The sequence below is a fragment of the Schistocerca cancellata genome, chromosome 10 (genome assembly GCF_023864275.1).
Source record: "Schistocerca cancellata isolate TAMUIC-IGC-003103 chromosome 10, iqSchCanc2.1, whole genome shotgun sequence".
Classification (NCBI taxonomy): domain Eukaryota; kingdom Metazoa; phylum Arthropoda; class Insecta; order Orthoptera; family Acrididae; genus Schistocerca; species Schistocerca cancellata.
This window is the reverse complement of record NC_064635.1, coordinates 82,649,018-82,721,106: the sequence shown is the minus strand read 5'-3', so window position 1 is coordinate 82,721,106 and position 72,089 is coordinate 82,649,018.

The following is a 72,089-nucleotide window of genomic DNA, read 5'->3' as shown; positions in this document are numbered from 1 at the left end:
CAGGGATACCATGTCACTCCAAATGCACACGCCCCACACCGTTACAGAGTCTCTACCAGCTTCAACAGTCCCCTGTTCACATGCAGGATCCATGGATTCATGAGGTTGTCTCCATACTCGAACACGTCCATCCGCTCGAGACTCGTCCTCAACAGTCCAATGTCATAAAGGGTACACGAGTGGCCTTCGGCTCCGAAAGCCCATATCGATTTCGTTCAGTGGTTCGCACGCTGACACTTGTTTATGGCGCAGCATTGAAATCTGCAGCAATTTACGGAAGGGTTGCACTTCTGTCGCGTTGAACGATTCCCTTCAGTCGCCGTTGGTCCCGTTCTTGAAGGATCTTTTTCCGGCGATGTCGGGGTTTTTATGTTTTACCGAATTCCTGATATTCACAGTACACTCGTGAAATGGTCGTACGGCAAAGTCCCCACTTCATCCCTATCTCGGAGATGTAGTGTCCCATCGCTCGTGAGCCGGCTATAACACCACGTTCAAACTCACTTAAATCTTGACAACATGTCATTGTAACAGCAATAACCGATCTAACAGCTATGCCAGATCCTTGTAGTATTATACAGGCGTTGCAGACCGCAGTGCCGTATTCTGCCTGTTAACAAACATTGTATTTAAATACACATAACTGTATCACTTTCTTTGGCGTGTAACGCATGCTAGATGGCGATGCCATAGGTGAAAGAGATATCAACTAGGTTTTTTAAAATAGGAACCCCCATTTCTTATTACATATTCGTGTAGTACGTAAAGAAATATGAATGTTTTAGTTGGTCCACGTTTTTCGCTTTGTGATAGATGGCGCTGTAATAGACACAAACGTAGAAGTACATGGTACCACGTAACATTCCGTCAGTGCGGACAGTATTTGCTTCGTGATACATTACCTGTCCCCCCCCCCCCTCCCCCATGAACCTTGGACCTTGCCGTTGGTGGGGAGGCTTGCGTGCCTCAGCGATACAGATAGCCGTACCGTAGGTACAACCACAACGGAGGGGTATCTGTTGAGAGGCCAGACAAACGTGTGGTTCCTGAAGGGGGGCAGCAGCCACTTCTGTAGTTGCAAGGGCTACAGTCTGGATGATTGACTGACCTGGCCTTGTAACACTAACCAAAATGGCCTTGCTGTTCTGGTACTGCGAACGGCTGAAAGCAAGGGGAAACTACAGCTGTAATTTTTCCCGAGGGCATGCAGCTTTACTGTATGATTAAATGATGATGGCGTCCTCTTGGGTAAAATATTCCGGAGGTAAAATAGTCCCCCATTCGGATCTCCGGGCGGGGACTACTCAAGAGGATGTCGTTACCAGAAGAAAGAAAACTGGCGTTCTACGGATCGGAGCGTGGAATGTCAGATCTCTTAATCGGGTAGGTAGATTAGAAAATTTAAAAAGGGAAATGGATAGGTTAAAGTTAGATATAGTGGGAATTAGCGAAGTTCGGAGGCAGGAGGAACATGACTTTTGGTCAGGTGAATACAGGGTTATAAATACAAAATCAAATAGGGGTAATGCAGGAGTAGGTTTAATAATGAATAGGAAAATAGGAATGCGGGTAAGCTACTACAAACAGCATAGTGAACGCATTATTGTGGCCAAGATAGATACGAAGCCCACACCTACTACAGTAGTACAAGGTTATATGCCAACTAGCTCTGCAGATGACGAAGAAATTGAAGAAATGTATGATGAAATAAAAGAAATTATTCAGATAGTGAAGGGAGACGAAAATTTAATAGTCATGAGTGACTGGAATTCGAGTATAGGAAAAGGGAGAGAAGGAAACGTAGTAGTTGAATATGGATTGGGGCTAAGAAATGAAAGAGGAAGCCACCTGGTAGAATTTTGCACAGAGCACAACGTAATCATAGCTAACACTTGGTTTAAGAATCATGAAAGAAGGATGTATACATGGAAGAACCCTGGAGATACTAAAAGGTATCAGATAAATTATATAATGGTAAGACAGAGATTTAGGAACCAGGTTTTAAATTGTAAGACATTTCCAGGGGCAGATGTGGCCTCTGACCACAATCTATTGGTTATGACCTGTAGATTAAAACTGAAGAAACTGCAAAAAGGTGCCAATTTAAGGAGATGGGACCTGGATAAACTGAAAGAACCAGAGGTTGTACAGAGTTTCAGGGAGAGCATAAGGGAAAAATTGACAGGAATGGGGGAAAAAAATACAGTAGAAGAAGAATGGGTAGCTTTGAGGGATGAAGTAGTGAAGGCAGCAGAGGATCAAGTAGGTAAAAAGACGAGGGCTAGTAGAAATCCTTGGGTAACAGAAGAAATATTGAATTTAATTGATGAAAGGAGAAAATATAAAAATGCAGTAAATGAAGCAGGCAAAAAGGAATACAAACGTCTCAAAAATCAGATTGACAAGAAGTGCAAAATGGCTAAGCAGGGATGGCTAGAGGACAAATGAACGGATGTAGAGGCTTATCTCACTAGGGGTAAGATAGATACTGCCTACAGGAAAATTAATGAGACCTTTGGAGATAAGAGAACCACTTGTATGAACATCAAGAGCTCAGATGGAAACCCAGTTCTAAGCAAAAAGGGAAAGCAGAAAGGTGGAAGGAGTATATAGAGGGTCTATACAAGGTCGATGTACTTGAGGACAATATTATGGAAATGGAAGAGGATGTAGATGAAGAATTGGAGATACGATACTGCGTGAAGAGATTGACAGAGCACTGAAAGACCTGAGTCGAAACAAGCCCCCCGGAGTAGAGAACATTCCATTGGAACTACTGACGGCCTCGGGAGAGCCAGTCCTGACAAAACTCTACCATCTTGTGAGCAAGATGTATGAAACAGGCGAAATACCCTCAGGTTTCAAGAAGAATATAATAATTACAAACCCAAAGAAAGCAGGTGTTGACAGATGTGAAAATTACCGAACGCTCAGTTTAATAAGCCACAGCTGCAAAATACTAACACGAATTCTTTACAGACGAATGGAAAAATTAGTAGAAGCCGACCTCGGGGAAGATCAGTTTGGATTCCGTAGAAATACTGGAACACGTGAGGCAATACTGACCTTACGACTTATTTTAGAAGAAAGATTAAGGAAAAGCAAACCTACGTTTCTAGCATTTGTAGACTTAGAGAAAGCTTTTGACAATGTTGACTGGAATAATCTCTTTCAAATTCTAAAGGTGGCAGGGGTAAGATACAGGGAGCGAAGGCTATTTACAATTTGTACAGAAACCAGATGGCAGTTATAAGAGTCGAGGGACATGAAAGGGAAGCAGTGGTTAGGAAGGGAGTAAGACAGGGTTGTAGCCTCTCCCCGATGTTATTCAATCTGTATATTGAGCAAGCAGTACAGGAAACAAAAGAAAAATTCGGAGTAGGTATTAAAATCCATGGAGAAGAAATAAAAACTTTGAGGTTCGCCGATGACATTGTAATTCTGTTAGCAACAGCAAAGGACTTGGAAGAGCAGTTGAATGTAATGGACAGTGTCTTGAGAGGAGGATATAAGATGAAAATCAACAAAAGCAAAACGAGGATAATGGAATGTAGTCGAATTAAGTCGGGTGATGCTGAGGGAATTAGATTAGGAAATGAGACACTTAAAGTGGTAAAGGAGTTTTGCTATTTGGGGAGCAAAATAACTGATGATGGTCGAAGTAGAGAGGACACAAATTGTAGACTGGCAGTGGCAAGGAAAGCGTTTCTGAAGAAGAGAAATTTGTTAACATCGAGTATAGATTTAAGTGTCAGGAAGTCATTTCTCAAAGTGTTTGTATGGAGTGTAGCCATGTATGGAAGTGAAACATGGCGATAAATAGTTTGGACAAGAAGAGAATAGAAGCTTTCGAAATGTGGTGCTACAGAAGAATGCTGAAGATTAGATGGGTAGATCACATAACTAATGAGGAAGTATTGAATAGGATAGGGGAGAAGAGAAGTTTGTGGCACAACTTGACCAGAAGAAGGGATCGGTTGGTAGGACATGCTCTGAGGCATCAAGGGATCACCAATTTAGTATTGGAGGGCAGCGTGAAGGGTAAAAATCGTAGAGGGAGACCAAGAGATGAATACACTAAGCAGATTCAGAAGGATGTAGGTTGCAGTAGGTACTGGGAGATGAAGAAGCTTGCACAGGATAGAGTAGCATGGAGAGCTGCATCAAACCAGTCTCAGGAATGAAGACCACAACAACAACAACAACAACAGCATTACCTGTGTTAAAATGGACCGTTTACCAATTGCGGTAAAGGTCGATATCGTGTTGATGTATGGCTATTGTGATCAAAATGCCCTACGGACGTGTGCTATGTATGCTGCTCGTTATCCTGGACGACACCATCCAAGGTTCGGGACCGTTCTGCGGATAGTTACGTTATTTAAGGAAACCGGAAGTGTTCAGGCACGTGTGAAGCGTCAACCATGGCATGCAACAAATGATGATGCCCAAGTAGGTGTTTTAGCTGCTGTCGCGGCTAATCCGCACATCAGTAGCAGACAAATTCCGCGAGAATCTGGGATCTCACAAACGCCGGTGTAGAGGATGCTACATCAACATTGATTGCACCCGTACCATATTTCTATGCACCACGAATTGCATGGCGCCGACTTTGAACGTCATGTACAGTTCTGCCACTGGGCATAAGAGAAATTACGGGACGATGACAGAATTTTTGCACGTGTTCTATTTAGCGACGAAGCGTGATTCACCAACAGCGGTATCGTAAACCGGCATAATATGCACTATTGGGCAACGGAAAATCCACGATGGCTGTGACAGGTGGAACATCAGCGACCTTGGCGAGTTAATGTATGTTGTGGAATTACGGGAGGAAGGATAACTAGCCCCCATTTTATCGATGGCAATCTAAATGGTGCAATGTATGCTGATTTCCTACATAATGTTCTACCGATGTTACTACAATATGTTTCACTGCATGACAGAATGGCGATGGACTTCCAATATGATGGATGTCCGGCACATAGCTCGCGTGCGGTTTAAGCGGTATTGAATAGCATATTTCATTACAGGTGTATTGGTCGTCGAAGCACCATACCATGGCCCGCACGTTCACCGGATCTGACTCCCCGGATTTCTTTCTGTGGGGAAAGTTGAAGGATTTTTGCTATCGTGATCCACCGACAACGCATGACAACATGCGTCAGCGCATTGTCAATGCATGTGCGAACATTACGGAAGGCGAACTACTCGCTGTTGAGAGGAATGTCGTTACACGTATTGCCAAATGCATTGAGGTTGACGGACATCATTTTGAGCATTTATTGCATTAATATGGTACTTACAGGTAAACAATTTGTAACAGCATGCGTTCTGAGAAATGATAAGCTCACAAAGGTACATGTATCACATTGTAACAACCGAAAAAAAATGTTCAAACGTAGCTACCTTCTGCATTTTAATTTAAAAAACCTAAAATTGTGAGCCATATGTTTGTGACTGTTACAGCGCCATCTATCACAAAGCAAAAAAAGTGGTCCAACTAAAACATTCATATTTCTTTACGTACTACACGAATATGTAATAAAAATGGGGGTTCCTATTTAAAAAAACGCAGTTGATACCCGTTTGACCTATGGCATCTCTATCTAGCGGGCCAACCATAGCGCCATCTGGTTTCCCCTTCAAGTTTCGTTCTTTGTAGTTTTTTCGTTTGATGCTTATTTGGTGAGATATTTGGCCCGGTCACGATCAATGGACCACCCTATATATATATATATATATATATATATATATATATATATATATATATATATACACACACACACACACACACACACATATATATATATATATATATATATATATATATATATATATATATATATATATAATCATTGGTAATGCGCTGCAAGATGACAACGATAAGTTAACATGCAAGTCACCGCTGGTTTCTCCCTTTCTCAGATGTCTTTAGGGACGTGTTATCTCTCGCCGCACCTGCTCCACCCGGACCATCACGCTTTGTGGCGACCGCAGACGGGGCGATAAGGGAAAGTCTTTTGATGAGCCAACCCCTTAGCGGCCGCTCGGAAAGCAGACAACAGGCCCAATGCAGACAGCTGCCCTATGCCTTTAGCCTACCAGCGGCGCCTCGACTAACGGATGGTGATGGCTTATCGCAGGTCGACAGCTCGCGGACACCGCTGTCGACAATAGAATTGTGCGATAGCTGAGTGACGCGATTTGCGTGATACCTGAGAGACAGAGAACCCACAGAGAGCCTGAGGCACGTTATTCAGCGCTCCCTGCGCTGCCATGTCGTACTAATAGCCGTCAAGTTTTATGCGGTCATTCCGCAGCGGTTCTGAAGGTGAGAAACTTCGTGTATGGTTTCGTATGCTAGATCGTTGTTGTATTCCTTCTGGAATCGTCCTTGCCGTGTGTTCAAGGAATAAATGCAAGCACATTTGTTGAAAGGAAAGGCCGGCCGCAGGTGGCCGAGCGGTTCTAGGCGCTTCAGTCTGGAACCGCGCGACCGCTACGGTCGCAGGTTCGAATCCTGCCTCGGGCATGGATATGTGTGATGTCCTTAGGTTAGTTAGGTTTAAGTAGTTCTAAGTTCTAGGGGACTGATGACCTCAGATGTTAAGTCTCATAGTGCTCAGAGCCATTTGAACCATTTTTTTGGAAAGGAAATGAATACTTGGGTAAACACTAGGAGACTTTTCCTCTGCCAGTTTCGGTTGAAAAAATGTGGAATTTACTATGGGACATCGTAGAATATTCCCGCTTCCGCCCCAATAGTTTCATGAAATTCCGATAGATGGCACCGCTGTACGAAGCCTTCAAAATGGCGTCTGTAACAGAAGTGCGTTCTAGGCATAGTTTATTTTGGCGGAATTCTAGGGTATCAAGGATATTCATAGGCGCTTGGAGAATGTCTACGGATACATGGTAGTAAACAAAAGCTCAGTGAGTCGTTGGGCGAGGTGTCTGTCATCATCGCCTCAAGGTCGTGCAAACCTGTCCATATCCCGAGTATCGGCCAGCCGCACACAGCTGTTGATGATGTTTGGTTTGTGGGGCGCTCAACTGCGCGGTCATCAGCGCCCGTAGAAAGTCCTAATTTTTTCGCAGTCCAATTTTTGTACACATTCCAACCTTCTCACTGTCACGAATAATGATGATGATGATCATGATTAAAACACAAACACCAAGTCCCCGCGCAGAGAAAATCCCGAACCCGGCCGGGATTCGAACCTGGAAGCCTGTGATCTAGAGGCAGCAACGTTAGTCACTAGACCACGAGCTACGGACGCACACAGCTGTGACTCCTACAGTGCTGGAATGTGCGGACACTCTCATTCGAGGTAACTGACAGAGTGTGGTGGGACAGAACGATTTCGTACCTTTCTGGCGATGTAATGTTTTTAGGTTTCGTGTCACTCTATTGAAAAAGCTCGAGACAAATATAATATGGGACAAAGGAACATGTAAAAATTTGTAAGTTTGTGTATTTGTGCAGATAGTCGAGTACCTTGTACAGCATGTCCTGGAGGTGGTACACGAGTGGGTCTTCGGCTCCGTAATTCCATATCGATGAGCTTTCGTTGAATGGTTCGCACGCTGACACTTGGTGATGGCCCGGCACTGAAATCTGCAGCAATTTATGGGAGGGTTACGCTTCGGTTACGTTGAAATCTCTCTTCAGTCGTCGTTGAACCCGTTCTTGCAGGATCTTTCTACGGCCGCAGTGATGTCGGGTATTTGATGTTTACCCGGATTGTTGATATTCACGGTAGACTCCTGAAACGGTGGTACAGGAAAATCCCCACTCCATCGCTACCTCGGAGATGCTATGTCCTATCGCTCGTGCGCCAACTATAACACCACATTCAAACTCACTTAAATCTTGATAACCTGGCAATGTAGCAGCACTAACTGATCCAACTGCGCCAGACAGACACTTGTCGTCGTATATAGGCGCTGCGGACCGCAGCGCTGTATTCTGCCAGTTTCTGTATTTGAATACGCATGCCTGTACCAGTTTCTTTGGCACTTCAGTGTAGTATCGACAAGATGCTGTAGATTGTAAATGGCGCCAAATAGTTACACAAATAACGAGATAGACCCTGCGCCGACCGGAACTTGCTTCGCTCCACAAGACCTCAATAGTACCACACGCGTCATCAAATAACGACGACTATTTGGATCCATTTTCTAGTTAGAACAGACAAACACTCTAAATGTAGGAGTCTGTAGAACTCGACCACCACATGTGGCAGGCTTGTGGCAACAATCAAACTTAGTGGCAGATTAAAACTGTGTGCCCGACCGAGACACGATCTCGGGACCTTTGCTTTTCACGGGCAAGTGGTCTACCGACTGAGCTACCCGAGCACGACTCACGACCTGTCATCACAGCCCTAATTACGCCAGTACCTCGTCTGCTACCTTCAAAATCTCGCAGAAGCTCTCCTGCAAAACTTGCAGAACTATATCCTTTCTTCTGGATTGCTAGTTCTGCAAGTTTCGCAGGAGAGCTTCTGTGAGGTTTCGAAGGTAGGAGACGAGGTATTGGCGGAATTAGGGTTCTGAGGATTAGGGCTCAGTCAGTAGAGCACTTGCCCGTGCAAGGTAAAGGTCCCGAGTCTCGGTCCGGCACACAGTTTTAATCTGCCAGGAGGTTTCATATCAGCGTACATTCCGCTGCAGAGTGTAAATTTCATTCTGAACTCTAATCAAAACTGTCACTACACAACTTGCAGATACGCGATCGCACTGCTTCACCGCTGAACACACGCTCACACTTAGAATACTTGCAACTTAGGCATCTACATGGTCCAGTCACATTACAGTTAGGCGTCAACGTGCAATAACCACTCACAGGTGGCAGAACTAGGAGTGGAGGGTATACATAGCTTATCGGAGGGGGAGGGGAGGGGGAGGGGACGCGGAAAACAGTACAGTATTCATAATGCGTAAATGGAGCAAAAAGCATGACCAAAAGGGCATGATCATTGGCTTTCCGGCCAAAAGTGGAAGCGTTTCCGAAACGGCTCGTTCTGTAAAATGTTGCCGTGCCGCCGTGGGTGAAGTATGCCATACGTGCAAAGTGACACTATCTATCTACAACCGCCGCCGAGGTGACTGTGGTACACCACGGCCCATAGATCGGGGGTGACGACGGCTGCGGAGATGTGCATGGGCGAGCAGACGTGCAACTACTGAGCGCTGACCGCCCAGATGAACCAAGGCACTACCAACACCGTCTCTTCGACGACCGTTCATCAAATGTTGCTGCGTATAGGTCTCGGCAGCAGACTCCTGCATACCAACATCCAGCAGCCATAAACAGTAAGACATCGATTTGTTTCCCTTTGAACTACTTTACGAGGTGCATTCAAGTTCTAAGGCCTCTGATTTTTTTTTCTCCGGACTGGAAAGAGATAGAAACATGCACATTGTTTTAAAATGAGGCCGCGTTCATTGTCAATACGTCCCAGAGATGGCAGCACCGTACGGCAGATGGAATTTGACCGCCAGCGGCGAGAATGAGAACTGCTTTAAATACTTAAAATGGCGACGTTTTCCTTACTTGAACAGCGTGCAATCATTCGTTTTCTGAATTTCCGTGGTGTGAAACCAATTGAAATTCATCGACAGTTGAAGGAGACATGTGGTGATGGAGTTATGGATGTGTCGAAAGTGCGTTCGTGGGTGCGACAGTTTAATGAAGACAGAACATCGTGTGACAACAAACCGAAACAACCTTGGGCACGCACAAGCCGGTCTGACGACACGATCGACAAAGTGGAGAGAATTGTTTTGGGGGATCGCCGAATGACTGTTGAACAGATCGCCTCCATAGTTAGCATTTCTGTGGGTTCTGTGCACACAATCCTGCATGACGACCTAAAAATGCGAAAAGTGTCATCCAGGTGGGTGCCACGAATGCTGACGGACGACCACATGGCTGCCCGGGTGACATGTTGCCAAGCAATGTTGACGTGCAGCGACAGCATGAATGGGACTTTCTTTTCGTCGGTTGTGACAATGGGTGAGACGTGGATGCCATTTTTCAATCCAGAAACAAAGCGCCAGTCAGCTCAATGGAAGCACACAGATTCACCGCCACCAAAAACTTTTCGGGTAACCGCCAGTGCTGAAAAAATGATGGTGTCCATGTTCTGGGACAGCGAGGGCGTAATCCTTACCCATTGCGTTCCAAAGGGCACTACGGTAACAGGTGCATCCTACGAAAATGTTTTGAAGAACAAATTCCTTCCTGCACTGCAACAAAAACGTCCGGGAAGGGCTACGCGTGTGCTGTTTCACCAAGACAACGCACCCGCACATCGAGCTAACGTTACGCAACAGTTTCTTCGTGGTAACAACTTTGAAGTAATTCCTCATGCGCCCTACTCACCTGACCTGGCTCCTAGTGACTTTTGGCTTTTACCAACAATGAAAGACACTCTCTGTGGCCGCACATTCACCAGCCGTGCTGCTATTGCCTCAGCGATTTTCCAGTGGTCAAAACAGACTCCTAAAGAAGCCTTCGCCGCTGCCATGGAATCATGGCGTCAGCGTTGTGAAAAATGTGAACTTCTGCAGGGCTATTACGTCGAGAAGTAACGCCAGTTTCATCGATTTCGGGTGAGTAGTTAATTAGAAAAAAAAATCGGAGGCCTTAGAACTTGAATACACCACGTAGAATGTTCGTACAATTTGTAATTCATTTACCACAATGATATATTTAATTTGTTGACTGCTAATTTTTAATCAATACAGTTCATTTAAGTAACATTTTCCTGTAGTGTTTGTCCGCCCCGGTAGCTGAGTGGTCTGCGTGGCGGTCTATCACGCCGGTTCGATTCCCGGCTGTGTCGGAGAGTTTCTCCGCCCGGGGACTGGGTGTTGTGTTGCCTTCATTATCATTTCATCATCATCAGTGGAAGGCAACGGGAAACCACCACTGGGATCACTTCCCTAGACGCTCATGCGGTGGACCTCTCTGATGATGCTTCTCCCACGAGCTGCCGTAAGGCAGAACACAAAGTAGACAGTTTATAAGAGGTCCATGATTAAGGAATTTGTTGCTAGCGCAGACGTAATTTCGATGGATTGCTCACGTGCTGCCTGCGATATGTAAGGTATAAGAGAATCTCAGACCAGAGAGCAGTGTTGTATGCAGTTGGAGTAAGTAGTTGCTAGCGAGCAGTCTGGTGTATCGTGTTGGCTGGGGCGGTCGTGGTGGAGCGATGGCGGAGCCTGAGCGTTGTAGTGTAAGGTAAAAGCAGCCTCACGCATATGTAGTGTTGTTATATCAAGTCCCATGTACACTCCTGGAAATTGAAATAAGAACACCGTGAATTCATTGTCCCAGGAAGGGGAAACTTTATTGACACATTCCTGGGGTCAGATACATCACATGATCACACTGACAGAACCACAGGCACATAGACACAGGCAACAGAGCATGCACAATGTCGGCACTAGTACAGTGTATATCCACCTTTCGCAGCAATGCAGGCTGCTATTCTCCCATGGAGACGATCGTAGAGATGCTGGATGTAGTCCTGTGGAACGGCTTGCCATGCCATTTCCACCTGGCGCCTCAGTTGGACCAGCGTTCGTGCTGGACGTGCAGACCGCGTGAGACGACGCTTCATCCAGTCCCAAGCATGCTCAATGGGGGACAGATCCGGAGATCTTGCTGGCCAGGGTAGTTGACTTACACCTTCTAGAGCACGTTGGGTGGCACGGGATACATGCGGACGTGCATTGTCCTGTTGGAACAGCAAGTTCCCTTGCCGGTCTAGGAATGGTAGAACGATGGGTTCGATGACGGTTTGGATGTACCGTGCACTATTCAGTGTCCCCTCGACGATCACCAGTGGTGTACGGCCAGTGTAGGAGATCGCTCCCCACACCATGATGCCGGGTGTTGGCCCTGTGTGCCTCGGTCGTATGCAGTCCTGATTGTGGCGCTCACCTGCACGGCGCCAAACACGCATACGACCATCATTGGCACCAAGGCAGAAGCGACTCTCATCGCTGAAGACGACACGTCTCCATTCGTCCCTCCATTCACGCCTGTCGCGACACCACTGGAGGCGGGCTGCACGATGTTGGGGCGTGAGCGGAAGACGGCCTAACGGTGTGCGGGACCGTAGCCCAGCTTCATGGAGACGGTTGCGAATGGTCCTCGCCGATACCCCAGGAGCAACAGTGTCCCTAATTTGCTGGGAAGTGGCGGTGCGGTCCCCTACGGCACTGCGTAGGATCCTACGGTCTTGGCGTGCATCCGTGCGTCGCTGCGGTCCGGTCCCAGGTCGACGGGCACGTGCACCTTCCGCCGACCACTGGCGACAACATCGATGTACTGTGGAGACCTCACGCCCCACGTGTTGAGCAATTCGGCGGTACGTCCACACGGCCTCCCGCATGCCCACTATACGCCCTCGCTCAAAGTCCGTCAACTGCACATACGGCTCACGTCCACGCTGTCGCGGCATGCTACCAGTGTTAAAGACTGCGATGGAGCTCCGTATGCCACGGCAAACTGGCTGACACTGACGGCGGCGGTGCACAAATGCTGCGCAGCTAGCGCCATTCGACGGCCAACACCGCGGTTCCTGGTGTGTCCGCTGTGCCGTGCGTGTGATCATTGCTTGTACAGCCCTCTCGCAGTGTCCGGAGCAAGTATGGTGGGTCTGACACACCGGTGTCAATGTGTTCTTTTTTCCATTTCCAGGAGTGTAAATGTTTTTTTAAAAAATCTCTTAAGAATAATCTTTCTCACAAAAAGTAACTTTTGACAATCTTTCATTTCAATTTAAAGAATTTACTAATTTCTCCAATCCTTGGTCATCCCGATTATTGAAAGGAAAAATCAGTTGTTTCTTTTATACATGAGAAATCTATCGGCCAGCATTGTACAGAACTGCGCCAGAAAAATTTCTTATAGGAGCAGATATATACGCGTTATCCGGCGACCTAATTGAGGTAAGATTTTTCAATTTATTCGGAATGGATTTTCATGGCCACGACGCAGCACTGCTGACGTCCTAAATTTACCAGTTTAAATTCACAGTCATTATTGAAAGGTTATAAGTGAGCTACAATTTTATTGAGAGGTTAGTCACATTGTATTATTGGTAGGTTACGGAATTTATCTGTCGGTATGTTACGCTAAATGTCAATGTAATGGTTATATTTTTTACTGTTCGGAGGTTCTGGGACTTTTCTGTTGGGAGGTTACAAGTTCTGTAGTGTTTAATGTCTATTAAACCTACGTACAAAATTCTACAATTTTTTTACGTCTTTACTGTACATGCGGAGGAAAATCTGCCAAAAGACAGTTTTAAGCCGAGGGGGAGAACGCCGGTTTGGCAGGGGCACAGGACCTCCTAGGCGTGATCCTAGTCGGAACTCTACCTGTGGCAGTTCTGCAGTGACACTACAGGATGCGGCGCTGGAACTCAAAAATGGTTAAAATGGCTCTGAGCAGTATGCGACTTAACTTCTGAGGTCATTAGTCATCTAGAAAGAACTACTTTAAACCTAACTAACCTAAGGACATCACACACATCTATGCCCGAGGCAGGATTCGAACCTGCGACCGTAGCGGTTTCGCGGTTCCAGACTGTAGCGCCTAGAACCGGCCGGCCATTCCGACCGGCGGCGCTGGAGCTGCCTTATTTGGAACGTGCGGCACTCAGGGGCTGTTACTCATTGTTCCGCGGTTTCAGTGCAATCAAAAGTGCCACTTAACGTTTCTTTTAAGGTTAGTTTAGTAGCGATCATGCATGCGGTGGGAAAGAGAGGAGCGCGCGTTCGCCGTTGCGGTCTTCTTTTCCAGTGGACGTTCGGCCATCAGAACTCAGCGCGCTTTCAAGAAACAGTTCAACATCGAGCGTGCAGGTCGTGTTCCTGATGGGAAATCAACAACTCACGTGTCACGAACATCGACGACCATGTTGCGCGAACACTTCCCCGATCGTCTCGTCTCTTTGATGGGCCATCTCCAGTGGCCAGCACGCACGCCAGATTTAGCGCCATGCGACTTTCTCTTATGCAGCTGTCTCAAATCCTTGGTGTATACCAATCGTTCGCAGACCCTGGCTGAGCTACGGAATTATATTCGTGTTGCTATTGATAACATCGACAAAGATATTGTGGGAAAAGTGGACCGAAACTTCCGATTTCGGCTCTCCAAATGCGTAGAGCAGAACGGAGGCCACCTTCAAGGTATCATTTTCAAAACTTAATGGAATATAACTTTAGATGTCATTCTTTGTAAAGAGAAAACAATGAAATTGATGTGTTTAAAACTTTCTGATTTATGATTTTTTTTAAAAAAAATAAGGAAGTTCCCGCGCCGCGACCTGTGTAATAAACCCCATTCCTGTTTCTCGGGCGTAAACAAAACAACCTGGAATGCTAGTTCTGCAAGGTTCGCAGGAGCGCTTTGTGAAGGCAGGAGACCAGGTACCACCGGAAGTAAAGCTGCGAGGACGGGTCGCGAGTCGTGCTTGGGTAGCTCAGATGGTAGAGTACTTGCCCGCGAAAGGCGAAGGTCCCGATTTCAAGTCTTGGTCCGACAACCAGTTTTAAGGTGCCAGGAAGTTTCATATTAGCGCACACTCCGCTGCAGAGTGAAAATTTCATTCTGAAAACAACCAGATGTACAGAATGCTGAATCAGTCGTTACTATAACACCTACCAGCACTGCCCTCTTTAGTTCCTTCAGTGCTCTGTCAAATTCCTCTCGGACTATCATGTCTCCCTTCTGATTTCATTTTCTATAATGCTCGTTTCTCATGTACACCGTTTCTACACTTCCTTTCATCTTTCTGCTTTCCTTCCTTCCCTTAGTTGCTTGCCATCTGGATATTCATACAGCTGCTCCTATCTGTTTCGTTTTCCTGTAAGCAGTATCTATCTTTTCCCTAGTCATATGTGTCCTCTAGTTACTGCTGCTTAGCAGTTCCGCATTTTCTTTCAATCTCATTTTTACAGGACATTTTATTCTTTCACCTGCTTCATTTGATGCAATTTTAAATTTTCTCCTTTCGTTAGCTGGTCTGTGTGGCCGGGCGGTTCTACGCACTTCAGTCTAGAACCGCGCGACCGCTACGGTCGCAGGTTCGAATCCTGCCTCGGGCATGGATGTGTGTGATGTCCTTGGGTTACTTAGGTTTAAGTAGTTCTAAGTTCTAGGAGACTGATAGATGTTAAGTCCCATAGTGCTCAGAGCCATTTTTTTCCTTTCGTCATAAAATTCAATATCTCCTGTGTTATCCAAGTATTTTTTTCTAGGCTTTGTGTTTTCCTCTTTTTGATCCTCTGCTGCCGTCGCTATTTCGTCTCTCAAAGCCACCCAATTAATCCTCTTCTATTCTATTCCTTTCCAATAATTCTGTCAAACTTTGCCTAATGCTAACTCTGAGAATCTCAACCTCTGGTTCCTTCAGTTTATCGAGGTCACATCCCCATAATTTCTTCAATTTTAATCTGCAATTCATTACACATAATTATTGGTCAGAGTCCACTTCTACCCCTGGAAATGTCTTACAGCTGAAAATCTGGTTTCGAAATCTCTGTATTACCATTATATAATAAATCTGAAACCAGCTCTCTTCTAAGTGTACAGATTTCTTTCATTATCCTTAAATCGAGTGTTTTTGAGTCATCAGTCTTACTGCTTTGACGCGCTCGCTACCTCTCCTCTGCCAACCTCTTCATCCCACAGTAGCACTTCAACCTACATCCTCAATTATTTGCTGGATGTGTTCATCACTGTCTTCCTCTACAGTTTTTGCTTCTACAGCTCCCTCTAGTACCATGAAGTCTTCCGTGAACTGATGCTGTAACAATGTCCATGAAGTCTTCCGTGAATTGATGCTGTAACAGATGTCCTATCATCCTGTCCCTTCTCCTTTTCAGTGTTTTCCACATATTCTTTTCCTCTCCGATTCTGCGCAGAACTTCCTCATTCCTCACCTTATCAATCCACCTAATTTTCAAGATTCGGTTATAGAACCACATCTCAACTGCTTCGATGCTCTTCTGTTCCGGTTTTACCAGAGTCCATGTTTCACTACCATAGAACGCTGTCCTCCAGACGTACATTCTCAGAAATTTCTTCCTCAAATTGAGGCCTATGTTTGCTACTAGGAGACTTCTCTTGACCAGGAATGCCCTTTTTTCCAGTGCTAGTCTGGTTTTGATGCCTTCCTTGCTCAATCCGTCATGGGTTATTTTGCTGCCTTGGTAGCAGAATTCCTTAACTTCATCTACTTCGTGACCATCAATCGTGATGAATTATAATTCAAGGTGAAAGGATATCAATGATACGACTCGTTGGCGACATTGCTATCCTGAGTGAAAACGAAGAAGAATTACATGATCTGTTGAATGGAATGAAGTCTAATGAGCAAAGAATTTTCATTTGTGCTGCTTCTCATTACATTCGTTTTTCTTCGATTTACTCTCAATTCGTATTCTTTGCTCATTAGACTTCATTCCATTCAACAGATCATGTAATTCTTCTTCGTTTTCACTCAGGATAGCTATGTCGTCAACGAGTCGTATCATTGATATCCTTTCACCCTGAATTTTAATTCCACTCCTGAAACTTTCTTTTGTTTCCACCATTGGTCCTTCGACGTACAGACTGAACAGTAGGAGCGAAAGACTACATCCCTCTCTTACACCCTTTTTAATCGGAGCACTTCGCTGTTGGTTGTCCACTCTTACAGTTCCCTCTTGACTCTTGGAAATATTATATATTACCCATCTCTCCCTATAACTTAGCTCTATTTTTATCAGAATTTCGAACATCTTGCACCATTTTAGATTGTTTGATGCTTTTTCCATGTCGAAAACCCCTATGAACGTATCTTGATTTTTATTTAGTCTTGCTTCCATTATCAACCGCAACGTCAGAATCGCCTCTCTGCAACGATTATTAATTTACGTTCTGCGTAAAATTTTTCCAGGCGGCCTCCCCTTTCGCTCTGTTCCCCCAGAGCTATGTTGTCCTAATACACTCCTCGAAATGGAAAAAAGAACACATTGACACCGGTGTGTCAGACCCACCATACTTGCTCCGGACACTGCGAGAGGGCTGTACAAGCAATGATCACACGCACGGCACAGCGGACACACTAGGAACCGCGGTGTTGGCCGTCGAATGGCGTTAGCTGCGCAGCATTTGTGCACCGTCGCCGTCAGTGTCAGCCAGTTTGCCGTGGCATACGGAGCTCCATCGCAGTCTTTAACACTGGTAGCATGCCGCGACAGCGTGGACGTGAACCGTATGTGCAGTTGACGGACTTTGAGCGAGGGCGTATAGTGGGCATGCGGGAGGCCGGGTGGACGAACCGCCGAATTGCTCAACACGTGGGGCGTGAGGTCTCCACAGTACATCGATGTTGTCGCCAGTGGTCGGCGGAAGGTGCACGTGCCCGTCGACCTGCGACCGGACCGCAGCGACGCACGGATGCACGCCAAGACCGTAGGATCCTACGCAGTGCCGTAGGGGACCGCACCGCCACTTCCCAGCAAATTAGGGACACTGTTGCTCCTGGGGTATCGGCGAGGACCATTCGCAACCGTCTCCATGAAGCTGGGCTACGGTCCCGCACACCGTTAGGCCGTCTTCCGCTCACGCCCCAACATCGTGCAGCCCGCCTCCAGTGGTGTCGCGACAGGCGTGAATGGAGGGACGAATGGAGACGTGTCGTCTTCAGCGATGAGAGTCGCTTCTGCCTTGGTGCCAATGATGGTCGTATGCGTGTTTGGCGCCGTGCAGGTGAGCGCCACAATCAGGACTGCATACGACCGAGGCACACAGGGCCAACATCCGGCATCATGGTGTGGGGAGCGATCTCCTACACTGGCCGTACACCACTGGTGATCGTCGAGGGGACACTGAATAGTGCACGGTACATCCAAACCGTCATCGAACCCATCGTTCTACCATTCCTAGACCGGCAAGGGAACTTGCTGTTCCAACAGGACAATGCACGTCCGCATGTATCCCGTGCCACCCAACGTGCTCTAGAATGTGTAAGTCAACTACCCTGGCCAGCAAGATCTCCGGATCTGTCCCCCATTGAGCATGTTTGAGACTGGGTGAAGCGTCGTCTCACGCGGTCTGCACGTCCAGCACGAACGCTGGTCCAACTGAGGCGCCAGGTGGAAATGGCATGGCAAGCCGTTCCACAGGACTAGATCCAGCATCTCTACGATCGTCTCCATGGGAGAATAGCAGCCTGCATTGCTGCGAAAGGTGGATATACACTGTACTAGTGCCGACATTGTGCATGCTCTGTTGCCTGTGTCTATGTGCCTGTGGTTCTGTCAGTGTGATCATGTGATGTATCTGACCCCAGGAATGTGTCAATAAAGTTTCCCCTTCCTGGGAGAATGAATTCACGGTGTTCTTATTTCAATTTCCAGGAGTGTATTTTCCAATCTCTTCCATTGCTTACAAAGGAATTTCAATCATTCATCAAAATTAAAATTTCGTCTCCTTTAACTGTATCAATAATTTATCCGTTCATCATTTGTGGAGCAAGCTTGCGTATAAAATGGTACTACTGCGACGAGAGAGGTTTCGTGTCTATCATGGCTGCAACAAAGCGTGCACTATGCTTTCCACAGCAGCTAACCAGTATGCCGATTTCCGCATTCGTTACTACATCTATCATTGCATTACCCCTGTTTATTTTTTATTTATTTATAACCCCGTACTGCTGTGAGTCCTGTTCCTTCTGTCGCCACACTTCACTAATTCCCAATGTATATAACTTAAATTTATCCATTTCCATTTTTAAATCCTATAATTATCTACCCGATTAAGGGACTGAATATTCCACGCTCCAACCGTAGAATGCCAGTTTTGTCGTTCTTCGTGATATTCTGACTAGTCCCTATCTGGAGATCCCAAAGGGGGAAAGGGAGACCATCATTATTAAACAATTCAGTAGATCTGCATGCTTTCGGGAAAAATATAACGGCTGTAGTTTCGCTTTGCTTTCAGCCGTTCTCAGTATTGACGCAGGAAGACCACGTCGTCTTATGTTACTAAGCGAGATCATTGAGTCATCCAGACTTTTGAGCCCGAAATTACTGGGATGGCTGCATCCCTCTTCGGTAGCCAACTGACTGTGTGGCCTCTCAGTAGATGACCGTCCGTTGTGGTTGCACTTAACGGTACGGAAGGGGAGTGGCTTGGTGGTATAGGACGGTGGTACAAATCGTAACTATAAAATGCCAAACGCAATGAGAATGATAATCCCCTTAAAACACGTGCGTTAATAGCAAGTTTCGAAAAGTGACGTACATCGATAAGGTGCATGTCTTCATACTTAAAAAATGTGAATTGGTTTCGTAAATAACGACGCGCCTATCTACGAGGTGTTAAAAAAGTCTCTTCACGTATAATTGTTAGCCGCGCGTGCCGTATGATTGTTCGCCTGCCTGGGTTCCTTCCCTTCAAGTGGGCTCTCCCAATGTTCCATGTTTCGTATATCTCAGCCTGCGTCAGTAGTATCGTTGGTGTGTGGCGTTAAAGTGGTCGTCCTAGCGTTTTGTCTGAGGATAGACTACTCGATATTTCCGATAAAATGTCCATGAGTCCGAACAAGTCAGTAAGAAAACTCGCCCAGGAAATCGATGTTAGTGTCGGAACGGCCCACACGGCTGTAAGGAAAAAATTAGAACTTTTCCCATACTGATCATGGCAAGAGACTGCATTATTGTCAATGGTTCAAAAATTTCGTTCAACGATATGGAAGGGATGTTCTTAATGAAACGCATTCATTTATCCGGGTACATGAACTCCCAAAATTCTCGTATATGGAGTACTGCAAATCCATTGTGTATTAATGAGGAACCATTTCATTCTGTGAAAGTAGGAGTTTGGACTGCAATTTCTAGACGTCGGATTGTGGGTCCCATATTTTTCAACGAAACAGTAAACGCAAGATACTGCAGTGATATTCTGTATCCATTCATAGGAGAACTTGTGTTAAGTGAACTAGTGAACGGTTATTTTCAACAAGATGGTGCAACCGCGTACACAGCTCGCGTTTCAATGTCACTGCTTGCTGATGTTTTTGGTGATCGCATTATTTCACGGGGACTTTGGCCTCCACGATCGCCTGACGTAACACCATCTGTCTTTTTCTTCTGGGGCGCACCGAAAGCAACTGCCTGCAAAAACCGTCCAAAATCCATCGATGAATTGAAAACTGCAATATCCACTTTCACTGCTTCTGTTACAGAAGAAATGTTACAGCTTGTGTTTGGAAACATGATTACACGAATTGAAATGTGTATTCAACAACAGGGGAGACAATTTCAACATTTAACGTGAAAATTTGTAAGTAAAAATGAATATTCAATAAATTAATCACTTGTATTTCACTGAGTTTCATTTCGGTATATTCACTGCGGCATACGGCACGCGCGGCTAACAGTCATACGGCACTGCGGAGAGACTTTTTGAACACCCCGTATATTCATTCATACGGGCTAGATATATAAATAATTTTTGAAGTAAAAATTCAATTTCATTTAATGTGGTGGAAAAAATGGTGCAAAGAAAATTATTATTGCTATTGTATAATTTTACTTTTCTTTATCTGTTTTCTTGCAGCCATTTATTTTGGCCCACCGTCTTTTAAGCCATGGTGGTCCGAGAAATCCTATTACCTGCACACTTTTGTACTTATACTAGCGATCTTCGCTCCAAGATATTATTCCATATAATCGTCGATACCAGCTACCGGTATGTAATCTAGCTAGATGTAATTTTTTGTGCGGGTTTCGGATGGGGTATTTAAATGTTTTCCTACCGACGGGACTAGATACGCACCAGAGGAACCGACCACTGCAAAGTAGATTTCGTGTGTTCACTCTGAGCAACAATACTTTTGAGTATTTTGACGCTGAAGATACAAACTTTACGAATTGCCGAGAATAAGTGAATTTATGCTGACACAAAATTGCCGCGTCATAACGTAAAAAGCTAATACCCTTGGAGAAACCAACGTTTCGGTCACGGTTACAGTGGCCTTCTTTTGGGTTTAATGGCAACTGTAGCCGTGACCGAAACCTTGGTTTCTCCAGTAGTAGTAATTTTTCGCATTATGACGCGGTACCATGTTCAGAAAACTTTTGTATCAACTGATTTTCCTTGCGGAGGCATACGTAAGTAAATTAAATTTATTGCTATTTGGCAACATTGATCCGCTACGATGAAAAAATCAGAATCGATGGCTTTGTGTCGGCTTCTGTCTCGCAGGTAGCGCGTGAAAATTCTCCCGAGGGTCTCTCAGTTTCCGAAGACACTAGTAATAAACATCTGTTAGAATTTTTGTCAGAATGGGTTTTCTGCACTTAAAACAAGGGCATTTCGTATACTACTACGACTTTCAACATCCTACCTTTGCGAAACCGCATTTTCTACGTTGGCTGCTTTGAACACAAAATAGACACCTCAGCTAGAAGAACTCAGCTAAAAGACCTCAGAGTGTCTATTTCTACAACTAAACCCTCCGAAAACTTTGCTGTGCAACCCAGACCCAAGGCAGTCACTAATAGTTTAAAAAACTTGTTTTTTATTTAGTAGTGAAAAGTTAATTATTAAATTGATTTTGCAATACTGATACAGCCCTGGTTATAAATACATTATGCCATTGTAAGTGTTAATTCTAATTTTTTATTTTTTCAGAATGTACTTTTTTAGCTTTTCTTTTAAAGAAATTGACAAGTTTTTGAATTCATAATTTTTTTAACTCCGGCCCCACAGTTTAGCGTTATCACTAGACTCCGGATTTTTAGGTTTTAAAAATTATATTTTAGGCAGCTATAATAGGCTCTTCCAGTACCTCATTTACGCTATGTAAAACTTAAACTAGGCCGTAAAAATAATTCAAATCAAATGTGTGTGAAATCGTATGGGACTTAACTGCTAAGGTCATCAGTCCCTAAGCTTACACACTACTTAACCTAAATTATCCTAACGACAAACACACACACACCCATGCCCGAGGGAGGACTCGAACCTCCGCCGGTAGAAACAATTATGCGGAAAAATTAAACATAATGTGACATACACAGTGTTGGCTTATCAGCATATTATTAGTCATTAAAAACAAGGAAAATGAAAATATGCACAGTTTCACAACGCAAAAAACATTATTTTATTTTAATGTTCAGACTGGTCTCAAATCTTTTTAGTTTTTCCAAAATAAAAATACGGTATAATACATATAAAGCTATATGTTGAAATACTTTAATATGTAATGTATGCCAGATGGACCAGTGGATTCAAACATTCAGACCGTAGTTGGCTTCACAGTAAAGAACTAAAAGCTACCCTAGGTTTTACAAATAAAAACTATGGCGCTTGTCAGTCAGTATTAATTTATATGTCGAAAAAGAATTTTCTATCTCTGTGGTAGCCAACCTTGTCCTTACCAACCACTAGTTGGCGTTTCAAGTTTGATGGTTAGCAGTATGGGTTCTAAAACGATTTTCATTATTTTTTAAACGAAAATGTCACAAGGTATTTGGTAAGTAACTATCACTGTATGCTTTAATTTGCTGTAATCCTGCTTTATGATTTTTATAAAGTAGAGTACTTCGCTACGGTAAGAATCACCATTATTGTGGAATCGGTGGGCGGTTAGAAAATTTTACTGCTAACGGATGTACAAAAGTGAGTGGTAGGTAAAAAATGGTGATTACTTCTATTCTAAATGAGTGGATGTGGCAGGGGGAAATGTTGGACAATAATGCTGCATTCAGGGGAGCTGGATTTTGCGTTAAATATGTATGCTCTTGCGCACATGACCTGTATTTGGCACTTCCTCCAGTGGAACTAATCGCGCACTGGGATTAGAACAGATTTAGAACGATGAACATGTTACACTTTATACCTCCATCGGTACACTACGTAATAGTTTAGTCTCGCGGGTGGATGACAAAAATTCGACAATGCCCTCTCCTTCCTACAACAGGATCCCGCTTGTAGCCAATGCGTAAGCTGCTTTTGTGCTCCTCTTGTGTAGGTGTTTGTTTCATCTGAGCGCAGTTCAAGTCCTACGACTAACTTTGTGGAAACACGCCGTTGGCCAGGATTCTATGAGATTAACATCTTTTTGTTCCAAATAGGGGCTCATTTCTCCCACCTCCGATTCTTGTAAGCATTTCTTATCTTTTGAAAACACAACAATTCTATGTTACCTTAAAAAAATTGATACCTTTCAGGATTTTAAAGCTAAAATAGACAAAAATAGGCGCCAGCGTCGAAACAGGCTGTTTTAGCTGCTACAAAATTAACGGCTTTGTGTTGAAATAGTCACGTAACGCGTAAGGACAGGTTTATTTTCGACAAGGAACACACGTAAACCCAAGTCCAGTGTCTGGTTATTACGGCCCTTAGGAGAGGAGAGGGAAATGTTGCAGATGATGCAGTTATCTGTAAAGAAGTGCTGTTTGTGAGGTACCGCATAAATATTCAGTCAGACCTTGATAAGATTTCGACGTGGTGCAGAGATTGGCAGCTTGCTCCAAATGTTCAGAAACGTAAAATTTTGCGCTTCACAAAACTAAAAAGCGCAGTATCCTATGACTATAATATCAATGAGTCACTCCTGGAAACGGCCAACTCATACAAATGCGTGGGTGTAACAGTTTGTAGATACATGAAATGGAATGTCGTATATGCTCACTTGAGGGTAAGGCAGGTAATATTGTCGGGTTTATTGGCAGAATACTGGGGAATTGCAATCATTCTACAAAGGAGATTGTTTACAAATCATTCGCGCGACCGGTTCTAGAATATTGCTCAAGTGGCAGAGACTCTAAGACGCAAACTATCCCGAGAAAGTCTGTTAACAAGGTTTGAAGAACCGGCTCTAAATGGTTACTGTAGGGACATACTACAACCCCCTATGTATCGCTCACACAGGGATCGTGAGGATAAGATTAGAATAATGACTGCACGCATAGACGCATTTAAACAATCATTCTTCCGCGCCCCACACGTGAATCGAGCAGGAAGAAACCCTAATAACTGGTACAATCAGACACACCCTCTGCCATGTACCTCACGGTTCTTTGCAGAGTGTAGATGTAGAAAGCTTATGTGGAAGTCGGAACCGATTTTTCCCCACGTATGTAGGTTTACAATGTTTTTGTTTCTATAGATTGTAAATACACTTTTGGCAACATACGTAATAGCGTTAGGAAGAAAACTGGCTTACGTGCTAACAAGGACAGTTCGAAGATAGTTGAAGGAGTGTAAGAGGTACGCTGTTATAGCCGCCCGAGAGTCCGACCGATTCTTCCGGCCTTCTGTCCGAAGACTGTATTGATGCAGCTCTCCACGCTATTCTTCCCTGCATAACTACCACCACCTACATCCTTTTAAACCTGTTTAATCTATTTACCTCTTGGTCTCCCTCTACAGTGTTGACACACTTCCCTTCGTTACCAAACTGACAATTCTTTCAGGCCACAAGATGTGTTCTATCAGCCGATCCCTTTTTTGACTTACGTTGTGCCGCAAATATCTTTTTTCCGGAATTCGATTCAAAGAACAAAATCCACGGCCACAGTACACTTACGTTCCTAACATGCCTCGTAGTAAGTGCAAACACAGTGTTGTACTCACTACAAATGGCGGCTTCAATATTGTAGCGCTACACTAGCGCCAAAGAGCTGTCTAGTTAGTCTATGACTAGGACATGTGACTGCAGCGCTATCACGAGAGAAGTTGGAAACGAAGCTGTGAGCGAGAGGGAAGCATTTACAGACAAGGACCTATACGGACTTTTGTATCCTCTCCACCATATTTGTTTCTGTCTGAAATTTAGTTCGAATTTACGTCCCACTCTATAAAAGTTTACACATTACCAAAACCATGTACTCATAAACTGTTATCCAACTTAAAAATCGTATGCTAACCTTTGACTAAGCAGAACCTAATTTGAACCCAACAACAACTGATCTGAATACAACTTGTCTTCATATTAAAAGCGTAATTTAAGTAAAACCATTATCTGGCCTAACCAAACTTTCCACTTATATCGCGTCTTGACAACAGTCGGCCGGGGTGGCCGATCGGTTCTAGGCGCTACAGTCTGGAACCGCGCGACCACTACGGTCGCATGTTCTAATCCTGCCTCGGCCATGGATGTGTGTGATGTCCTTAGGTTAGTTAGGTTTAAGTAGTTCTAAGTTCTAGGAGACTGATGACCTCAGAAGTTAAGTCCCACAGTGCTCAGAGCCATTTGAACCATTTCTTTCTTGACAACAGTTTCTGGTTTCTCGAAAGCACAACAGCAGACAGCAAGCGGGCAGCGACTAAACTATATTTCTATTTCTAAATACATATTCGATCTGTTACATGTGGTAATACGTAATGGGGGTGAGATGGGGAGAGTAACCATTCTTATGAAATGATATGCCAAGACAACGATTTTAGGACGAAGCATATATTCAAAAGAACAGAGTAACACTTCCCGTGATCTTCACAAATAACGAAGGTCTGAACAATACTATGCTTAACAGAGTGAACAATGATATAAAGAGGGTACAATGTTAACAGAGAATTTCTTCAAAAATCAAACAGTTTAATCAATTAATATGTTAATGCATGGCTCAGGGAAGTGAACTGGTCTTTCTCTCAGTCTGAGCAAGTTAACTAGCTAATCATTCCTACAAACTAGCTGCACAATGCTGCCGTCTTACCTCAGACTTCTTTTTTTAAAAAAAATGACAGTATTCAAAATTTATGTTCCTTTCACCTTTTTATGTATACCTCATATTCATCCTTGCTGTCCTTCACAATCAATGTTTCTTCATCTAATAGATACAATCAGAAGTCAACATGTACTACTGAACACTTCCATCACCTGCCACACTTCAGCTAAGAATGTACCAGACTGTCCAGAGGCAAAGACCATGCCACGACAAGACCAAAGATTGCCTAACCTCTCTCTCTTACATGGACATAGATGATATACAAAAACCAAATGACATGACCACCTTACATATTGGCCTGCAATACAAACATTCTCCACCTGTGGTGGAAAACATCGGCAACCCGCGTCAATACGATGACAACTGTCTGTAACATCAACTACATTGCCAGTCATACCGCAAAATTGCCCTGTATTACAGCCACCTTGCTGCAATGTTGGCAGCAATGCTGTTGCTGCCAAATATTGCCGCAAAATGTGGCCCGTGTAAACGCACTTTACCACTGCATCACCTTACACGGTCGTTATTTGAATCAGCGGAAAAGCCTTCATACTCACAAGGCCAGCCCCCCATGGCCACTCCTCAGATTTAACCGTAAAATGGCCCAGAGGATATGTCATCAAACCCAGAACACAGATCAAGCATGAAAACAGGAAGAAGGTGTACTGAACTGCGAAAAAGGAAGTAAAATAGAAAATGTGAACTGCCGGACCTCAAGACATGTAACATCGAGCGCGTTGACAGAATCACGGCGCAGTGGTTGTGTGGACTAGAGATGGGTCGTTCGCGAACTAACGGGTCTAAAGGAACGGTTCATCAAGATGAACGGAACGATCGAGGAACGAATTCTAAAGAACGGTCATTCATAGTTCACTTCGATCGCGGCTTTCTATTTATAGTTCCCGAGAACGGGAAACGGTCGGTCGGTCTTCTTTTTTTAAAAAAATGACGTTATTCAAAATTTATATTCCTTTTAAAAGTAAAGCTGTGAGTACCGGGCGTGAGTCGTGCTTCAGTAGCTCAGGGCACCCTGATAGCCGAAGTGGCACCACACTCTCTGCATCCCCCGGTTTCTGTAGGACACATTTCACCGGCACTCACCCACATCAGAGAGTTCTTGATTGACTTCAGCTACTTACGGTCAGAACTTCCGACGACACGGAAGCCCAACACAAAAGACTATTATCGCCTCTATCAACAGCAGCAACCTGTAAATACGGTCACCCACAGACATCCTGAAGTTGCCTGGAACACGGTGTGGCGAGCGGTACACACGCCTTTTCTACCTACGACGGTGCGTTCATTGTGGTACGTGGTTGTGAATGGGAAGTTCGCTACTCGTCAGAGGCTACATTCCATACATCTGACGGACGACCCCTTGTGTCCGACATGCTCAGTCGTTGACTCGGATGCACACCGTCTGACGTGTGCCGCGACCAGCGAGTGCTGGCTACTGACGCAGCGCATGCTGGCGTTACTCTTGCGGCGATTGCCGGAGTCTATCTCCCCTGATGAAGTATTGCGCCCCGACAGCGTATACTTTCCATCAACCAGAACGAACGCGGTTAACTGGCTAAAAGGCGTGGCCGTTTACTACATATTTTGCGATGCTCCCAAAAGCACACTCGACTTTTGGTCCCTATTGATGACGACACATGCAGCTTTCAGCCGCCACCCGAAGTACAGAACTCGTTTCGCAAATTATTTAGGTTCATTATTTGCGGATCCTCCTGCTCACTGGGGCGTTCCGGGTATGAGACGCTGAAAATGAAGAAGAATCCTGGAGCATATTGATCCTCTACGGACGGAATAGGAGGGAACCCCTCCCAATAGACGAGAAGACGACTCGGACGCTCGGCTACGGCGGTTGTAGGATCTTTCTTTGTAATGAAACAAAAATAAACCTAAAAAAAAATGTTATAAAAATTATAGAAATAAATAAATAACACAACATCGACAAACCCACTACATCCTCTTCCTGATCCTTCGATCCTCGAACACGTTGCTTGGGCGTGGCGGCGGGATGGCCAGGCTTCGGGTGTCGACCCCTGCCCTACTCGTCGTCCTGCTCCTGTAGCGGTTCATTTAAAAAAAAAAAAAAAAAAAAAAAAAAAGATGGTAGAGCACTTGCTCGCGAGAGGCAATGGTCCCGAGTTCGAGTCTCGGTCGGGCACACAGTTTTAATCTGCCAGGAAGTTTCATATCAGCGCACACTCCGCTGCAGAGTGAAAATCTCATTCTATATTCCTTTTATCTTTCTGTGTATACCTCATATTCATTCTTGCTGTCCTTCACGTCGGCCGGTCTCGTTCCAGCATCGGTCCCGTTCCCGTCTGTCCCGGTCTCGCTCGGCCGTACTCGTCCTTCTTCGCGTGGCCACTCGTCGCAGTTCCACTGCCGACCTCTCGTAGTTAGTTCAGTATCGAGTTGTTATTAGTTTCGTTTACTGCGCACGCCCTTTCTAGATCTGTTTCAAACCTTTTCGTACTCATTTCAGCGTCCATGACCGGTAATTGAAATGTATTTTGTAATTACGTAAATTAGAAAAAAAATGCATGGTATGTAATACATACATCTTTTCAGGTAACAAAACAGCATATCAGCTTAATTCAATATTTCGATAAGCAGCAGAAGAAATACTTGTAAAAAGGCAAGATTCTTTTGTTATTACACGTACAGAGGAAGTCGGCAAGGCACACACGAGTGGCTATTTTCCGTCTTTCTTTTGATCCAAGGTAAAAGAGGATGTTCATTGTTATGGAAGGCAGACCGACTTACAACCGAATGAAGCCCGCGCTCCATAATCGAGTGTCTGGTGTCACATTTTGTAAAGATAATGTGGTAACGTCTACAGTATTTCAGTGGTACAAAGTGGCGCACGAAGAATCGGCCCCGAGTTCTAGACTGCTCATTGTCGCCCACCAGTCGTCGTCTGTTGTTTCGAAGTTGTTGTTTGCAATAGCTTATTTGTTATTTCTTCCCTGCCTAATTATTACATACTTACCAATTTTTCTCTTAGCGGTCAACAAATAGTGCGTAATTGGCGAGCAGTCTGTACGCGGGGCAGGTTTTTCGTACGCCACCTTGTATTATTTCACTGCGATCAGCCACATAACGCTACAGTTGGCTAAATGAGAGGTTTTGCAGAATCACGAATATTACAAGTGTGTGAGAATTCTGTTATGAATAAAAACTATGTAGTCCAGGGGCGAGGCAAGTGCTTCTTCTTTGGAGCCTTCCATCTTGTCATCTATGCTACTAATTTTCAGTTTTTCATAAGAACCATATACCAAGCACACGTGAACGGTGAACGAGTAAAAATGAACGGTTCCCAAAAAAGAGTGATCACCATTGAACTAGTTCCCAAGGGTGAACGAGTTTCCCCGTCTCTAGTGTGGACACGATGCTGGATGGCAAAGCGGGAGATCTGTGTTCAAAACATCTTAGTGGCCCATTTTTTCTTTTTTCCACAAAATTATGAACCCTCCGTCTGGTTATTAACGCGTCTGTTCTCCTTCTATAGTCTTCGCCTTGGTTATAGAATATGAGTCATATGGTAAGAATATTTTACCGTCGAAAGTAAGTGATGAATAGTGGCAGCAGGCGAGATGCCGCGTAGACCTCTCACAGAAATGAAAACAATCAATGAACGGGTGTGAACTGTGTTACAACAAAGTAATCCAAAATTCAAAACTTCAAAAACGGAACGCATGAGTCATAACATGTGGTATTTGTGTAAAACAAATGGGAGGCAAGTACGTCTGGAGGTCCATTCCCTAAAACCTTGCTGTTGCAAACGGACGTTACACCACGACACAGACACAAATTTGAATACAGCGGACGGGCAGATCATAATTTTGAGAGAAGAAGGTGGAGCAGGAGGGACATCCGAACATGGATTTCCCCCTTCGCAGTCCAGTACCGTGACCACGCAACCACCACGCCGTAGCCAGTGAAGCGTCCTCGATGTTGCACATCTTGAAACTGGACCGTTCATTATTCGTATTTTCCTTCGTTTTTCACAGTTTAGTACAACTTCTTCCTGTTTTCATGCTTGATGATCTATGTTCAGTTTTTGATGGCTTATCAACTGGCAATCTTACCACTAAATCTGAGGTGTGGAGTTTCCCTTGTCAGTATCTCGCTCTCACTGCCACTGTCCACATACTCCTCTCTTCCACAGCCTCATTTTCCTCCCATCGATGTACAGTACATCCCAAAAAAATTCAAATGGCTCCAAGCACTATGGGACTTAACATCTGAGGTCATCAGTCCCCTAGAACTTGGAACTACTTAAACCTAACTAACCTAAGGACATCACACACAGCCATGCCCGAGGCAGGATTCGAACCTGTGACCGTAGCAGCAGCGCGGTTCCAGACTGAAGAGCCTAGAACCGCTCGGCCACAGCGGCCGGCCAGTATATCCCACTGCCACTGTCTCCTCTCTCACCTACATTGTCCCCTTTTTGTTTTTATTTCCCACTGCGAGATCAAAAATTCTGAGAGGGTGAATATTATTTTTTCCTCTGTACAGATGTACGAGGGCAAGTCAATTATTATCCACAAAGTAGTTATAAAATTTTATTGTAATCAAACAGGAAATTTACAAGAACATCATTTTCCTACATAGTCTCCTTGCGTTTCAACGCAATTGGTCCATCGTTATACAGGGTTCCTGATGCCCTCATAAAAGAAGGTTCTAGGTTGAGCTGCGAGCCAGGAATGCACCGCTTCTTTCACTGCTTCGTAAGAGGCAAATTGGCGGCCCCTTAGTGCCTGTTTGAGTGGACCAAACAAGTGACAGTCAGAAGGGGCAAGATCTAGACTATTTGGGGGATGATCCGGTACTTCAAATTCGATTTTCTGGAGCGTTTCAGCAGTGTGGGCAGCAGTATGCGGACGTGCATTGTCGTGCAACAACACAACACCTTTTGACAATAATACTCGGCGTTTGCTTCGAATTGCAGGATTTATCCTGGCAGTGAGCGTCTCATTCTAACGTACACTGTTTATTGTTGTGCCCCTTTCCCCATAATGTCCCAGTACTGGACCTTGTGCGACCCAAAAAACCGTAAGCATCAGTTTTCCTGCGGACGGTTGGGTCTTGAACTTTTTCTTGCACGGCGAATTTGGATGTTTCCATTCCACACTCCGCCGTTTACTCTCCTGCTTGTAATGATGGATCCATGTTTCGTCACCAGTCATGATGCTGTCTGAGAAGTTGTCCCCTTCTTTACCATAGTGGTTCAAATGATTTTTGCAGATGTTCAAGTGCGTTTGTTTATGCAACTACTTGAATTGTTTGTATCCAGACACCTAAACCTACATATGATCTCCACTTACCTGTACTCTTGATTTCCACTGTCTCCTCTCTCTTTCGCCTCCTACCAGTACTTCCGTCCATCTCTCTTTCTCTTTTACTGACACTGTCTCTCATTGACCATCACTATCTCCTCTCTGTTTGCTTCCCACTGCCATTGTTTCCATCCATCTCACTGTCTCTTTCACTGCCACTTTCTGTCTCCCACTATCACTGTCTTCTCTCTCTTTCTCCCCCAGTGTGACTGTCTCCCCTCTGTTCCTACTGTCTCTCTTCTGCTCTATTTCAGCACAAAAAGTGTATGTTCGCATGTCAAAATTACTGGTGAGGAAGGCTGATGAGGACTGAAGGAGCTGGTTCCCCACATGTCCGTTAGAGTATTTTAAAGAGGAACGCATTCGTCTTTTTTGTACTCTGACAGGAGCATGTCTCGGCTGGTTCCCTTTTTTCCCCTGCTACAGCAGCAGTTGTCTCTTATAAAAAACCAATTCTGTAGATCAGTAAAGTTTTGACAATTTATTTATATACTTCGACACATGTATATACTTTGAAACTTTTATAAACAACAAGTAACTAGGTACATTATAAGGTTAACACAAAATCGTTTGCTTTACATGTTTTAAATACTTTCCTCATCGATAGCAGTTCATCAATATGCCCGGCTTATGAGTTGTACTTTTCCAGTATTACGTAACTTTTCTACGATCCTTTTTAGGCTATTTTTTATGTCCCTGCAGTACCACTATGGGCATATCTGTATTGTCACAAAGTGCCTATTATACAGAGTAATAAAGTTTTATTGGAACCCTTGTGATGACCGTAGAACCCTAGACATTTGTTCACTACATCACTCAAAACTTTAGTTACCTTTCAGACGGGATATTACGTACATACCTTAAGCACAAAATTACGGTAAGTTTGAGCTTTTATATGTGGATAACGGATAATGATACCGAAAAAGGTTTCGAAGTTCCGCGAGAAAAACATGTTAAGTACATACGGTGAAAATTTCAATGATCCGTCATGAACCACAACTGGTACTTTTCGTATCCAAAAATCATAGCCTTTAGGGGTTTCCTCAGGAATTAAGGATGAATAAATGGTGCTTTTATAAACCGTCTGTCTACCCTAGACCAGCCAAATGCAAAAGAACCAATTGGTTTGCTGAATTTTCCTGTGCTGCAGGAGGTGTGTAATGTTAAAATTTTGATCCTGTATAATAGAATAGCTACAGTACGCTCGTTCTTCCCATAGGTATCGGTATTGTAAGAGGTCCATGATTAAGGAATTCGTTGCTAGCACACTCGAGCAGATGTAATTTCGATGGATTGCTCACGCGCTGCCTGCGATATGTAAACTATAAGAGAATCTCAGACCAGAGAGCAGTGTTGACTGCAGCAGGAACTGTGTGGCAGTAGGAGTAAGTAGTAGTAGGCTAGCAGTATGGTGTATCGAGTTGGCTGGGCCGGTCGTGGGGAGCGATGGCGGAGCCTGAGCGATATAATATAAGGTAAAAGCAGCCTCGCACATATGTACTATTGTTATGTCAAGCCCCATGTAAATGTTTTTAAAAAATCTCTTAATAATAATCTTTCTTATAAAAAATTAACTTTTGATAATCATTCATCTCAATTTAAAGAACTTACTGATTTCTCCAATCCATGGTCATCCCGATTATTGTAAAGAAAAATCAGTTGTTTCTTTTTATACATGACAAATCTATCGGCCAGCACTGCACAGGGCTGTGCCAGAAAAATTTCTTATAGGAGCGGATATATACGCGTTATCCGGGGACCTTATTGAGGTAAGAATTTTCAATTTATTCAGAACGATCTTTCAGGGCCATGACGCAGCGCTGCTGACGTCCAAAATTCACCAGTTTAAATTCACAGTCAATTATTGAAAGGTTATAAGTGAGCCACAATTCTGTTGCGAGATTAGTCACATTTTTATTATCGGGAGGTTACGGAATTTTATCTGTTGGGAGGTTACAGTATACAAACGCTCGCGAAGCCAATAATTATCCAAAACACTTGCCCCATAATCACTGTGATCAATAGAACTCCCTGTAAAATTGCGTTCTCGAGCGCGGCTTTTTGGGACATTCACGGAAGATAAATCTTCGGAAACCCTCTTGCCAGCCACTGTGGCCATGCGGTTCTAGGCGCTCCAGTCCGGAACCACGCGACTGCTGCGGTCGCAGTTTCGAATCCTGCCTCGGGCATGGATGTGTGTGATGTCCTTAAGTTAGTTAGGTTTAAGTAGTTCTAAGTTCTAGGGGGCTGATGACCTCAGATGTTAAGTCCCATAGTGCTCAGAACCACTTTTTGAAACGCTCCTGTCTCCCTTACTGCCTCTTCTCAAAACTTTCCTTCGAATTTCAGGAAGCTTTTATAATGTCTTGAGAATGTCCACAATAGCAGAAAAGCGGTGTCAGCAAAAATGAAAAGAATTCCTCTCAGTTAGCTTACCTTTTCTCTTTCTTTTGCACTCTACTTAAGGCGTTTGTCTTGCACAGGCTCTGCGATGCCGCACGTAACTGTATAGTAAATGCGACCCCTCTTGTCTCTGACTCGTGACGAATCGCTCTTGAGTGTCCCGGGAAAACTGGAAGCTCCTCTGCTCCTCCGAAAAGAGAAGAGTGAATGAACGGTGGGATGAGGGATGAGAGATAGCGGCAAACAGGAACACAAATGAAAGTGAAAGAATGGGCAGGAAGTGGTCGGCGTCTGCGCGACGCTTCGCACAGGCGAGGCCTCGTCCCCTCCTCCACTCTGCAGTCGACGTCAGTGTCAGTGTCGATAAGTCCGCGGGTTTGTTGTGACGCGCGGGACAGCCCGCGGCCTGTTTACGCGTCCTGCCCCCCCACAGCCGGCCGGCGGGTAACCCGACCCTACAGAGCGCCGCCGGGGTTCTGTCACAACACGCGGGCGTGGGCTGCGCTATTGACGGCCGCTCCGTCCCACCTGTGGGAACGGCGCAGCGAGCGGCAGATGCCTCGCTGACGCCTTAACACTTCCTCTGCTCCCATCCTGTAAGCACGGTCCGCCGCGGCGAGCTGCATTATTCTACTCTGCAGAAATCTCGAAACACGATCGACACTGCCTGTGCTCCGGTCCTGACAGGGTCGCCAAATAGCGAAGTGGTGGGCAGCAGAATTCTTCACAATATTCCACACTGGAACTTCGTAAGCTGAAAATTTTCTGTCGCAAACCAGCACCAATTTAGAGAGCACTGCCCGTGCGAAACTCGCCTCGCCCTCATCTCACACAATGTCATGCGAGTCATGGATGAAGCGCAACAGACGCATTCCAGATTGCTAGTTTTCCAGAAAGCGTTTGCTACGGTATCCCACTGCATACTGTTAACGAAAGTACGGCAATACGGATTAGATTACCCGATACGTGCGTGGCTCGAAGACATCTGCGTCTACATTCGTACTCCGCAAATCACCTAACGGTGTGTGGCGGAGGGTACTTTGAGTACCTCTATCGGTTCTCCCTTCTATTCCAGTCTGCACGTGACCGCCGTAACTGACGCACGGAGTGACACAACTGAGTAAGTCGCGCTACTAACTACCTTACAGGGACAGCTTCATACCTACTAGCTACTACTGTGATGATCAGAATACAGAATTGCAGCCAATATGATTGTGCGAAATAACAGAAGATGAATGCCCGGCGGCCTCATTGCATACAATAAGCGATCCAGTCTCCTACATATTGAGAGCAATCAAAGTAGGCACCGTTAGATGATGGAGACTTTAGAGCCCATCCGGCCGGAGTGGCCGAGCGGTTAAAGGCGCTACAGTCTGGAACCGCACGACCGCTGCGGTCGCAGGTTCGAATCCTGCCTCGGGCATGGATGTGTGTGATGTCCTTAGGTTAGTTAGGTTTAAGTAGTTCTAAATTCTAGGGGACTTATGACCACAGCAGTTGAGTCCCATAGTGCTCAGAGCCATTTGAACCATTTTCTTTAGAGCCCTAGAGACTGCCTCTCCTTCAACCATCTCCACGGATGGTACTTCCACAGGAACACGGTTGCCCAGATGTGATGAAGAATGTGCGGTTATTCTTCAGCAAATGATTCCATAGCTAACTCGTTCGCCTCAGGTGTCACCCAAAGAATAAAGGCGCGTGTGCGCCAAGTGTAGCTCGTTCGCAGCGCTCTTCAAACTACTAGTGACGATACTGTGCGATTTCGCGTGCATATCGTGTCCTAGGAACGATCTATTGATACGTAATCAACATGGTTTCAGAAAACATCGTTCTTGTGCAACGCAGCTAGCTCTTTATTCGCACGAAGTAATGGCCGCTATCGACAGGGGATCTCAAGCTGATTCCGTATTTCTAGATTTCCGCAAAGCTTTTGACACCGTTCCTCACAAGCGACTTCTAATCGAGCTGCGGGCCTATGGGGAATCGTCTCAGTTGTGTGACTGGATTCGTGATATCCTGTCAGGAAGGTCGCAGTTCGTAGTAATAGACGGCAAATCATCGAGTAAAACTGAAGTGATATCAGGTGTTCCCCAGGGAAGCGTCCTGGGACCTCTGCTGTTCCTGATCTATATAAATGACCTGGGTGACAATCTGAGCAGTTCTCTTAGGTTGTTCGCAGATGATGCTGTAATTTACCGTCTAGTAAGGTCATCCGAAGACCAGTATCAGTTGCAAAGCGATTTAGAAAAGATTGCTGGCAGTTGACGCTAAATAACGAAAAGTGTGAGGTGATCCACATGAGTTCCAAAAGAAATCCGTTGGAATTCGATTACTCGATAAATAGTACAATTCTCAAGGCTGTCAATTCAACTGAGTACCTGGGTGTTAAAATTACGAACCAGTTGGAAAGACCACATAGATAATATTGTGGGGTAGGCGAGCCAAAGGTTGCGTTTCATTGGCAGGACACTTAGAAGATGCAACAAGTCCACTAAAGAGACAGCTTACACTACACTCGTTCGTCCTCTGTTCCAGTCTCGTATTGTTCGTGGAAAGATAGATTGTCGGTATGCTTCTGCGTGGTCTCTAATCTCTCTGATTTTATCCTCATGGTCTCTTCGCGAGATATACGTAGGAGGGAGCAATGTACAGCTTGACTCCTCGGTGAAGGTAGGTTCTCGAAACTTCAGCAAAAGGCCGTACTGAGCTACTGAGCGTCTCTCTTGCAGAGTCTTCCACTGGAGTTTATCTATCATCTCCGTAACGCTTCCGCGATTACTAAATGATCCTGCAACGAAGCGCGCTGCTCTCCGTTGGATCTTCTCTATCTCTTTTATCAACCATATCTGGTACTAATCCCACACCGGTGAGCAGTATTAAAGCAGTGGGCGAACAAGTGTACTGTAACCTATTTCCTTTGTTTTCGGATTGCATTTCCTTAGGATTCTTCCAATGAATCTCAGTCTGGCATCTGCTTTACCGACGATTAATTTTATATGCTCATTCCATTTTAGATCACTCCTAATGCCTACTCCCAGATAATTTATGGAATTAACTTCTTCCAGTTCCTGACCTGCTATGTTGTAGCTAAATGATAAAGGATCTTTCCTTCTATGTATTCGCAGCACATTACACTTCCACAGTGTGATCACCTAACGCTTGCATCGTATATATATCGGACATGGAAGCCACTATCGATAATCAGTTTCCACTGAATAATTTCTAGGCTAGGGTGCGAATTTGCACTCAGTACACACATTTTCAGACGTTGACGAAAGTGCAGTTATTTACAACAGTTACAAATTTTTAAATAGGACAATGTCTACTGACAGTAAAATCCTAAAAGCAGCGTGAATCGAGAATGTCAATGATGTTTGTTGCAGGAAACTAGTACAAGTAAAACTTTTATCCATTATGGATGAGGATCGTTGCGACTGTGATGAATAAAAGTTTCTTGAAACTGCTGCAATCAGTCACCGTTTTCTTGTTCTTGAATTTTTATTATTCCATTAACGGTTTCGAACCGCCTAGCGATTCATCATCAGTGGTACATATTTATTGATTGTTTGCAGCCGTGTGGGAATCGTGTAGAGCTATTGGTATAAGTTGGTTGGTTGTTGGTGCAAGTAGTTTATGAGTTATTGTAATGTGAACATTGCCTAAACAACGACAGGTGTTTGTTCCATCCTATTGCTTAGATGCTAAATGACGATGTTATGTGTCTTTGTATAGTATTGTTTTTGCACTGCGATTGCACTGAAATGGTCCCGTCAGTTATCGCTTGATAGCGTACGGAGTAGGAAGTCCTTGGAATATGTTGTTGCCACCACCACCCCCCTCCCACCCCATTGCGAAAAAGGGGATGTCGTTTATGGTGGATGTAGAAAGTGTGCCATGTACGCCGAGATATTCCAATAGACGATGGGTAAATTTATTTTGGGAGAAAACTTGGCAAGTTTAGCTCATATATAAAGGAGACCTCGTGTAAGTACTATTTGAGTATTTCGAATGCCCACCAGTTTGACTTAGGTGAAGAGAAATTGAAATTTATCATAAGTCCCTATTGTAATCTCATGAAAATGTCTAAAATCGACTGAAAAATTTCACACACTCAAGACTAAAACGCAGGAAATAATTATTTACATTGGAAACATTAATATAACACATTTTTACAACAAACTAAAAACTCTGAAAGAATTTCTCTTAGCCCCATACAGATTTATAACCTCATACTTGTACTGCTGAAAATTTGTCCTTGTAAATTTTCAGAACGTATCTAACAACTTGTAAAACTGAAAATGGAAAACGTGGGGCGCGTGCAGTACTTATCGATGTATGGATAGTTCACATAAGTCGCTAACAATTTTATTGCACTGCAAACGATATGAACTGTTGTGACATATTTCTCAACGACGGCTATTTTCTACAATTCTTATTATTACCTAATGCATGCGTTCAGCATTTATAGTTTTAAATTCTTCAAGTACTGTCATAGCAATTAAAAATTCATAGGCTCAATTTTTCAGGAATATCTGTGCTATATTATATATTAAAGGCCGTTTTTAAAGGACCGAAGGCGTGAGAATCGCATTGGGGAGATAAGGACTATAGGACTGGTATTCGAGTGTCTCCCTCTTGGCTAGGGCTAACTTCTGCGTTACATTTGGCATATGTGGACGTGCGTTATCTTGTAAGAACAGCACGCCTTGGCGCTGCAATCCACAAGGGTGGTTTTCGACGGACATGCGCCCCCATACACGTTACTTGTTCGCCAATGGGTGTAGACCGGTGTTTTTCCTTCGGCGGCTAACGAAAGAATAATACGATTACATGTAATATAGCATTTATCCATTACGTCCAATGGTGGGGTGCTATTCCAGTGTCGGAGAGCCCTGGTAATAGTGAATATGAAAGGGGAGATGTGAATTAGTTTGTGTTGGGGAGGGTATTTGACTTTGGTAATTCGTGCAGCTGTGTTGGTCATAATACTGTGGTGGTGTAATGGCTAGCATATGTGCCTAGTAAGCAAGAAGACCCTGCTTCGAGTCCCGGCCGCAGCACAACTTGTGATTCACTTCTTCCAACGTTATCGTATCTGTATAATGTTAGGATACTCTTTTGGGCTAGGAAAAATTATTTTATACCATTTCAGTCCGTTTTAACTCGTGTTATATTAAAAATATTTTTATCTAAATAATTACTGTCCAGCTTCATTCGTGTACTGAGCAAAGCAATAAATTTACCTTACAGTATTCTGCGACAAAAAATTCGCTTTTCTTCTAAAGGCTCTATTTAACTTCTCCTAGCGACCTACGAGGTCTGTTCAAAAACTTCCAGAAGTTCATCCACAAAATTTTTCTACGCTTACCTTTTACTTATTGTGCATGGTCCCTTTTCAAAATAGTCTCCTCCACATTGACACACCGCTCCCAACGCCATTTCCACTTCCGGAAGCAATCTTGGTACGCTTGTTGCTGGATAGAGCGAAGCGCCGTCTGCGAATTTTCTTTTATGTCGCCTATCCTTCGCAAATCTTCGTCCTTTCAACGGGGTTTTCAACTTTGGAAATAAAAAAGTCGGCAGAGACCAGGTCTGCAGAGTACGGAGGTTGGCGCAGCACAGTGATTTCGTTTTCTGTGCAACAGTCATGCACCAAGAGGGACGAATGTGTGGGTGCGCTATCGTGATGCCAGAGCCATGAACTTTCTGCTACATTTCAGGCTGTTCCCTTCTCACATTTTCTTGCAGGCGTCGCAACACGTCCCAATAGGGCCATTTAATAACATTTTGTCCCTGTGCCAAGAATTCGTGATGAACTACGAGGGTTGTCTAGAAAGTAAGTTCTGATCAGTCGCGAAATGACACCACAGTGAAAATGCAATGAAGCTTTGCACAGATGTGTTGGGTAGTGTCTCTAGTATGACCGCATCAAGACGCTCTTTTCAGTTGAGAGCGCACTGTGAGCGAGTAAAGGTGCCTACAACAACAATGTCTCCCGAAAAGTAGGAGGGCCAACTGAGAGGCTTCGCCTTAATGAATGCAGCCCACCTAACACAACCGCCACGCACTTCCTTCTTCGTGGCAATTCTCAGCCGCACTCTGCAGGGGCAGTGAAGCTCCTGCAGACTTTTCGATTGGAAGTGTTCGATCACCCACAACACAGTCCTAATTGCCTCGTCCTGAGTATCATCTCTGTTCACATGAAACGCTGCATACGAAGACAACACTTGGTCGCTGGCTACGCGCTATAGACCAGTATAGAGAATTATCGGAAAGCACAGGCGTCTGCCTTCTAAGACGATGGTGTTGGAAATTTCGTATAACGCTCCGAGAAATGTCTAACTCGGAGCACCGACTAACTAGAGAAGTATCTGGAAAGAGTAGCTAACTCTTTCAAAGAAAATGTTTCTGATTTTCACTGTGGGTTTCATTTAGCGAGCGATCGGAACTTACTTTCTGGACAACCCTCGTATTTCTTCAAACTCAGAGAAAACTATCAGCATGGCTTTGACAATTTACCTGACCTGACCAGCTTTTTTTGGTCTTGGAGAAACTTCTTCGACCCATTGTGAAGATTGAACCTTGGTCTCAACATTATAACCTTAGACCCAGCTCTCATCACCAGTTACGATTCTCTTAAGGAACATCTCGTTCCCATTTGCGCGATCCAAAAGCTCTTCACAGAATGTGAGGTGAGCCTCTAAATATTCTGCGTGGTGTCTGTTTGTTCTATATCGTGTCTCCCTACCACTTTCGCGCAACGCCGCTCAGAGCGTGTTTTTTAGGGAATTGACTAGTTTGAACCTGGGACCTGTTGCTGGTAAGGAGACGTCAGACCACACATGACATGTAGAATTCAGAAGAGTTCAGTGAGACTAGCGATGATATAACCAAATACTTAATGATTTCAGCGTCAGCTCCACTGCACTCCCTGTAAAAGAATCTTAATACTAACTAAATTTAGTGGAAGGGGTTCAAGGCTTTCCTATTTTTAGTTATCTGGTAAATTTTATTCTACTCATAAAACACTGTTTATAAATTGCACTATTGAAAAAAGGAAATGTTTTGATACAGGATGGTAAAAACCAACTGCGTTCAACAAAAATGTGAACGAATATTCCCCGAATGGGTTTCTAAGTTCTACAATGGATCGAAGGATGACCTATGCCACATCACATCTATAATCTAGGTTTAAATTAAGTTCACTATCAAAATGGTCTACAGTGACCCTCAATTATCTTTAATTACTTATCTAACTTGTCGTAAATTACAGTGGCTGATGTGGCTTCTCAATAACTATATAACAGAAAAATCATCGCGTTTCAGATTTTTACTTCAAGTGGCAAATGTGAACACCATGAGCTTTAATTGACGATCGACACTAGTATTACGTAAACGGGATGTAACAGATGAGACTTCTGCAGTTATGAGTGAAACCTTATGCGCTCAAAAATGCGGCATCGCGTGCGTTCATTACCTTGTCGGTGTTCGTCAGGGGGTGGCTCGCAGCACAGCTCCGTCCAGCTCGCCCTCTCGGAAGCAACTCCCTAGCAACTCTCTCCTAACTTCTCCTTACTATAATTTACCGAAGTTGGTTTAAAAAAAACTATCTGGCTGTGTTTTCATCTGACCAATCAGGGTCTCAATGTTAACCTTAAGCTCTGCCTACAAAAATTCTGTCTATCCAATGAGAAACGTTATTCTTTTCGTGGTGGGGCAATGTTTTTAAAGTTTGCAACGTAACAGAGAAGCGAAAAAGTCTCACGCTAAAACTTGCAGCTGGTGTGGTCCTTTTAGCGTTATCGTAAGATCTATACTGTTCTTCTGGAGGGCTCTATCTTTTAACATGGGCCAGGGTGTGGTCCTAACGTAACAGAGACGCGAAAAAGTCTCACGCTAAAAGTTGCGGGTGGTGCGGTCCTAGCGGTTAGCTGGCGACGTTGGTGTCCGTCCCTTATCGTAAGGCCTTCCAGCTTAACACGGTTCTGCTCTCGGCTTCTGTTCTCGTTTCTCCCCTCGGAACTGCGTCTGTCTCACGGTGGGAAGGTATGACATGCATTTAAGCATTCTTGTGTTAGTCTGTGGTATTCCCTTTGCTCACTCGTTACTCGTATTACTTTGGTTAATTTAATGTCACGATTTATTCGGAGCTATGTGACGTACTACTGGATTTGCTTATCATGTCAGGGTTTTCATGGAATGTGTTGGATTTGCCTGACACCTTACAAGCCGTCGGACGAACTTGACAGCAACACGATGCATTCAACGATGCTGCGTCAGGACTTCATGACGTGATCCAACTGAAATGTTCCATTCTTCTGCAATATCTCCGACAGTCAGTTTCCGATTGACACGCACCCTTTTGTTAACGTTAGAGACATGAGCGCCGTCGGTAAACATCGTACGGCGTCCTGAACGGGGGTCACCTTTAACTCCCGTCCGGCCATCTTTAAACCATGTGAACCATTCGTATCACCGAGTTTGGCTTAAGCACTCATCACCGTAGGCTTGCTATATCTTTTGGTGTGTATCTAAAGGATTTCATGAGTTTCAAGCAAAATTTAATGCAGACACGTTGCTCCTCTGACTCTGCCACCTCGAAGTTCGCAAACTGTGCGGCACAACGTTCCACTCAATACAGCACTCAGCAATAACTAACAGCAATAACTAACAACGAAATTTCCGCCAGTTTCACATCAAACACAGGTGTGTCTACGGGAGCCAACCGCATTTCGCTCCAACGCACCACTGGCGCGAAATTACGAATGTTCTGGAATTTTATGAACGGACCTCGTTTTACGATCTGATTGTGAGTTTGTCCATGATAGGGAATCAAAACGCTGTAGCAGTATTATAGAGTAGCGGTAATGGTTTACTTCACAGATGCCACATAGTTTTCATGAACCCTTTCACCAAGGCAACGTCAGCCTTCCTGGTTGAGTTGTACAGGTTTTATATGTTCGTCTCATTTCACAGCTTTTCTTAGTCGTTGTTTTTGTTGTTGTGATTTTCTGTCCTCAGAATATTTAGTTACAGATCAACACACCATTCTATCCTGCGGAAGTCTCTTAATCTCTGCATAACTACCTTATAATCATTTGAACCTGCTTCTTCTAAGCGAGCATTCCCTTTAGAATTTACGAGGAGCGACAATAAAGTAATGAGACTGATTTTCTTTGGAAGATGTGGCACTCCTGTAGGCTTGCGTAGGCACAATATCTTTGACCTTGGTCTACAAGCTGCTTCTAGTCCAAAGACCTTGTAAAAAATAGTTAGACTCACTGATGGCGCTTCAGTCGCGGGATAATTTGAACCTTCGGCTGGACGCCATTATAGTGGTTGTAGTCTGATGTGTTGTGTAGTATTGTTGTTTATGAAGACCCTGATTCAACGTTGTATATTTGTTGGGGCGTAGATACAGTATTTGTTAGTCGTAATTGTACTGTCTGTACGTTCCAATCAAAAGAAGTACAATGGTGAAGAGTTGTGCAGCGATTAATTGTACAAATAAATTCGAGAAACGAACGAATATTACATTTCACACGTATGTGAATATTTTAAGTTGTTTTGTATGCCAGTGCACTTGCTTAATAAATGTTTTTGTAACACGGTATTAAATTTGCAGGTTTCCTTTCTCAAAACCACAGCTGTTATAAAACTGGTTACACGCTGTCAGGAGGCTAGATTTCTGACCGACAGAATACCATTTTATATGTTCTGATCATTTTGAAGAAAGTTGGCTGATCGGTAGTGTTTTCATGGTTTAGATTAGGTTGAAACTTGATAATTTCATCGTGGGTTGCCAAAGCACTATGCCATATATAACGCACTTCTCGTCATAAAATCTAAAGCTCAATATCTATTAATATAGTGGGCAAATCTTCGAGTATTTTGATGCATTTTGCGTACATCTCTCGTAAATGAACTACGAAAAATACTAGGGGACCAGTACATAACTTTAAGCTACGGCAGATTCCATGTAGCACGTAAGATAAATTCATAAACAGAGACTAGTTGTTGTTTGTGCATAAATTAAAAAGTATATTGTGGTAACGTGTTTAAATGAGGCATTATGTTTGTGACCTAACTCAAGGGAAGGCATTTTATAACCAAAAGCGATGTATAGACATTCGAACTCCGCGCGTCAGTTTACCACTCCAATGGCCGCCGGCCAGCTATTCAATTCGTCCGCTCTTCACAGTCGACCACTCGTGCGGTTGTGGGGGCCTGTTCTAGTCCAAGCGGCACATAGATGCAACTGCTCAGTCGTGAGTTGTGCTGTAATAAGTTATCACGTGTTTGTCTGTCTCGTCACGGAAATGGAACCGCGTAATATTGCGCAACGGTATGCCATTCCTTTTTGCGTTAAATTTGAGTGAAAACGCCACGACAACTTACGGTAAGCTTCAGAAGGCTTTTGGAGAGGAGGTTATGTCAAGAGCTCAAGTTTTTCGTTGGCATAAAATGTTTATTGATGACAGAACGAATATTGAAGATGAAGACCGTAGTGAACGACCATCAACCTCATGGAAGGATGTCAACGTCCAGGGTGCGTGAACTCGTACGATCTGATCGAGGATTATCAGTGAAAATGTTTGCAGAAGAACTGAACATCAATCGAGAAACGGTTCGTCTAATAATAACTGAAGATCTTTGTATGAGAAAGATTAGTGCAAAAATGGTCCCCAAAAATCTCACACCACAACAGCGAGAAACACGGAAAGATGCGGCAGCTGATCTGTTAGAGCAAAGGGAAATCAATCCAGAATTGTTGAGCCGTGTTATCACTGGTGATGAAAGTTGGTTTTTTTCAATACGATCCAGAGACAAAACGACAAAGTTAGCAATGGTGCTCAAAGGGATCACCCAGACCAAGAAAAGCTCGCATGTCAAAGCCAAAAGTGAGATGCATGCTTCTGTGCTTCTTTGATTCCAAGGGAATTGTTCATAAAGAGTGGGTGCCTCCTGAACAAACAGTTAACTAATATTGCTACAAAGAAATTTCAGAAACCGTAAAAGAGTTCTTCGTGTCCGTACCAACATTGCTGATAATTTTATTCTTCATCACGATAGTGCGTCAGCCATACTGCTCTGTCAGTACAGCAATTTTTAACCGCAAAACAAATTTCAGTACTACCACAGCCACCTTATTCACCAGATATCGCTCCGTGCGACTTTTTTTTATTTCCAAGAGTCAAAACGGCTGTCAAGGGGACACCATTTTCAAACAACACAAGATGTCCAAAAAGCTGTGACGAGGATCTTGGAGGATATTTCAGAAGATGAGTTCCAGAAATGTTACCATCCATGGCCGAAGCGCTGGAAAAAGTGTGTGCAATCAGAAGGGAACTACTTTGAACGAGACATCACTAAACTTGACTAAAACGGTAAGGAACATTTTTTTAACATTAGCCTCATTACTTTATTGTCTCACCTAGTATACCCTTTCACACTTCCCTCCCTTAACAACTTGACTTTACCTTGATGACATAGGATGTGTTCTGTCAATCGATCACTCCTTTTAGACAAGTTGGGCCATAAATTACTTTTCTCCCCAGTTTAATTTAGTACCTCTTCACTAGTTATCCGATCCACCCATTAAATCTTCAGCATCCTTCTGTAACTCCACACATTTCAAAAGTTTATGTTTTCTACCTGCCTGAACTGTTTATGGTCCACGTTCCACTTCCATATAAGTCTACACATTAGACAAACAGCTTCAGAAAGGGCATGCTACTACCTCAATTTGCGTTAGATGTTGATTCTTTTCTCGTAAGTACTCTTCTTGCTATTGTTACTCTGTACTTCGTACCCACTCTGCTTTGTTCGTCGTCAGTTAATTTGACGCCTAAGTAGCAAAACATATCTGTGATCAGTACTGTGTCATTTCCTGATCGAGTTCTCATATCGTCACATGATATCTACATCTGTGCTTTGCAAACAACCGTGGAGTGCCTGGCAGAGGGTGCGTCCCATTGTGTCACGTATTAGGGTTTCTTCCTGTTACATATACGTAGGGAGCGCGGGAAGAATGACTGCTTGAATGGCTCTGTGCGTGCAGTAATTATTCTAATATTATCCTCACGGCCCCTAGGTGAGTGCTACGTAGGGAGTTCTAGTATATCCCTAGAGTAATCATTTAATCATTTAAAGCCCGTTTCTTCAACTTTGTTAATAGACTTTGTCGGAATAGTTTACGTCTGACTTCAATACTCTTCCAGTTCAGTTGCTACAGCATCTCTGTGATACTCTCCCGCGTATTAGACAAACCTATTCGTGCCGCCCTTCACTGCGTACTTTCATCATCCCCTGTTAGTCCCTCTGGTATGGGTCCCACACACTTCAGCAATATTCTGGGATGGGTCACACGAGTGATTTGCAAGCAATCTCCTTTGAAGAGTGATTGCACTTCCCCAGTGTTCTACCACCTGCTTTCACCTACGACTGAACCTATGCGACCATTCCATTTCATATCCCTACAAAGTGTTACATCCAAGTGCTTGTATGAGTTTGCCGACTCCAACAGTGACTCATTGATATTATAGTCATGGGATAGTGCGGTTTTTAGTTTTGCGAAGTGCAAAATGTTACATTTCTGAACATTCAGAACAAGTTTCCAATCTCTGCACCACGTTTGTAAGTCTTATCGAGATCTGACAATATTTAGGAGGACGAGGAGGAGATTAGTGTTTAACGTCCCGTCGACGACGAGGTCATTATAGACGGAGCACAAGATCGGATTAGGGAAGGACGGGGAAGGAAATCGGCCATGCCCTTTCAAAGGAACCATCCCGGCATTTCTCTGAAACGATTTAGGGAAATCACGGAAAACCTAAATCAGGATCACTGGAAGCGGGTTTGAACCGTCGTCATCCCAAATGTGAGGACTGAATATTTATGCAACTTCTTCCAGATAATACTTCATTACAGATAATGGCATCATGCACAGGAAGCCTGACTTTACTATTAATATTGTCTACAAGGTCATTAACATACAACATGAACAGCAAGGGTCCCGACACACTTCTTAATTCAGTCACATTCATCCTTGCTTTACTTTTCTACATTCTCATCTTATAATCTCTTTTCGGGACACTATCCATTGTGTATTAATCTTCTTCCAAATCCTTTAGCATCTCTGACGTAAGAACAATGTTATCAACAAACGTTAAAGTTACTATTTCCTCTTCTAGAAATTTAATTCCCTTTCCAAATTTCACCTTGGCCTTACTGCTTGTTCGCGGTAGAGGTCGAGTACCATAGGGAATAGGCTACATCCTTTCTTCCCTCCAATCCAAACAACTGGTGCCCTTCCATCTCCTTCGACTCTTACAACCGCAGTTTGGTTTCTGCACAAGAAGTAAACAACAATTCGATCCCCGTTTTTTACCACTGCATCCTTTAGAATTTCAAAGTATTAATTCCAGTCTAAAGATTTCTCTAAATCTACGAAAACTACATAGATCTATATTTCTTCAGTCTATCCTGCAAATTTAATTTTACGGTCATTATCGCCTACCGTATCCATGACAATCGCCGGATCCTAAACTGACCTATCCTCAGAACTGACCCTGCTAGTCTTTCCATTGATCCGTAAATAATTTATTCAGTACTTTTCAGCCACGACGTATTAGAATGATGGTTCCGTAGTATAGTACTCATAGTATAAGCACCTACACTCTGTGGCAATGGAGTATCAGCGACCACTGTGCAGACGTCAAGCGCCGGGAAGTTTGCGAACCCATGACAATCATTCGGAATACGACAGAAATTTTCTAGAAGATAACGAGAGCATTTTTTTTTTCTTGGGTGTCAGCTTTGTAGCGATGCCGGAATCGGAAATTTGGAACATATGCAGCAAAAATGATAAGAATGATCCTAATTTAATCTCTGTTTGCTTTTTAATCAGTGAATCACTGCCTTAGGTTAGCGACGCCGATCTCCTTGTTAGAATTAGAACTCGATCATGCTCTCCGTGCAACAGTAGAAAATAGCACGTGATCTCGATTTTGTTAATAACAAGTACTGAATCTTACAGCCCCACACCTTGATTGAGCTGCTGTAATGCTGTTGCTGTATTGCTGCTTATTACCGTTACAAACCGATGGCACCGCGGCACTTCTAGTTCAGCTGACCGACAGCCAAGCTTTTTCAGTAAGCATCAGACAAAAATTGTGTTCAACGCGTACTGGACGTTAAAGTTTGTTTATCTCCGTTCATCTTAAACAAATAACTGCTCTCTTCAGTACAGCACGTATCATCATGGGATAAGGTGCATTAAACTCAGATATTTTCGTCCTCTCGTTGCTGATTGGTGGAAACATTTTATGGCCTCAGTTCGGGGCTGACCTCGTAAATTTTGCTCGATGCCATGCCTGCTACGCAGCTTTGACCTCGTGTTAGGTTGTCGCCGCACCCAGTACACGCCCTGCTTTTAATCTAAATCGTAAACAACGGAGATGACACTCTTTCTCCTACTTTTTTTGTACCGCATATATCCGTAGCACGCACCTTTCATGGCGTTCGGAGACTCGCGGTGAGTTTGGCAGTTTTTCTTCAGCTCACTCTTTATTAAACGCCGCATTACGAGAGATGCAACTACAGCCCTGAATTCTGTAACGCTTTTCTTACAAATCTCTTTTCTTTGCATTTGCACCTTTGAATATTCTTCAGTAGTCATTAGGAATCTAAACCCACCCCCATGTTATGTAAATTACGACATAAATAGCGGTTTCCTTTTATTTAACCAGGCGACAGTGACAGTTCTTACTCAAACTGCGACTGGTTTCAACAATTTCGACTGCAACATATTATCGGAAGATGACTGTAACTCACAGCAGAGAGAAGTCATTCTACGAGTAAAAACTCTGACTGTTGTTTGAATGAATTGAACAAATAAAGACGCTGTATTACTCTGTGCGCAATACTTACCACATTAATTAGCGATAACTAAAAAGTATATCGGTGGCCTTTCTAGTAGAACATGAGAATTTTCCGCTGGATTGTGAGATGTACATTTGTTTAGTCGGTATCAACCGAATTACATCCGTCACCATAGACATTTGTCAATTACGGGAAGATGGTAAATAAGCAAGGCGTCGATTTAAAGATTTTAGCGTGAAGATTTCATGTATCGGATGAAATCCTATAAACTCTCAATCAGTCCCGACGGCTTTAGTAGAGTGCTAATTCAGTTACAGAAGAATAACGGAAACAAACTTCTCATTGTGTAGGGAAACATCCCACTATTTATTTGAAGTAATTCAGGGAATATCCACAAATGCAAGAAGACTTGCGGCACCGTACTCTTTTTGTCTTTTAAAAGAATGACTTGTTAGGTATTTTACCTCGTCGGTTCCTTCCGAAGAGTGCTGTTTTGTAATGCATTTCCTTAGCGCACTATTAGTTACTTGTATTAGATATTCACGCGGGTAACGGAGTCAACTTATTTCAGCGATTTCTGAACAATTATACGCCTCCGGAATCTGATTGTTGTTGAATTGTAACACTTCCATTCACGTGTTCGCAGTGTTCACAATACTAATATAGAAAATAATTTATGAAGCGACTGTGGGAATGAATGTTGTTTGCATTTATTTTAAGATAAGAAGGGGTGATGAGATTACAGCCTTTAATGTCGACGTATCTCCACCAAATTTGTATGGCAAGCAATAGAAGACGCTGGCATTCATCTTAGTAATTGGACTAATTGTAAAAATACGGTAGACCTTACTTATTAATGGGTACGATTTAGTCATTCTGAGTTACATAACATAATGTAGAGGTATGTAATATGAGCGATTTTTGATTACTTCCCTCCAGAACCGGTACTACTTACATTGTCTGTGACCTATCACAGAGCGACGCATACCTGAATAGAAATAGACCGTCAAAACAAATTATTTAACGACTGTGTTATAAACAGCTGCAATTATTCTTACCAAAGAAGGGATGGTGAGGTTACTGTTATGTCGTTATATATCAGAATGTATGAGAATTGTTAATTTTTAGTTCCATCAAGATGTTTCAACTAAATTACAGGATTTAGTCATTACCGGTTGCGATTTAATCATTCTAACGTACATTACAAGAGAAAGAAGCACAGACACTTTTCTCTGTTCGTGATATGTGTTACTGTACATTTTGTAAATAGTAAGAAAAAGGAGTTGATAAAAATCCAAAAGAAAGTGTCAGCGTTAGCAGGGATGTTACCGTTGTCAAGATTTGTATCACTTCTTTCTCTCAGTTTCCGATTGCAGTGTGCCCCTTACAGCAACATGCTGTCCAAAATGAGAAATTGCGATGTGTGATCGATCGCGACAGAATAGCACCAAATAGTGATTCTGAAATAAAAAAATAGCAAAATGTGTTTTGCGAAAACTTTCGTTCGAAATCTCTTTTCTCTGTAAACCAAGAAGGAAATAGCATTACTGTTACTAGACAATTGCTTCCCAATCAAGAACAAATTAGAAAGTAGAGAAAATACATTTCATGTTGGTTAGTCTTTCGTTCTGTATATTTCTTTTTCTATTTACCACTTTTCCTATCTCCACAGATGATTCTCGTATCTCGCTGCCTGACTGATCTTTCTCGTTATCCTCCCTCAGTGACCAGATTTCTGTCCTCATAATTTCTTATTTTGCGTTTTAACCTGTTGTGATTAAATTATTCTTCAATAGGAAGGAAAATTAATTGCTGCAATTAACTTGCGATTGGGAAAAATAGCACATAATACGTTCAGTCGAATAATAGAAGTAGCCAACAAAAGTGTGAAACTACTTAATGACTCACGCCTTTTGTTATTTCCGTATATAGGGATGTGATAGCTTCCTTAGACAGAAAGAGGTCGGAGAGATACTTATATCTAATACTGACTGTCACTGACGTATGCTTCACGAGCATCCAAAAGAAATGGTTTATGAATAGTATACCATACTACATCTACCTCCATCTTAAACCGTTTAGTATTGTGATTCATAGTAAGGTTTAAATTTTTCGCCCTACCGTATTCTACGATCGATTACGGACTCTTTTGAGTAATTATATCTCTGCTGACGCCTCAATTTCATTTATCGTCAAAGGACGAAAAAGGAGACGATGGAAAGCGATCCGTTCATTGCGGGTAGCATCCATGTTGAGAACAAGCCAGACATCACTCTGTCAGCAATGACAAAACAATCTGCTCTCAATTTGTAAGCGAATTACGAATCACTCAGTTATGGCCCTTTAACGCAAAATTTTGGCCACGCCTAAATTATTTTGCGCAACCATTTAAACTGTTTCTAAAAGATTCAGCTAAAAATGTCATCTCTCAGTGCAACGGATAATACGTTTTACACCAGCTTCTCGGGAATATTGACGGGTTGGTATCCATAAATGCAAACGAAATATAGGAGCCATGAGGAAAACCATCAAGGGAGAAATAGTATAATATACTGTAAAAGAGTGTAACAATGTGACACGTACAGTACTTTTTGTACCATAACCTATGCAAATATGTACTGATACATTTAATTTCCAAATATATGGAATTTTATAACATTTACCCTTTAATTTTGACTGAAATGATGTTTTTATGTGCGGTGAGGCATTCACAATACGGATTATTAATTATCACAAAGTTATTCTTCCCCTGATCTGGACAAGGTTGTGACATGAAGTCGAGGACAGGGAAGGCAGAGCTGAATTCATGTGCCACAACCATGGATTGATCTAGTGTTTGCTTATTACACACAGTTATAACTTTGTTATGGATTTCCCAAATTTTATGAGTTTTCTTATCCATTTGCAGAAAAAAAACATTGTCGCAAAGTTTGCCAATTTAGTGAAATTTATTTTTCTGATTCTCTTAAAATCCAAATAAATATAAGCCTATCCTCACTGAAAGGAACTAAGACAGAAAAAAGTAAAATAAGCAAAGTGATTAAACAAAACATTTGTACACACATTTTTGCATCTGTTCAGTAGAATCGTATGAGAAAGAAATAGGTCACAACCCTTACATTTAGTACAAAATTCCCGAAGCAAAGCTATTACTTCTAATAGTTGTCACCAATTACGTGGTAAGAGAAAAAACAATGTCATTACACATTTAACATAATGTTCTAAGCAGCTGGATGTTTTATTTAGAAACAAAGCTACATTGCGAAATAAAACTTCGTATTTTTTACTAATTCATTCACAGCTGTCCCCAATTACATTAACGAAACCTGTTTCTACCATTTCAATGGCCATACTTGCTCCAGCAGGAATGTGTGCTGTCACGAAGTTACCCCTATAATCACTGGAAATAACTGTTTTCGCTTTCCAATGTCCGAAGCAAATTACTGTTACATTTTTTGGCTCTTATACTAACCAATATGCACGTATTACTTACTTACATCAACTTACTTTTGGATTTTAGTTAGTCAGTTCTTTAAAGCTATCAGAATAGCGGAAAGTTTTTCCAGCTGCCAACAATACGGCTTTGTGACCAGCTCAAGGACAGTTGAAGTACTTGTAGCTTTCATCACTAATGCCAGCTCTGTGCAATAACACACTGCATTAAAGCCAAATGTTGAATTTTGACACGTATTACGGTGTTTAAGAAAAAAGCTGGAGCGCGCTGTTGTCACAGAGTTGCCCACTTTTATGGTAAGTGTAAACTATTTGAGAAGAATCAGAAAGCAACGATTATACTACTAGAAAGAAATGTGTCAAAAGCCAGAGACATAAAATGGAAATTTTGTTTATAAGAGACAGAAAAGTCTTGAGAGACAGAAGTGATCATAGTGAACTTATGGAGAAAAGAACTGTCTGGATCCTACTTTATTCATCCACATCAACTGTTGCGATTCGGCGGACTACCACAATCAGATTCAATAATACTAGTGACACGAAGAAATTAACATACTTTTTTTTTAAAATTTTAGTCTGTCTTATACAGAGCAATCACTCTTCATCACAAACTATCAGAAAAGAAGGCGCAAACAGTTCAAAATACATCGTAGAATTTTTGAATGATATAGTTAAGAAATATTTTCTGTACTGATTATTTCTTTCTTATTGATACGAACTGGTCTTTTTCTGACAGTTCATGAGTAAATTGTATTTTTCTGTTTAAAAAAGTCCAAAAGATGTTAGGCTGATTTCTTTTTGCCTTATTTTTTATAACTGACTCTAATTATGCCAAAATGCACAATTTGCAGTTGATGTGTATATATTAAATGCAGCCCGGAATTTTTTCCATTTTATACGTCTCAAACGCAAAACGTACAGAAGATGGATGCATCGAAAGGTTAAACGGGTATGGGAATCTTAATGCTCTTTCCAGAGCAATGTGGGTTTAATTTCGTTCGATAAACGAGTGGGTCTGGTGTTCACTGCGCGTCAAAAGGTGGAACGAAGATATGAACGTCAGGAGTAAAGATGATTTCGCTATTGCATGCGGACCACCGATGGCGTAGGCGAGACCATTTATAGGACAGAATTGACAAAGCGTGGCAAATGCGCGCAATCCCGATTACTCAAACAATAATCTGAGAGCTTAAGTTGGAGGAAAGTGGAATTATTACCTGTACGCGGCTACGTTCAGTGCTTTAAATTCCTTATAGTTAAACATTGCGGTGTAACATAAATAACTGAAATGCAGTTCAGTTGTTATTCGCGTCCAACTGTATTAGCTCAGCAGTTTATCTTATCAGCAGATGTGATCGAAAATTTCCGCTGTCGGCCTTACTATACAAATGTTTCTACGGAACTGTACAGTTGATATTTACGCGATAAATGTGAGACAATTTGGATTTCTTCCGCAATGTCTGAGGCACTATTCCCTTTAAGTGTTATCTCCACCACTCATGAATCTTTATAACAAACGTGGTTACTTTCCATCTACCACAACTACGCGGATTCTCTAGTAGCCAACGGAAATTTCATAACTGAAGACACGATGCCCCGAAAAACACCTTGACCCCTGCTGGTAGATGAAAGACAAGACAATCTGCATCAATATGTCAATTTTTTTCAAAAAAATGTAGAGATCCAGATTCTCTTCTTTTCCGTTATACGTTTTGTTTCTGAAGAGGCATTTAACCGCTGCCAGAGGTACGATTTTTCTTCGAACACCCCTTTGTATATCTTGTAGGACGGAGCTATTTCTTGACAACGAAAATTGTCGCACTAAAACTAAAGAACGCAGTTTACTTCTACGAAAAGATACAACAATATTCTAATGTGATGGAATCTTTTCTAGTAATGTTTTCTTATTTGCGAAACCTGTAATACGTTTTCATATTTTGGGGCAGATTTACCGTCTGTATCTTTCTATATATGCCACGGTAAGCATCACCGCTTATTCCTGAGTTTCGAAAGTTGAACACTTTCGCTCCAAATTCGAAATACACCTTGTGAGGCTCCCTTAGATTTTAAAGAGCAGACAAGAGAAACCGGTGAGGTGTGATATTTCCCTACGTTCCTGTTAAAAGTGTCTGACAAAAGTGGCACATTCTGTCGAATATCTCCATGCAAAAATCCACTGTGTACCTTAAAAACCCTTACCTTTAAGTTTGTTCACGCTGAATTTCAGTTTCGCCTCTGGCATTTGTTTCCTATTAGCCTGTTTGATGACAGAATAAAAGAATGTCCTACGTTCTTCGACGCCTCTTCGACGAAGACTCTTGAAACAAATGGGTGAGGTATTTGGAGAATCTAACGTCTGCCACATCTGTATCTTCATCATCTACATGTTTCCCTCGCAAGCCATTGTGTAGTGCATGGCGGAGGGTTCTTCGTATGAATATTTGTGATTTCTTGTCCTAGTCAATTCTCGTACTAAATGAGAGAAAGTTGGTCTGCCCCATCTGTTCAAAACGATGCGCTTGATTAATAAACAACCGAGAAGAGTTAAGATGGTGGTTATAACGCTTCAGGCGTTTTACACTGCTCCCTGCCCTTCCCCATTTGAGTACAATGCACAGAAAGTTCATGCAACACGGTGAAACTGTCAGCAACTTCTTTGAGATATATTCAACTCGCTCTTCACATTGACTTAAACCTCAGTCACGTCAAAGTGTCTACCATTCTCGTTTGTTTTGCGGTAGCTTCGTATCAGTAACACCTCTTCTTCTTGAAAATCTTTTGTAGAATGTCTTGACCGCTTAATGTAAAGATGTGGCCCCTAGTGATTTGTGACACAACGTTGACACTCTACGGTGGCACGAATTCTTAACACTGATTTGTGACAACTGTCTGGTTGAATTCACTTCTGTTGTTTACAGTTCAACCTGCCAACCTCGTAACTTTTTTGACGGATCGGGTACTTACCGCTGTACGCACACTAATCTCCCTTGTCTTACTCAAATGTTGCGTACGATAGTTGTTGCAGGCGTGATTCGACCAACCTATGTTGGAACATGTTAGGATTCGAGAATATCAAGAAAAAACAAGCATGAAGGAATAAAAATACATGTAATTTAACCACTGCGCATCCCAAGTAGTAGCTCGCCCCGCCCCCTCCCCCTCCTCCTAGTTAAATCGGCACCGTGCCAGACTGCTTTGAGAACATGGTTATTGTTAGTTTTCTAAACTCGTGTTTGTATGTGTGTGGCTGGTATCTGATATATGTGTAAAACTTATTTTGATATCGAAATATGTAAATCTTAGTGCAGGGCAGCAAACTGTGTTGAAATTAAGTTTTGACCGGAAATATATTAACCACGCGCTACACTTTTTTTTTTTTTTTTTTTTTTTTTATTTACACGATGCGAAAGGCATACTAGCCGGAACATTAAACAACTCGGCTGCGAGAAAGTAATCTTTTTTCAACGAGATTTACAATTCCATCTGACTTCGAAACAAATGATACAGATTAAAATGTTAGCTCTGAATATTGCTAAACTTTATCTTTAATCTTGCAAACAATCACCGTATTGGAACTGTTATTCTAATTACACTGTAAATGAACACAAAATGTAACGCATCTGGTGAAAAACGTACAATACAGCACTTTTCGGAATCTTTTACTGATATAAAACCTCTAAACTGATTTGATATTTTCATAAATACATTCCGACAATCACTGTACTTTACAGTGAACATGAATTTTGATGATAATTAAATTTATTGACCTACTTGTGCGTACGGAAAGCTCGTCTGTACTGCAAGTTGTTACTATTAAGATAACGGTGAAACTGTCCTAATATCAAATTTCATTTACTGTACCTGCGATGCGTAATGCAAGACGGTATGTTATCATTTTTCATAAAATGCTTCTGTAGTACAAAATTCGCGATGTGCAGTGCGATATATTGTGTGCTATAGAAGCATTTTTATGAAAAAATGATAACACACCGTCTTGCATTACACATAGCAAGTACGCTAAATGAAGTTTGATGTATATGGAAAATTCCAGTTCCGCTATTCTTGCTTTCATATCATCTCAGTTCCACAAAATTTTTTCCTCGGGATATGTTATTACAAAATCAGTGTTAAATAATGCTGCCTACACTACATGGGATATCAGCGTCCATCTTTTTCTAACCAAGTACATCGTGAAACTGACTAACCACCACCGACTGTTACTCTGCCCAAGATCTTTGGCAAGTACAGACTTACCAAGAATATGGTTATATCGATACTACGGAAGTTGAACACGTTTATCAAATTAACAACTTAATTCACATTTATGCCCAAAACTACCTGAAAATTGTCATGGCAAATGAAACAGCCTGCTTTCACAGGGAGCGGTTTTTGGGGTTGGTGGGGACCCTGATGCGGTTCCCGGTGCAGCCACGGATATTTTTTTAAGAGTGGATGGACTCAGCCGTGTGAGGTCAATTTACTAACCGCCTGACTGAGAGACTGAGAAGTACAGTTTCCAAGGTCAAGAAAGCCGTAAAAGGCCGAGAAAGCTGTGTGCTGACCCCACAATCTTCCGTGCCGCACGCAAGTGACGCCACCATCAAAGGATGACATGGCTCTCGGTCGGTCCCCATTGACCCATCAGGGTCAGAGTGCGGATCTTTGGTTGGTTCGCTCTACATCCCAAGCAGACCCTAACGTGTTCACGCTCATTATTTCACGAACGTAAGAAGATATGGAAACAAGATTTTCTTTTGCAACTGCTAGCGAGGGAGGTGTCAATAAAGCCAACTTCTTCTTTCGATACCGAGAGACTGAAGCATGAATGATTTAAAGTTATGGAACCATTTACGATTTTTTTTTTTTTTTTGTATTCGAGATTTCGTGTAAAGCGGAAGGTAGTGGTATAATGCTAAAATTTTAGCTATCAAACGTATCGCAAATTACCCGACGGAAATCCTAAATGAAAAACCTAATGGACTCGACTGGGGCCCTTTTTATATGCAATTTTTACGCGACTGTGGTGGTGGAATGGGCTTTGCAATACGTTCTGGTGCTCACATGCAAAAGTCTTTGGTATTTCATTCTACGTAAACGTTCGTTACCGACTGGAATCCGTGTGTAGATGGACTCGAACTTTTCTGGATCAATAGTTGAAAAAAATTCTGATGTTGACTCTCCTATTCCATCGTACATACGATTCTTGTGTGTGATAGGATAATCCGGCAGTCAATTGTCGTTGGCGTCATGCAGTTGATGAAGTAGGCTAGATATTAAATTTTACTAAAAACCTGTATCATCTGCACTACTAAACGGATAACCCACATTATGCTGCATAATTGCAATTTCAAGTTTCCGATCTAACAATTTCCATGGGCAACAGAATACAAAATGGCGTCATAATCTACTCATTAAGAGATATAATCCCGAGTTAAAAATTTAACATACGAGGGTCATTCAAAAATTAAAGACAAAGAAAGGTTTATTTGTACAAGACAATACATTTTCTACTTTTCAGCATCGTCCCCTTGAACATTTATGCACTTGTTCCAACGGGCTACAAGCTTTTTTATTCCGGCTGAAAAGAATTATTTATCTTGATGTTTGGACCAATTTCTCACAAACGTTTGCACATCTTCGTTGTCCTAGAACCTATTCCCACGTAATGCCTCCTTCAGTGCACTAAACTAATGAAAATCACTGGGTTGAAGTTAAAATCTTCTTGGTTATTAAGGCCGCGGCATGTTTCTTCTAAAATGTTTGACGTTTCTGCTGGGATCTTCGTCAGGATCTTTTGTTGTCCACTACTGCTAGAAGACTGCAGACTTACATAAAATCACTAGGTGCTGAATCAGGACTGTGAGAGGGATGAGGCAGTACTTCCCAGGCCATTGTGTCGATGGTTTCACGGGATAATTGAGCAATATGAGGACGTGCGTTGTCTTGCTGGAGAATCAAACCTCTCCTCTGAAATCCATGACGTCTCTCTTTCATGGCTGGCTGCACCTTGTTTAAAAGCAAATCCGAGTAGTATTAGCTGTTCATTGTACGCTGCACTTCGAGATAACCACTAAAAAACTGGACCTTCAGCATCCCAAAACACCGTCAACATCACCTTTCCTGCTGATGCTTGGGTTTTGAATTTTTTCTTGGCAGGTGAGTTGGTGTGCTTTCACTCCATGCTTTGTCTGTTTGATTCTGGCTCATAATGGTGAATCTAAGTTTCACCACAAATTAAAATTTTGTTGAGGAAGTGCTCACTTTCTCTATCATAACGTTCCATTGGCTCTTTGTACACTTTTCCTTGTGTAGCAGCGTCAACTCTTTGGGACCCATCTTGCACATGTTTTGTGGTACTTCAACTTGTTACAGGTAATGTTATCAACTGTAAAAGTACTGACTTGAATCTTATCAACTATCATTTCCACAGTCACACGGCGGTCGGCTCGAATAATGTCATCAATTCGACTTTCAAATGAGGGAGTTGAAACCGTAACTGCTCGGCCAGAACGGTGTTCGTCTGTCACTGAGTCGAGATCACTTTTGAACTGCTCTACCCACTTGTAAAAATTTGCACGATTCATACAACCTTCACCATAAACTTTAGGCACTCTACAGTATATATTCACTGGTTTCTCGCCTTCAGCAAGTAAACAACGAACCGTAGTAATAGCTGGTACGAATGATGTATATGTCTAGACAAGAGCAGTAAAAGTACCGTATGCTACCGTAGACTATCATAAGGAAGCGTAGACTACGGTAATTTTCCAAGAAGCTTCTGTCGGTTCGATCGTGCCTGTACATTAGGTGAGTTACACACCTATCGGCCATTACCTCGTGTCGATCGCTTTGTCTACATGTGAAGTCTGTGTCTTACGAGAATCCCCTAGAAGCAGGAAGCGGTGAATCGTCTCGAAACTGAATGAGGGTATAAAAGGAGCAGCGTAAACTGCAGAACATTTTCGTTCTGCATAGTTAACCTCCTGTCTGTTACTTAAAAATAAACTGTATTCGTGGCAAAATTGAAATTGTCAATGTTTAACTCAGGTTTCATTCGAAAATCGTAGATTTGCAATGTGAAACAGAGGGATGTTGCTGTAAAAATTAAGAAACAATACGGATTTATCATACAGCGCTAGAAAACACAATTTCCTTACAAAATAGAAAACAAAAGAAAAGACTTAAAACAAACATCACTTCAACACTTCGTCGAGCTCATATCAAACATGCTTATATTATTCATAAACAACATTGGCATTTATTGATAACAAACTGAAACTCTTGACTTTGATCATGAGGATAGTTCGACTGAGTACCAAATAACAACAATAGTTATATAGATTTTTTTACGTTTGTGCATTTAAACTGTGCTTGCATTGAAGTTAGTTGCTTTGCGTATATGAAATCGCAGAAGTTACGCGATCAACCAAGTTTCAATACGTATAAATTGTAATTATATCAAGTAAGGATATTAAATAAACAATGAACTAACACTGAATAATATGTGGTTCTAATTATGTGCAAAACAAACATAAAACAAAGAAAAGTCGTCGTTTCCCAGTCCCTCTCTTGCACATTTATTTATGCTTGTTTCTCTGCCAATGCGATCAGTACTAAGGGTAACCCTACCGTTTACTACGTGATTTATGTAGTGATCCAAAACAACCGAACCGTAGTAATGGTAGAGAGCAACTCTACTTTTGATGCAGCCTATCTCACAGGGCGCAAAGTAACCCGAATTTATTCATCCAGTACGTGAGTGGGCTTAATGACTTCCAACAAACATCACACACGATTTGAAATCTTACAGAACTTTTCCATAGTGACAAAAATAATGAAAGGAAAAAAGTTTATCGGTTATAACATTTTCGTTGTTCATAGAGTTAAATTTCAGCATTAGACACGACCTTCTAACTTATTACTTCTTTACTATTAACTCTATTCGCATCAAATTTTTGCAGACTGTATATCCAGGTACGTGCAACATTATATCACTGTACAACTCATAGTTCAGGAGATATGTCGTCAGCAAACAGATGCGTGAATTGCTAGTTTTTGCCTATAACGGAGGGCAAGTTATCCAGAGTATAACTCATCCAGTATTTGAGAATGAGACCACTTAGCAATTAACAAAAGGCTTTATACATAATGTCAAACCATTACTAAATTTCATCTCACTTGCTAGCTTAAAGTCAAATATTCAGCATGTTAATTTAGACTTTTGAACCTGTTTTATAGATGGAAATTCGATTCTTTGGAGAATCTGGGATGGGAGATTGACGGACACTCAAAAATCGGTCAAACAGTCCCACCGTAACCTACCTGGGCTCGTGCATTCTTTAAGATTCTTCGAATGAATGTTAGCCGGCCGCCTGGTTTTCCTTAGAGTCTATTTCCTTCTTCGAATGTCTGCTCAAAAATTACCCTTTCTTTCAACCTCGCTACTGAGATGGGAAAACTTTTGGTAGAGACGGGTATCCTTGAAACATTCTCCGTCTTTCAGTAAGGCATTCACATAGTCTTTCATGTGGTCCCACTTAATTCGTAGAGGTGGCAGTATAAATAATTTTTTCTGATTCAAGAGGCTGTGCGCATAAAGAAAAACTGCCCAAATGTTTTTTTTTTTAAATTCAGAGTAGTTATGATGTATACTAAGCAGTGAAACCAGCGCCACTGAAATTTAAACAGTAAATGAAATATGTATGAGCTCAATCGCTATAAACATATGTTTTTAAATCGTCTGATATTAACTGAAAAATATTGGCATGTGATACGGCCCTTTTTATCACCTTAGCCCACAGCACACTGAAAAGCATAACAATAATCCACTTTAATTGGTCTGTATATTAACGAATACTTAGTATCGATAAGTAACGCAACGAGTATTGATAGTCAAAACTGTAAGATCCCTAGTCCTGAGTGAAGGTTCCAAATTAATCACGGGCAGCTCATGCACAAAAATGGAAATCATAAAAATATACCAGTACGTCAGGCAGGGGTGTGTCTTGTCACTGACACTATTTGTAGTCTATATTGAAGATGACATGGAAAAATGGAAGAAATAAGTACATGAAGACATACAGCAGAAAAAAAGCTATTGTCTGAAAGGTGTATTATATTCAGATGACGTAGTCTTAGTAGAGACTAATGAAGAAAGTTTACAATACTCGGTTTATAGGTAATATGAATTGGGAAGACATTGTTACAATCTGAAGACATCTTCCGCTAAAATTAATGTTATGGTTAAGTGTGGTAAACACCCAGCACGATCAGAAATTGTTATTGAAGGCACGCCACTGAACAAGTTTCCAGTTTTAGATATTTACGATGCGATGCCAATTTTAATAACGATAGTGATGTTCAGAATAAAAATCAATAAATTCCAGCACATATAAAGAACTGTAAAGTCATCAGATGACCAAAACTAATGGCAAAATGATTTAGATGAGATATCTGTAAGGTGCGAAAAGTGGCAGTTGACCCTAAATAAAGAAAAGTGCGAAGTTATTCGCATGAGTACTAAAAGAAATCCGCTTTATTTCGATTACACGATAAGTCGCGCAAATCTGAAGGCTGTAAATTCAACTAAATACTTAGGGATTACAATTACAAATAACCTAAGTTGGAACGATCACATAGATAATGTTGTGAGTAGAGAAAACCAAAGACTGCGATTCATTGGGAGAACACTTAGAAGATGCAACAGGTCTACTAAAGAGACTGCTTACACCACGCTTGTCGGCCCTATTCTGGAGTGTTGCTGTGCGGTGTGCGATCCGTATCAGGTGGGACCAACGGATAACATCGAAAAAGTTCAAAGAAGGGCGGTTCGTTTTGTACTATCGCGAAATAGGGAGATAGTGTCACAGACATATATGTGAATTGGAGTCGCAGTTATTAAAACAAATGCGTTTTTCGTTGCGACGGGATCTTCTCATGAAATTTCAATCACCAGTTTTCTCTTCCGATTGCGAATACATTCTGTTGGCATCCACCTACATAGGGAGAAATGATCATCATAATAAAATAAGAGAAATGAGGGCTCGCACAGAAAAATTTAAGTGCTCGTTTTTCCCGCGCGCCGTTCGAGAGTGGAACGGTAGAGAGACAACTTGAAGGTGGTTCATTGAACCCTCTGCCAGGCACTTTATTGTGAATAGCAATCACGTAGATGTAGATGTGACTACAAAACAATAAATAATAAGACGAGGAAAAACACAAAATTGAACTTTGGATTGAAAGAAAGAAAAATTGTTGCTTTCGCCGTGTCTGTGGTATGGCCAAAGTTCAAACCATATAGATGAGTACTGTTTCTACCTTAGTCCGCCTATAAAAGCAGGATTGCCTTTGAAGAAAAGAGGAACAGGTCAGTAGCCTGATGTACTCCACTACTGTAAATGCCATTCAGATATTTTGTCAGTTCCTACGCCACCCCGAAATTATTATGAGACTGGAAAATGACAACAGTGTGGAAGAAGAATAACCATGGGCGTACCCAGCGAGGGGCAGGGGGTGGGGAGCCAGCTGCCCGCCCCCCCCCCCCCTAAGATATTCGCAGTTTTTCACTAGTTTACCGTTTTATTTAATAAGAAATACTGCATGTTTTCTCGGATTGTACAAGTGCATTCTTGTATTTAAAATGTTTATTAAAAGCAGTTTTTCACTGGTTTACTGTTTTATTTAATAAAAAATGCTGCATGTTTTCTCGGATTGTACAAGTGCATTCTTGTATTTAAAATATTTATTAAAAGCAGTTTTTCACTGGTTCACTGTTTTATTTAATAAGAAGTGCTGTATGTTGTCCCGAGTCCTTGTTTCCTGAGACTAGTATGACCCCAGATCCTGGGTACGCCCTTGAGAATAACCCAGCAAGCCTTCCACATTCCACGAGTCTGATTCGACGGAAGAGATGATAAACTGCACAGACCGAGTGGAGTGGAGTTTAGCGAAGCCATTCAAGTCTTTGACCTGTCGAAGAAGAAGGCAGGACTCCTAGGGATCAGCATCTGATTCCTTCTTTGATCAGAACAACAATGTTGTTTCTCTTCTGGCCTTACCATCTGCCAAGTGTATTTAAAACTGTGTCAAATGGACTTCCTTTGTTGCTGGTACATGCAGTTAAAAAGTATCGTTTTGCTTTAAACCACTAACATAAAATATTTCCATACATTGTATATCGTTATCATATTCATTTAGAATGAAAGAGACACGACACTGGTGTAATATTCTACAATATTTAATATTTCGAAATCCGGTTTTCGGCTGCAAAGCCAGCGTCAGGTGCAAAGATAAATATTCTCGACAGTGAAATTTTAGTTGGATGAAAGATTTAAACTACTGCATCTACAGAGATCTCAGGTGCTTTCCAAAGATGACAGTTGTTACTATTTTATTTAGTACTAAAGCGAGAGGAATTGTTTGAACAGAGAAGCTTCGTCATATTCATTTTTCTCAACCGAAAAAATTGTAGGATTTGACTCATGAAGTGAAGGAACCATAAAATATATTTTTTTGTTGGGCTGTGTGCTGGTTGCTCTTGAAATAGCAACATCAAAATTATTTATCAACTCACTACTATATAGAGCAAAATCAGACACAAAACGCGAATGTATTTCTGACTGCTATCAGACAAAAAAGGTAGTATAATATTTCTTTTGTTTTCCTCCTGACGTCGTGACAAATGAAAATGACTCGGCGGCAGAGATGTATTTTTGTTCATGCGAGCGTTTAATCGCAGCGTGAACGAAAAAATAATTTAAAAAAAAGAAAACGCCTCATTACAACAAGGAAGGTAAACGTAATGGGTTAACGTCAGGGTTGGGGGAAGTGTAAGATATTACATCCCACGTATAAGGAAAGAGCTCCTGTTCATTATACGTGAGAAATACGTCGTAGGACCCGCGTATTTTGCCATGCGTGAATGAACCCATCAACACTCATCGTCGCTGACATCATCGTAGTCTCTATTGCAAGATTGGACACACAACCCACAGAAAGCTTTCATAGCCGAGTGACGTGTGATACAAATTCACGTACTTGCGGTTACGATAGCTTTCCGCATATAAACACTCGTCGCCGACACTTTTGCCTTTTCTAATGCGTTCGCCGAAGCGACGGACGACCAGCCCGTGCGTAAGTCGTACGCAACTCAACGCACGGCGAGAATGCGTGAGCGCGTACACGCAGTATTGGCGGTGTCGCGTGGCAGGGGACGGCAGCGCCCCTAGCGGCCAGAGCCGCAATTAGCGAAGCCGACCGTTGCGGTCTCCCGTATCGGAAAGGCCTGGCAGAGGGGGACAGAACTCGCGTGAATGAAAAGTGCCGGAAGGGGGGGGGGGAAGGAGGGGGTGGAGGGCGACACACACGCACCCCAGGCGCACGCACTGCGTAAGAAACATGGCCGCCGGACGCCCAGGTGGCCGGCGGAAAGAGGGCGTGGACGTCTTTGAGAGGCACCCCTTCTGCAATTCATACGATGCGTAAGCGCACTGCAGGTATGGCGGGAACCAGTGTATGTGATGGCTGGGTTGGGTGAGCGGGGGGCAAGGGGAGGGGAAGTTTGACTTGGCGCGAGGGAGGGCCGAAGTAATGCTAGAAATAATAACGCTAAAAGGGGCGGGGCGTACCTAAAAAAAAAAAAAAAAAAGGAATGCCTCTGCGTAGGTAGGGCGGGTTTTAGCACGTGTGTGCTTAATGTTCTTCGGGAAGGGTTCCATCCCAGTGGGCTTGCACCCTCGAGAACGGTGCAGTCTCTGCTAACGACACACCCTATTTTCGCACCTGCACCCACCTACCTCCCCCACTTTTCCTCCCCACGTCTGTTCCGCACGCCCACCGCAAGTGAAGTCAGTGTGAATACGTCCATTAATCTCTGATGGAAGCAATGCGGGAGGGACTTCCGTACACGTTTTGACAGGGGGAGAGGGGGCGGTGGGCTGCAAGTCACTTACAAGGAGGGAGGAGAAGGAGACTGTACCATACGTGCGTGTATTTCTCCAGGTAGATGTGTGTGTGCGTGGGGAGCAGACTTCTAAAGACACGCCAACTCATTAAATCCCCAAGTCCCGGCCGTAATTTCTTAGCCGCGATGCAGGTAGCTTGCAGTGGCAGTGGTGGTTGGGTGGGGGTACTATTGTCTTTATTATTGTTGAGACGCACTTACGAAATGCAAGGGTATTGTCCCTCGTTCAGACGTCCCAAAAAGACAGAGGCTGACTCGGTTGCTGAGATGCGTCGCATTGCAACCATCATCATCATCATCATCATCATCACCACCAGCCATTTTTTGTTGTGTTTGTTGGCTTCTATCAATAAGTACACAGGCAACCTCTTTAGCAGTTATCGAAACAGTAAACATATGAAATATAACAGCGATTGCATACTGCTTTGCTTGGTTGTGTTTCTCTTAAGGGCTCGTCTTCATTCTGTTGTTCTCATTTCTACATCTGCATCCATACTCCGTGGGTGCGTGGCAGAGTGTACTCTGTACCACTACTAATAATTTCCTTTCGTGTTATACTCGCAAATAGAGCGAGAGAGAAACGATTGACGGCCGCTGTGGCCGAGCAGTTCTAGGCGCTTCAGTGCGGAGCCGCGCTGCTGCTGCGGTCGCAGGTTCGAATCCTGCCTCTGGCATGGATGTGTGTGATGTCTTTAGGTTAGTTATGTTTAAGTAGTTCTAACTCTTATGGGACTGACGATGTCGGATGTTAAGTCCCATAGTGCTCAGAGCCATTTGAACCATTTTTAAAAACAATTGTCTAGATGCCACCGTATAAGCCCTAATATCTCTTATATTATCATCGTGGCTCTTACGCAAAAGTCCGCAACTCGTGGTCTAGTGGGTAGCGTTGCTGCCTCTTGATCATGGGTTCGCGGGTTCGATACCCGGCAGGGTTGGGGATTTTCTCTGCCCGGGGATTGGGTGTTTCTGTTGTCATCATCATTCGTGAAAGTGTCTAGATTGGAGCATGTACGGGTGCTGACGACCGCGCAGTTGAGAGCCCACGAATCAATTATCATCATCATCATCATCTTACGCAAAATGTACGTTGGCGGCAGCACTATCGTTCTGTAGACAGCTTCAAATGTCGTTTCCCTCAAATTTCTCCAGTTTGGGTTCCCGAAGTATCTCCGCAACAGCTGCGTGTTGTTTGAACCTACTGGCAATAAATCTAGCAGCCTGCCTCTGAACTGCTTCGATGTCTTCCTTTAATCCGACCTGGTGCAGATTCAAAACACTCAAGCAGTACTCGAGAATAGGTTGCACCAGTGTCCCGCATGCGGTCTCCTTGACAGGTGAACCACACTTTTCCAGTATTTCCCCAATAAACCGAAGTCGACGATTAGCCTTCCCTACCAATATGCTGACGTGCTCGTTCCATTTCATATCGATTTGCAGCGTTACGTCCAGAGATTTAAACAACGTAACTGTGTCAGGCAGGACACTACTAATGCTCTACCTGAACATTACGGGTTTCTTTTTCCTGCTCATCCACATCAACTTACACTTTTCTACAGTTAGAGATAGCTGCCATTCATCACACGAACTAGAAGTTTTTTCTGAGTCATTTTGTATTTCCCTACATTCACTGAATCATGACACCATCCCGTGCACCGCATCACCATTAGCAACTGCTGCCCACCCAGTCCCTCAGATCATTTATTAAATAGAAAATAATAGCGGCCCTATCAAACTTCCCTGGGGCACTCGATACCCTTGTCGCTGATGAACACTCGCCATCGAGGACAACACACTAGGCGTAAGAAGTCTTTCAGCCACCCGCATATCTAGGACCCTATTCCCTATGCTCGTAGCTTCGTTAACATCTTGCAGTGCGTCGGAGTGTCAAATGCTTTCTCGAGATCTAGAAATATGGACTCTGCCTGTTGCCCTTCATCCACAGTTCGCAGTATATCATGTGAGAAAAGGGCAAGCTGAGTTTCGCATGAGCGATGCTTTCTAAAACCATGCTGGTTCGTTGACGTAAGCTTCTCGGCCTCAAGAAAATTTATTATACTTGAACTGACAATACGAGGTGCGACAATAAAGTAATGAGACTGATGTGAAAAAAAATGTTGCTTACTGTTTTAGTCAAGTTTAGTGTTGTCTCCTTCAAAGTGAAGATGTACTAAATTAAACTGGGGAGAAAAGTAATTTATGGCCCAACTTGTCTAAAAGGAGTGATCGATTGACAAAAAATGACTCTGAGCACTATGCGACTTAACTTCTGAGGTCACCAGTCGCCTAGAACTTAGAACTAATTAAACCTAACTAACCTAAGGACATCACACACATCCATGCCCGAGGCAGGATTCGAACCTGCGACCGTAGCGTTCGCCCGGCTCCAGAATGTAGCGCCTAGAACCGCACGGCCACACGGGCCGGCCGATCGATTCACAGAACACATCCTATGACATCAAGTTACAGTCAAGTTGGTAAGGGCGGGAAGTGTGAAAGCGTATACGAGGTGCGACAATAAAGTAATGAGACTAATGTGAAAAACATGTTGCTTACCGTTTTAGTCAAGTTTATTGTTGTCTCCTTCAAAGTAATTCCCTTCTGAAACTTCCTGGCAGATTAAAACTGTGTGCCCGACCGAGACTCGAACTCGGGACCTTTGCCTTTCGCGGGCAAGCACTTTAATCTGCCAGGAAGTTTCATATCAGCGCACACTCCGCTGCAGAGTGAAAAACTTCATTCTAGTTCCCTTCTGATTGCACACACTTTCTCCAGCGCTCCTGCCATTGATAACATTTCTGGAATCTTCTGTAATATCCTCCAAGACCCTCGTCACAGCTTTTTGGACATCTTCTGTTGTTTGAAAATGGAGTCCCTTGACCGCCGTTTTGACTCTTGGAAATAGAAAAAAGTCGCACGGAGCGATATCTGCTGAATAAGGTGGCTGTGGTAATACTGAAATTTGTTTTGCGGTTAAAAATTGCTGTACTGACAGAGCAGTATGGGATGGCGCATTATCGTGTTGCAGAATCCAATTATCAGCAATGTTGGCACGGACACGAAGAACTCTTTAACGAAGTCTTTCTAAAATTTCTTTGTAGTAATATTGGTTAACTGTTTGTCCAGGTGCACCCACTCTTTATGAACAATTCCCTTGGAATCAAAGAAGCACACAAGGATGCATTTCACTTTTGAGTTTGACATGCGAGCTTTTTTTGGTCTGGGTGATCCCTTTGAGCACCACTGGGAACTTTGGCGTTTTGTCTCTGGATCGTACTGAAAAAACCAACTTCCATCACCAGTGATAACACGGCTCAACAATTCTGGGTTGCTTTCCGTTTGCTCTAACAGATCGGCTGCCACGTTTTTCCGTGTTTCTCGCTGTTGTGGTGTGAGATTTTTGGGGACCATTTTTGCACAAATCTTTCTCATACCAAGATCTTCAGTTATTATTAGACGACCGCTTTTATCGATTGATGTTCAGTTCTTCTGCAATCATTTTCAAAGATAATCTTCGATCAGATGGTACGAGTTCACGCACGTCCGTGAGATTGGTGGTCGTCCACTGCGGTCTTCAGCATTCGTTCTGTCTTCACTAAAAATTTTATGCCACGAAAAACTGGAGCTCTTGACATAACCTCCTCTCAAAAAGCCTTCTGAAGCTTACCGTAGGTTGTCGTCGCGTTTTCACCCAGTTTAACGCAAAAAGAAGTGGCGTACCGTAGCGCAATATTTTGCGGTTCCATTTCCGTAACGAGACACAAACACGTGTTAACTTATTACAGCACGACACACGACTGAGCAGATGTATCGATGTGCCGCTTGGACTAGAAGCAGCTTATAGACCGGGGTAAAAGACATTGTGCCTACGCAAGCCTACAGGGTTGCTACAACTTGCAAAGAAAATCAGTCTCATTACTTCATTGTCGCACCTCATATGTTAAAAGGTTCTGCAGCAAACTGATGTTAGGAATACTGATTCTTAATTTTGCAGGTTCGTTCTTATATGCATGAGTCACCTGCGCTCTTTTTCCAGGTACCATTACCATGATTACAACCAGAGGCTTATACGTCGCTTTTCTTATATAAAAAAACTATGTTCTTGAAGACTGAGAAGCTCACTTCAAGTTAGCAACATGTTTACATGCTATCAGTGGCGGATACATATGGGGGGCCATTCTAGTGATCTCGATACGTTATCCTGTCTGGCGTTTGTGCGAGAAAAGTCGCGAATATTCTTCTATTTTCTCGTACAGAGAACCTTCGATTCGTAGCGTTATAAACATGGACTATTCGCCGAATAAGAAGCTAGTTTACATACAGAATCAGAAATATTAAGACTGAAGAATGAATAAGTAAAAAGAATTCATCATTTAAGGAAGAGAGCCACAATCGTAACTTTTTTATATCATAAAATGGCATTGTATATCTGTATATAATATATAATATAGTAATAACTTATTATAATATACGTATAATATAACATAGTATATAATACAATAGCATGATAAAGTTTTATTTGAATATGAAGGGCTTTCAATACTTGTACAAGTCCATTACCTCCACTTTTCTGTCTATAGTGCTCCTGAAATTAATGAGCCAAGCAAACAAAGAAAGGTTCATCTCTAGCAAGAAGCCATATGCTTGAATATTTCTGGTATCTCAACTTCAGATTTTTCAGCGCTCATTTAACTTTAGGACACTGTATCTCAATATGAACAAAAATGGACTTGTACCACTATTGAAATAAGCCCTTCATATAACTTTCTCAAACCTTTCAAGTGACTTGATTATTTTTTATTACGGTAAAAGTAAAGGTAGCTGAAGATATCTTTAGCGCCCCTTCCTTGAGGTTTTTCTGCATCCGTCACTGCCAAGCTCTACTGTAGTGAGTTCGGTTTTGGCGCATATAACACGTGTTTTCATAAGGTATACGGAGTAATCAAAGGAAAGATGGAAAAAAAAGTAAGTAAACTGTTTATTATTTCTGAAGTTAATACATTTATCATACTGTGAGACAAGAAGGTCAGTGCCTTCGCGGAAAATTGTTTGCGTCCGAAGCAAATCGACGGTCACGAACATCTTTCTTCAGGCCTCAAAAATATGGAAATCGCGTGGGGCGAGATTGAGACAGTATAGAGGACGTGTGAGGTCTTCCCAGCGAAACGTTTGCTGCGTAGTAGGAACAATAACCACTCTAGCTGCGGAAAAGTCATGAAGACCTTCTTCTTTGACTGCGGTGGATAGTTGCTCATCGAATTTCTGGAGAAGGGCACCACAATGAACACACAGCGGTACGTGGACTTTTGTAAAAATTGAAGTGCGCCGTGAAGTTCAAATGCCAAGGAATCTCGACAGACGGCATCATTCTGTTACTGGATAATGCCCGCCATATGTTGCCAAGGTTGTCTCGACTACGACTGTCCCGATTCGCCCGTGTGCGATCCCCATATTTTGGGAGCCTTGAAGAAAGATATAGTGACCGTCGACTTGCTTCGGATGAAGGGGCTCTTTCCTGAGTACAGTCAAGGTTCTGTAGAGTGTCACAAACATCTTTCCGCGAAAGCACTGACTACCTTGTCTCGCGTAAGTGTATTAACAGTTCTGGCGATTACTTTTTAAGTAACGAACAGTGCACCTTGTACACTCTTTTAGGAGCTTGATTAGAATCGATGGAAACAGTATGCGTAGGCCAATACACTGAAACGTATTTTTAATGCCAGGCCTTCTTACAGTAGATTTGAAAAGTAAACCAGGGCCAACCATGACTCATCGTGATCTTCTCCATGTTGTATCCAACGAAAGGTACTGGATGGTTATAATTAAAGTTTCTCTATTTAACACATTATAGCACGAAAATTAACTACCGTACGAGTGCCAAACTTGATAGCGTTAATGTCAAGGACTTGAGGAAGAGAAATAATTGAGAATCAGTTCAAAAAATTCAAAATGGTTCAAATGGCTCGGAGCACTATGGGACTTAACATCTGAGGTCATCAGTCCCCTAGAACTTAGAACTACTTAAACCTAACTAACCTAAGGACATCACACACATCCATGCCCGAGGCAGGATTCGAACCTGCGACCGTAGCAGTCACGCGGTTCCGGACTGAGCGCCTAGAACCGCACGGCCACCGCGGCCGGCCGAATCAGTTCAATTGAAACACTTTTAATGTGCTGCTACGGTACATCATACCGATACATACCGGTACCGTTACTGCTACAAAAGGGGCTCAATATGGGGCCCATCAGTGTCCAGAAGAGTCTGAAAGCGCAGGACTGCATTCTGCAAAGCAAGACGAAGTATGTCCGTAGATATGCTGGCTACCTCTCTTGCTGTACTGCGCTTCAGATCAGCATGTGTGTGAATGTTCCCCTGGTAAACCCTGTCCTTCAGGTAGCCCCACAACCAGAAATCACAGGGACTGAGATCACGTGGACGTCTCGGCTAAGCATATCGAAACGATCGGCTCATAATTCGATCGTTTCCAAATTTGTTTCGGGGAAGCAGGTAAGCTTCACGTGTGATGCGCGCTGGGGCCCCATCTTGCATGAGAACTGTTGAGTTCAATGCCTCTCTCCACTATAGGGCGGGTATGACATGCTGGCGAAGCATATCGCAGTAACGCTGGCCAGTCACACAGCACGTCTTTGGTCCTTGAGCGCCAACTTGATCAAGAAGGAATGGGCCAATGATGAACGCAGCAGTGGCGCCACACCATACGGTGACATGTTCACTGTATAGAGGAATTTCATGCACAGTGACTGGAGGTGAAGATCCCCACACTCGGCTATTCTGTGTGTTCATCTCAACCGTGAGAGAAAAAATGAGCTTCGCCTGTCCGTAGGATGCTCCAGTGCCTGCCCTCGTCAACTTCAGTCCTTGTGAGAAACCGGAGAGCGAAATCGACACGTCGTCGTGCGTTCTGTAGTGCAAGCTGGTGCACGATATGAATCTTGTTGTGGGTTGGCAGGAGAGCCAACACCGGTATACTAGAGGAAGCCGAAAGGCACGCGTTTTAGCTCACGCAGGCTGGCGTGAGGTCTGGAACAGGACAAGGAAATTAGAATTTAGAAAAAACGGACGTAGCTGGTGAAATACTTAACTTTAATCCATTAATGATGAGCGTCGCTCTTGACTGTACATGATTCAGTATCAATAGTAACTGGTAATGGCGCCTTGCTAGGTCGTAGCAAATGACGTAGCTGAAGGCTATGCTAACTATCGTCTCGGCAAATGAGAGCGTATTTTGTCAGTGAACCATCGCTAGCAA